The sequence below is a fragment of the Prionailurus bengalensis genome, chromosome D1 (genome assembly GCF_016509475.1).
Source record: "Prionailurus bengalensis isolate Pbe53 chromosome D1, Fcat_Pben_1.1_paternal_pri, whole genome shotgun sequence".
NCBI lineage: Eukaryota > Metazoa > Chordata > Mammalia > Carnivora > Felidae > Prionailurus > Prionailurus bengalensis.
The window spans coordinates 102,106,750-102,178,838 of NC_057346.1; the positions used below are offsets into that span (position 1 = coordinate 102,106,750).

The 72,089-nt window shown below is 37.8% G+C and overlaps 6 protein-coding genes across 6 annotated transcripts; 1 reads left to right on the forward strand and 5 right to left on the reverse strand.

Moving 5' to 3' along the window:
* Positions 1 to 6,050: 6,050 nt before the first annotated feature.
* On the reverse strand, positions 6,051 to 6,998 carry LOC122483762 (olfactory receptor 5M10-like). Its single transcript, XM_043581130.1, has one exon. It carries the CDS (start codon positions 6,996 to 6,998, stop codon positions 6,051 to 6,053), a length of 948 nt encoding a protein of 315 aa, XP_043437065.1.
* A 12,611-nt stretch (positions 6,999 to 19,609) lies between these two features.
* On the reverse strand, positions 19,610 to 20,578 carry LOC122484348 (olfactory receptor 5M10). Its single transcript, XM_043582303.1, has one exon. It carries the CDS (start codon positions 20,576 to 20,578, stop codon positions 19,610 to 19,612), a length of 969 nt encoding a protein of 322 aa, XP_043438238.1.
* Positions 20,579 to 31,567: 10,989 nt separating this feature from the next.
* Positions 31,568 to 32,395, reverse strand: LOC122482796 (olfactory receptor 1020-like). The gene has a single exon (XM_043579091.1). The coding sequence runs from the start codon at positions 32,393 to 32,395 to the stop codon at positions 31,568 to 31,570; it is 828 nt and encodes a 275-aa protein (XP_043435026.1).
* Positions 32,396 to 37,684: 5,289 nt separating this feature from the next.
* LOC122482797 (olfactory receptor 5AP2) lies at positions 37,685 to 38,638 on the reverse strand. Its single transcript, XM_043579092.1, has one exon. The coding sequence runs from the start codon at positions 38,636 to 38,638 to the stop codon at positions 37,685 to 37,687; it is 954 nt and encodes a 317-aa protein (XP_043435027.1).
* Positions 38,639 to 51,153: 12,515 nt separating this feature from the next.
* Positions 51,154 to 52,086, forward strand: LOC122482798 (olfactory receptor 1019). The gene has a single exon (XM_043579093.1). The coding sequence runs from the start codon at positions 51,154 to 51,156 to the stop codon at positions 52,084 to 52,086; it is 933 nt and encodes a 310-aa protein (XP_043435028.1).
* Positions 52,087 to 56,730: 4,644 nt separating this feature from the next.
* Positions 56,731 to 57,696, reverse strand: LOC122484349 (olfactory receptor 2G3-like). Its single transcript, XM_043582304.1, has one exon. The coding sequence runs from the start codon at positions 57,694 to 57,696 to the stop codon at positions 56,731 to 56,733; it is 966 nt and encodes a 321-aa protein (XP_043438239.1).
* Positions 57,697 to 72,089: the final 14,393 nt, after the last annotated feature.

The window sequence follows — 72,089 nt, forward strand, 5'->3', positions numbered from 1 at the left end:
TTTAAACGTCTGGTAGAACTCCCCTGGGAAGCCATCTGGTCCTGGACTCTTATTTGTTGGGAGATTTTTGATAACCGATTCAATTTCTTCGCTGGTTATGGGTCTGTTCAAGCTTTCTATTTCCTCCTGGTTGAGTTTTGGAAGCGTGTGGGTGTTCTTTTCTTGGTTCCCAGTTTCAGAGACCTTGATTTTAAAAAACATGAGAAGGTGAAAGACAAGCAGCTAAGGAGAAGTAGTTAGATGAAGAATTTTAAGTAGTAAATGGGAGTGGTCAAAGGAAATATACGAGAGTTCTCTCCACGAATCTTCATCAGCCTTATGCAGTATTACGTGCTTTCTTTGGGTTGATAGACTTTTGAGCGTCAAAGAAAAAATTGTTTTCCTGATTAAAACTATGCAGATAAAGATACTGATATTTACTTTCCCCAAACCTCACCCCTACAATATACATAAGCATAGTCTGTTTCCTCAAATTAATTGGAAGCACAGTGTATTTTTTTATTTAGGTACAGTGGGCATTCAACGTTACATTCCTGTCAGGTGTACAACATAGTGATTCACCATCTGTATATGTCATGTTGTGCTGACCATCTAGGTAGCTACCATCTGTCACCATGCTATGCTAGTACAATATCACTGACGATACTCCCTGTGTTGTGCCTTTTATTCCAAAGACTTATTCATTCCATAACTAAAAGCCTCTATATCCCAGTCCCCTTCATCCATTTTTCCATCTCCCCACCAACATCTCCTCAGACAACCATGACTGTGTTCTTTCTGTCTACAGGTCTTTTGTTCATTTGTTTATTCATTTGTTTTATTTTTGAGATGCCACATAAATCTTTCTCAGTCTAAATGACTTCACTTAGCATAATGCCTTCTACCTCATCGATGTTGTCACTAAGAACATGAGCTTTTCCCACTTTATGGCTGCATAGCATTCCATTATGTGTGTGTGTGTGTGTGTGTGTGTGTGTGTGTGTGTATACCATATCTTCCTTATCTGTTTGTCTATTGACGGACACTTAGATTTCTGAAACACAGTATTTTTAAGGGGAAAAATAAGAGGAACTTGGATTGAAAGGAATCTGCATTACCATCAACTTCCATTACTATTAGGGTACTGTTTGGAGCCCTTGTTTTTCCCACTTTCCTATTTGAAATCTAACAGTAATAAAGATCTTTCAGTTTATATCTTAAGATCAGGACTGTACTGATAACATACTTTTTTTGCCTTTTTTTTGTACATATACAAGAAATTGTTGTTTCTTTTCGAAAATTAGTATATGCATATAAACAACAAATTTTACTTTTCCTTAATCTTAGCGTTTAACAAAGTTATATTGTAAACATCATTGTACCCTATTTCCTTCTAAAATTCTCTGTAAAATCTTTTGGCCTTTCTTTAATTGGGTCCTTCTGTCATTTTAACGTCTAGAATCTGCCCATGCCTAAGGGTTACAAAACGCAGGCAATCCTCACCTGGCACAGTGCTGAAGTGACTGCGACTGTTAGGAAGCAGGGCACATTTGCATTCTGCATAAGTTTCAGTGAACAGGGTAACCTGCAATGTGAGGGTGGCCTGTATTTCATAAGCCTTTGTTGCCTTTTTCTCAATTTAAAAGCAAACATTCTTATGAAAACACTCCCCTATGTCTTATTATGCCTTCAGCGTATCCTTAAATTGGAAGAGTTGAATAACAGTGGACATTTTTCTAAGTTTATTTATTTATTTTGAAAGAGAGAGAGAAAGACAGAGACAGAGAGCATCAGTGGGGGAGGGCTAGCCAGAGGGGGAGAAAGAGAATCCCAAGCATTCTCTGCACCTTCAGAGCAGAGCCCAACGTAGAGCTGGATCTCATGAAGCATGAGATCATGACTGGAGCCAAAATCAAAAGTCGGATGTTTAACCAACAGGGGCACCTGGGTTCCCCAAAGTGGACCAACATTTTTTAAGACTCTTAAAAACTTAATGGTAAATTGATTTACAGAAAAAGTGTATATTATTATTTTCCTTGACTCAACAATATGTGAACGTACCAGTCCTTTTGAACTCTTTTCAATATACGTACAGAAAAAGGTGTCTTATTTCATGGTTTTATTACCAAGCTTGTCACTCATCCATTTTTAGCATTTTAAATTTTTAGCAAATTTATATTCACAACTTGCAACATTTCTTTACATGTTGGGGATCAGTGCTCCAACTGATTTCTAGGAACTTATCAGACCTTAATGCTTTTACCACTTTATTGTGTTTGTGGCAAAATCGTTGCTCAATTGTTGAGTGCTGCTTATTTTAAATATTTTATCATCAAAATAGAGTAACTTTTTATCTTGAATTTCTTACACTGCTACTAATCTCAGAGATATTGTCTTTTGCTTGTTGAATTGTCAATATTTATTATAATTGTAATCAACAAGAATTTTTTTCAGTGATTGAATGGCTCACCGTTGAGGAGTAGGTGTGGGCATGTCAGTCGTTGGGGGAACAGTTGTTGGCAAAAGGAAAATTCATCTAAGGATAAGGTTCTGTGTTTATGGATCTGTTGAAAAATATGCAGCATTTTGGACACTGGTACAGTACAAAAATTAAGGTTCATGTAAAAGTGTTAGTTAATGGACACCTGGGTAGCTCAGTTGGTTAAATATCTGACTTCAGAACAGGTCACGATTTCGTGGTTGTGGATTCTCGTGCCTCATGGGGCTCTGTGCTGACAGCTGGGAGCCTAGAGCCTGCTTCAGATTCTGGGTCATTCTCTCTGTCTGCCCCCCACCCCTCATGCTCTCTCTCTTTCTGTCTCTCTCTTTCTGTCTCTCTCTCTCTCTGTCTTTCAAAAATAAATAAACATTTAAAAGTCATATTAATTAACACACAGTGTTTATATATAAAACCATATTCTCGCTCCTCATTTATAGGTCACCAGCACCTCTCTGCCTTTCTGGCAAAAAAAACTTAACTCACCTTTTTACACCTCAGCAGACCTCTCTATGCTATAATTCCATACATCTTCTGATCAGACACGGGGATCAAACTTTAACAAGGCTACTCACACCAACGTGTTTCCACATTATTCAAACAATTTAAAGGGAATATGTATCATATGTATAACCATATTTGATTTTTATTTATATGTTCTCATATATTTCATAAATTAAACCAGCATATGCATAAATGCTAGGTTAAAAATATTGGCTATCTAGGAGCGCCTGGATGGCTCAGTCGGTTAAGCGCCTAACTCTTGATTTTGGCTCATGTCATGGTCTCACAGTTCATGGGATCCAGCACCACATCGGCTCTGCACTGACAGCACTGAGCCTGCTTAGGATGCTCTCTCTCTCTCTCTCTCTCTCTTTGCCCTTCCCTTGCTCGCAGACACGCTCACACTCTATATCTCAAATAAATAAATTATCTTTTAAGATATATATATTGGATAGCTAGAAGCATCTGATTTTCATTTCCTGTAATAATTTTTGAAGGGAAAAATAATGAAGATGGAATTTTATTTTATCAGGAATTAAAACATTTTAAACCTACATTAATTGTAGGAATTTAAAATACATATACAAGTATGTCAAAGAAGAAATAGAAACAGATGCATCTAATTATATAAGGAAGATAAAATCACAGATTTCCTGGAAAATGAAAGGTTTCTTAAAAGCATTAAGAGGAAATGGGTTAAAATATGAAGGAAAAAGTTATACAATAGTACAGCACGCAACAAAATTGTATTTAGAATAATTTAAGATATTCCTATAATATATGGCCATGAAATACTATTAATAACACACAAGAGATGCTAACTTATTTAATATTAGGATGCAAAAAGCCACAAAGCAAAATAAAATTCAAAACTTTTTCCTAAATAAAAAGGTAAATAATCTTCATTTAAGGAATCATCAGAAATAACACCAACAGCAATCATGTCCTTTATTATTAGTTAAATGTGTATTTCAATTCTTCTTCTGTTCCAATTAAAACAGATACTTTCCTAAGAGTTTCAGTTGCAACAATGAAGGAGCAAGGAATTTTAAATGATATACTCTACTTTAAGACTGTTTGGTGCATTTCATGCAGCAATTCTCCATTCTAAGAAAAAATCAGGTATGTTCGTAGAGATATGAGTCAGTCTTAACAATAATAGGATACAACAATATGATGGAATAATGGCTTGCAAAACAAACTGTATACAGATAAAGTGCACCAAATACATTTTTAGTAAGAGTTTATAAGTAAATTTTGCTTTTATTTCAAAATTGAAATTGAATTTTATTCCAAAATGGAAAAATCCTTTCGTATTTTTCAACTTTCTTTTCTACAATTGGTATGTAATATTTTTGTAACAAAGTTCAAGTATGATAGAATTTCGTGATTTATACTACTTTAAAAGTGATGTTCATTGAGAATCTTCAGTGTATATGAAAATACAAACGTTATACTATCAAGTGAAAATCAGGGTTCAAACTTGTATGTGGAATTATAAGAACATGTATGAATATCAATTCATTGAGAAAAATATAACAAAATACAAACAGATGTTATCCATTGGCTTAGGACACCTCACCAATAAACGTTGCTCCCTAATATCTATGTTTTTATTTATGTACAGCAACATGTTTGATAATATCAGCCTTATTCACTCCAATGAGATGGAAGAAATGGAGTCTAACTTACTAAAACTGCAGGTCATTTAAATATGGTTCTGGAAAACCATTTGAGTACATTACCGTAAATACAGCAATTGTTTTATATAAACGTTTAGTGCGGTGGTCTTAGTTAAAATGAGAGTGCACAATATTAGAATACCAAACATTTAAGACAATTAATAACGCATAGGTTCATGTGTTAATCTTGATGAATTAGGTACCTCTTCATATAATCTCCTTTACTGTTAATTTTCACAAGAGAAATTTTGAGAACCAGTGTAAAGAGACTTCTCTACCAAATAATCGGTCACAGACACTTTTACGAAGCAAAGTAAACATCAGGTGTTTTCCTCCAGAAATATATAGACATGCCACTCATCTTTAGACTGTTCCAAGGCATTCTCAGGTCTATAAAAGCCAATTGATAGATTCTATTAACTCTGAATAAATTATATCTAAGTCAGAATTACTACATGAAAAAATATACCTACATTGCTATTATACTAGGATAGATTTGGATCCATAATTATGGAAACTTACAAGCAAGTATTCACAGTTTATTTTCAAGATTAAGGAGCATAAACAGTATTTACAATAAGACAAAAAGTTTCTCAGGATGTCTACAAAATTGGTTAGGAAAAATACATAGAAAGCATAATACAATGAAGGATCCATATATTTAAAATTTCCCCAAGGTCATTCCAGTGATTCCTCAGGCCTCAGAACCATTGCTCTATATCACTCATTGAAGAATAGATTATTTCACATTTTTTATTCTATATTTATTTATTTATTTATTTATTTATTTATTTATTTAAGAGAGAGCTAGAACAAGAGTAGTGGAGGGACAGGGGAGAGAGGGAGAGAGAGAATCTTAAGCAGGTTCCACACCCAGCACAGAGCCAGATGCAGGTCTCAGCCTCACAACCATGAGGTCATGACCTGGCCCAAATTCAAGAGTCAAACATTTAACGGACTGAGCCACCCAGACACCTCTCATATTCTTTTTAAGTATAAACCTAAACACTCCAGTTTGAACCTTACTATGCATCTGTAGACCATATGATCAAAGAAGATGGATTTCCAGTGTTCCTATCAGACTGAATTAGACTGAATTAATTCTAATACTTACCCTAAAATAAGTAAAGACGTTGAAATATTTTATGTAATTATCGGAATAACACCAAATTATATTCTGATATTTTTTGCTAAGGAAAATGGTGTTTAATTTCAACATTACAGTTTCTATGAAAACAATTTGTCCTGAAGCTATTAATTTTGAGGAGAAATTTGCTAATGCCATTAACAGTTTATGAAGCTACATTATGACTGTAGAGTAGTAGGTTTGTCCTGTGAAGGGACCCACTATGTTATTACAGACACTCAGTAATTACAATGAACAGATGCTACATTGCAGTTTTATGAAAGAGATTTCCCTGAATGAATTGCTGCATAGCATGGATCACATGCTTGTTTCTTAAACTGTAGATCACCGGGTTCAACATTGGGCTCAAGAAAGTATAAAAGACTGCAATTATTTTGGACTCCTCCACAGACTTCTCAGATGGGGTCCTTAAGTACATGCAGAAGAGGGTTCCATAAAATAGGGTGACTGTTGTCAAGTGGGAACCACAAGTAGAAAAGGCCTTGTGCCTGCCTTCAGCAGAACGGATCCTCAAGATGGCTGCAATAATGAGAAGGTAGGAAAGGACAATGATGAAGAGAGAGCTTGACAAAGTCAAGCCAGCGACTACCAACATCGCCATCTTTTTGACATAAGTGTCAGAGCAGGCCAACATTAACAGAGGAGGGTCTGCACAGTAGAAATGATTGATTTCAAGGGAGCCACAGAAGGACAAGTGAAAAGTCAGCAGTGTCTGGGAGAGTCCATTAAGGAAGCCACAAGTATAAGACACCATGACTAGAGAGATACAAACATTCTTAGACATTCTGCTAGTGTAATGTAGAGGGCTACAAATGGCTACATAGCGATCCAATGCCATCGAAGCAAGGATATAAAACTCAGTGATCACCAGGGCAATGAAGAGAAGACACTGTGTGAAGCATCCAGCATAGGAGATGGTCTTCTGGTCGGAGAGGAAGTTGTGCAGCATGTTTGGAGTGATATTGGAGGAATAGCAAATGTCCACGAAGGAGAGGTGACTAAGGAAGAAGTACATGGGTGTTTGGAGGTGAGAGTTGGTCCTGATCAGCATAATCATGCAGAGATTGCCTGCCAGTGTGATCAGGTAGATCACCAGAAACACCCCAAACAGGATCTTCTCCAGGACAGGGTCGTCTGTGAGTCCCAAGAGAATGAATTCTGTCACTGTAGTGTGGTTTGGGGAAGACATTTCCTTCTCCCTTGAAAACTGATAGTCTTAGAGAAAGTGAGGAGTTCCATCTGATCCAGATTCTGCATTTATTCCACCCATTTTATCATTTAGGCATTGGTATATTCATCTACTTGGAATTTTCCCTATTTAAAACATACATTACATTATCTACATAAATATTTTTATTCTGTGTCTCTTGTTATCTCTTTGTCTTTGTAACTCAAACACACATGTACACACACACTGTCACCTTTGTTTGTGTGTGTATATATGTATATTCATATTTTATACTAATTAATACATAATAATGTAATAATATTACATATTTTACTTGTATACATATTCATAAATTTATACCCATTTTCTTAAAGAACTGCCTATTTGATTTTTACACACTAAGAAAAAACCCAAAGGAATGAAATTCAGATATGAAAAGGCACAGGCAATTGACATCATTCAAATGGACAAAAAGGGAATTTGGATATGTAGAGTCCCACCAACTCTCATACACTATTGTTTCAGATATATTCTAGAAGATAAATCTTTAGTACAGCACTTTACTTGAAAGTCGTTGCTATCTAGCTTAATTCCATTCAGAAAATTTATTGAGTGAAATAAATATTGTGTATTGATATTTAGCTAAGAGTTGGCAGAATAAAGAATGCTTCTTGCTGCTTTGAAAATTCACACATTCATTTATTCATTTACACTGTAAAGACTGGTTTTTTTTTTCTTTCTGTTCTAGGTTCTGGGATTATAGCAGTGACCAAACATCCCAACCTCATGGAGCATATATAGTAAGAGAATGGACAGATTTAAGTACATAGACAAAGATATCTGTCATTATGTTAGTTACAACCAAATGCTATGAAGAAAAATGAATATGGAATGCGTGTAGATGCAATTTTTTCCATATTGTTGGGATACTAATATCCATACAAAAGGACATAACATATTTTTAGTAAACAATGTATAAAACGATTTACCTGTAACAAGCTGATTTGCCACGTTTTGTAAAACAAGGTGGGAAGATTTATAATATATTTCTTAAGTATATTCTGTAGAGTATTTACAAAATAATTCCAAAAAGCCAATTTAAAGAGTCTTTGTTCCTCATGGGCATAACCTTAATTTAATGCTCTGGGAACTGAATTCTCCTTTGGGGTTAATATCCCTACATAACATATACATACACTGCTTAGTTCTGTGCATGAGATCTTTAGCACAATTAGAAAAATTAGCTATCTGTTTTAATACTGTAGAAGGTATAAAATAAGGGTAGGTTAGTTTTGCTTTTTTAATATAGTAAAGTGAGAATTTCTATTAGAAAGCCTGTTTTCCCCTGTAAACACTGAGGTGTTACACATGAGGCATCATCTAACGAGAGTGAGGAAGAAGACGTTAAGATATATGAGAGATTTGAGGAGCACAAAGACCAGGGAAACCACAGACTAGGAAAAATGTTCATATCGAGTAATCCTGACAAATGACCTACATTCAGAATACATACACATCCTCTACAACTCAGGGAGAAAATATAACCGGCCCCATTTTCAAAAAAATTCTGAAGTCAATAGGCATGTCACAGAAGATACATGAATGGCCAATAATGACAGAAAAAGAATGTCAACATCTATAATTGTCAAGACAATGCAAGTTAATACTATAGCTGGATACCACTTCCCAGCCACCTCAATGGCAGGAATTAAAAAGATGACAGTGACTCTCTGGAAAGACAGTGCATAGTAGGGTCCTAGGCTCTCCTCAACCCATGATACACCTAGATTATAGCCTCATCAGTGAAATAACCCAGAAAATGACCCAAAGACTGGCAGAATAAACTCTCCACAGCCAAATGTAGAGAAGAAGCCACATCAGAGAGGATAGGAAGGGTGGAAAATACAGTCCAGAGTCAAATGGACCAGTGGGACTGTCCACAGGATGGAGGGATGTGGCAGAAAGGGAGAGGTGAGAGGAACAGACCCCCCACACCAGACCCCTCAGACATGGGAAATCCACATAAGGAAGATGAATCCCCATAATATTTGGCTTTGAAAATCTAAAGGGCCTCACTTAGTGAGTTCTTGTAATCAGGGGTGCTTAACATCTGCAACTTTAAAAATCAGGGGACTCAGCTCTGGGGGGGGGGGGTGGAGGGAAGGAAAAAACTGAGTTTCTGCCTTTAAAAAGATATCATAACAAACATCCCTACTGAGAGACAGCATAGAAGCCGCAATCTGAAAAATGCGTGGGGTATAAGGGAAGATTTATCTACTGATCTCAGAGCATGTGTTGGAGGAACAGCGATATTTGGGAGACTGCTCCAAAAACATAAGAGCTGGTGGAGATCACTGCCCTCCCCCCTCCCCCAACCCGAGTCTAGATACATGGGCACCTGTGGGAACCAGTACAGCAGGCACACTAGCCACCCAGCTTGCTAACAGTGTTCCACCCCCATGCTCTGCCACAGATGAGAACCTCCATTCTGGCCTGGGAAAAAGTTTTCCCAGGTGGCTTCAGGTCTCCTCCTGCAGTGGACTGGCTCAGATGTTGCTGGCACCGGGCACCCTGCTCCCATGAACCTGCCCATTTCCAAAAAAAAAAATTTTAATGCTTTATTTTTGAGATAGAGACAGAGCGTGAGCAGGGGAGGGGCAGAGAGAGAGCGAGACACAGAATCCAAAGCAGGCTCCAGGCTCTGAGCTGTCAGCACAGAGCCCGACGCGGGGCTCGAACTCACAAACAGTGAGATCACGATCTGAGCCGAAGAAGGGGGCTTAACCGACTGAGCCACCCAGGAGCCCCTGAACCTGCCCACTTCAATATGCTCTTGGCCACAGTCCATCCAAAGCGGTGCCACAAGTCTAATAGTGTGCACGCAGCCTGATGGGAACCAGCCCCACACCAAAGTGACTCCTGCTCTGGGGAGAGGCCAAGATAAGCACATACACCAGTCTTACTGCCGCCCCAGGAGTGAGCTGGGGGCAGATACTGGGTCTAACCATAGGCCCTGCCTACCAGCCAAAGCTTTTCAGGGAACAACACAGAGAAAGTGCTGAGCAATTCAGTGCTACCCAAATACATAAAGCAGCTAATAACAAACATAAAGAAAGTATCAATAGTAATACAATAATAGCAGAGGACCTTAACACCCTACTTAGTCAATGGATAGATCATCCAAAGAGAAAATCAGCAGGGAAATGGCTTTGAATGACAGATGGATTTAACAGGTACATTCAGAACATTCCACCTCAGAACAGCAGAATACACATTCTTTCCAAGTGCACATGGAAAATTCTCCAGAATAGATCACATGTTAGGCCACAAAAGAAGCTTCAATTCAAAATTTGAAAATACTGAAGTTATACCACGCATATTTTCTGGTCACAACTCTATGAAGCTAGACATCAATCACAAGAAAAAATCTAGAGAAAACACAAACACATGAAGATTAAATAACATGCTACTAAACAGTGAACGGACCAACCAAGAAATAGGAGAGGAAATAAAAATGACAATAAATAAATAAATAAATAAATAAATAAATACAACAAATCACAGTGAGAATACGACAGTCCAGGGGTGCCTGAGTAGCTCAGTCAGTTGAACATCCAACTCTTGGTTTTAGCTCAGGTCATGATCTCACAGTCCATGAGTTCGAGCCCTGCGTTGGCCTCTGTGCTGACAGTGTGGAGTCTGCTTAGAATTCTTTCTCTCCCTCTCTCTCTCTCTGCCCCTCCCGCATTCACTCTCTCTGTCAAAATAAGTAAATAAACTTAAAAAAAAAAACCCACAACAGTCCAAAATCTCTGAGATGTGACAAATGTTGTTCTAAGGGAATTTTATAGTGATACAGGCTTATTGCAAGAAGGAAGAAAAATCTCAAATAAACAACCTAACCTTATGCTTAAAGAAGCTAGAAAAAGAACAAACAAAACCCAAAAACAGAATTAGGAAGGAAATAATAAGGATTAAAGCAAAAATAAATGAAATAGAACCTAAAACAACAACAACAAAACAATAGAACAGATCACAATGAAACCAGGAGCTGATTCTTTGAAAAGATCAACAAAATTGAAAAACCTTTATTCAAACTCACCAAAAAAAAAAAAAAAAAAGCAGGAGGGGATTCAAATAAACAAAATCATAAATGAAAGAGGAAAATAACAACTAATACTACAGAAATACAAAGGATTTTTAGAGAATATTATGAAAAACTATATGCCAGTAAATTGGACATCTAGAAGAAATGGATAAATTCCTAGAAATATGTAATCTCCCAAAACTGAATCAGGAGGAGATAGAAAATTTGAAAAGATCAATTACTAGCAATGATTTTGAGTTGATAATCAAAAACTCCCAACAAACAGAAGTCCAGGACAAGATGGTTTCACAGATGAGTTCTACTAAACAATTAAAGAAGAGTTTATACCTATTCTTTACAAACTATTCCAAAAAATAGAAGAGGAAGGAAAGCTTCCAAATTTATTCTATGAGGTTAGCATTACTTTGATACCAAAACCTGATAAAGACACTGCAAAAAAAGACAGAACTACAGAATATCTCTGATAAACATAGATGCAAAAATACAACAATACATTAAAAAATTATTCACAGTGGTCATGTGGGATTTATTTCTGGATGCAAAGATTGTTCAATATTTGCAAATCAACCAATGTAATATATCACATCAACAAGAGAAAGGTTAAAAACCATATAATCATGTCAATATATGCAGAAAAAGCATTTAACAAAGTACAACATCCATTCATAATAAAAATCCTGAACAAAAAGGTTTTGAGGGAATACACATCAACATAATAAAGGCCATATATGAAAAACGCATAGCTAATATCATATTTAATGCCGAAAAATTGAGAGCTTTCCCCCTGAGATCAGGAATAAGACAAGGATGTCAACTCTCAGCACTGTTATTCAACATAATATTGGAAGTCTTAACCACAGCAATCAGACATGCAAAAGAAATAAAAGACATCCAAATTGGTAAGGAAGAACTGTCACCATTTGACAATGACATGATAGTGTATGTAGAAAACCCTAACGACTCCACCAAAAACTATTGGAACTGACAAATGAATTCAGTAAGGTCACAAGATACAAAATCAATATGCAGAAATCCATTGCATTTCTATGTACTAAGAATAAAGTAGCAGAAAGGGACTAAGTGAGTTCTAACGGAAACAACACCCATTTCCTGATTTAGAATTTTTATTGCTTACATAAGACACTTTTATCATTTTGTCCCTTCATTACTGACAGCAATTTGTTCTATAATTCTACATATTACCTTTCGGCTCTTGTCTACCCACAAACTACTGTAAAATAACAGCTACCCTAATAAGCATGGTTTTAGTATTTTACAACTAAATTGTAGCATAGGATTATTCCAGATTATTTGATACTCTTTGAAATTGGTCTTTACTGAAGTGCATAATGTAGCGTGATATTAGTGTGACACATTTAATATCTCTTCCTTTTAATATTTTGGCAGTTTGTATTCTTCCCCTTACAGAAAGTTATTAGGGTAGAATTTCAGTTTTATTCCGACTTTTTTTTCCTTTTCTTTTAGATGTCTTGATGTGTACAGTAACTCTCAGCGAATGGGTACCCAAGTTTTCCTTCACCCCCAATAGCATTGGGAGTGTTCATTTCATTGTCTGTGTGTATAAATATAGTAGGTATAAAAACATCAGAAAACACTGATCCATCAGTTACAATTTATTGGAACAGAAATGTGTTTCACTTAATCTCAATGTCACAGTATGTTATGATAACGTTACAGCTCAAGAAGAAAAAAAAATCCTTTATTTCAAGACATTGTCTTTTAAGAAGCAAACTTCAGAATTAAATACAAATTTTGTTTTGTTTCCACATTAAAACTCTGTAGACAGAGATTGATATTGACTTCCTTGCACCCCACTCCTAACAAATCAGCCTGGTTCTATTTACCCCTGAAGAATCTCAATGTATTCAAAAGCACAATATTTTTAAGGAGAAAAATAATAAAATTTGAAGTAAAAAGAACCTAGGTGAACTTCCAATTCAACAAGTGATAGAACAGTCCGACTCGTACTTTTCCTACTTTTATTTCTAAATTCTGACATTAATAAATACGGGTCTTTTAATCTTATAAACTGAGATCTGAATCATACTGGAAATATGTAGTTTTTTTTGTTTGCTTGTTTTCTTATAAAAAAGATAGTTGTTCATCAAGGAAAACTGGTACATAGATACAAGGAACAAGATTTACTTTTCCTTAATTCTATGATAAAAAAAAGTCATCATAATGTATATATTAATGCACCCTTCTTTTCTCATAAAAAGCTATAAAAAATCATTTTCCCGGTCCTTAACTGGTAATTTCTTTATTTTAATGTCTGTAGAACATTATACTTTAAAAATCAGTCACATGATATTCAAATTCTCCTTTATGATATAGCCAACACTCATGGAGGCCCTGGTTACTTACAGCCAGTTTTCTCTCTGGCAACTGCTTATGCCTAACTGTTACAAAATGCAGGGCAGCTGTGATAACAGATTTTTTTGAGAACTGTGCAAAGCAGGTCGCATTTGAATTCAGCACAAGTGTCAGTTCACGCAGTGCCACACAAAGTGAGGGCTGCCTGTATTTAAAAGGTCATTCATTTCTTTTTCCTCAATTATAAAACAAACATTACAACCAAATTCTCCACCCAAGTGTTTTAGTATGCTTTTTGCACATTCCTAAAATTGGAATAGCTGAGTAAATTTATACATTTTTAAGACTCCTGAAAACATAATGTTCAATTGATTTTCAGAAAAACTGTATTATCGTTTTCTTGACACCCATAATGTAGAACGTGCCAGTCGTTTTTGAAATCAAAGATAAATCCACAAAAGTATCTTATTTCAATTATTTTGTTTGAAATTATCATTTCTTTATCGATGATTGATTAGTGCCTTAGGTTTATCTATAGACACAGTTAGGACCATGATCCCTTAAGCTACAAACTACATAAGATTAATCTGATAAATACTGAAACCATAACTATTGGTATAATGATAAGGTGGGGGTGGGGAGTCCTGATCGGTAGCATTAGCCAATTTTTTCATTGTTGTAAATACTCCCACTCCCCTGCCAATTCCAAGAGGATCCATTTAACAACTGGCTTTCAAATCTGAATATTTAAGAATTGGCTCTCTGGGGTCAGCTCCAACTCATCTGTGAAGAAAACCCCGTCTAAACTAAACTGATAAGTTCTCCAGTTCTGACATGTGATTTGAATGGGGGTGTAGGAGTTCCCACCAACGAAGGTGAACCCCAGTTCCAATATCTTAACATATTATTGTATTTTGGGTTTGAAGTTGGCAAACTGGCACTGGAGCATTTGTTTCATGTTTTTAGTTACTAGTATTTTTACTCATTAATTTTTTAGCATTTTTGTATTTTTATCTCTTTTCTGCATATAGCCTTCAACATTTATTTATATGATGGTGTTTTAGTACTTTGAATCATGTGTTAATACCTTTATCACTTTATCTTATTTGGGGCAAATACTTCCCGAAATATAATATGCCTCTTGATTTTAGATAGTTCTACGGTCTTCCATTGTGAATTTCTCCCCTGCAATTTACCTCAGAAATGTTTTCTTCTGATTATTTAAAAGCTTAATGTTTATTTTTTTAAGGTTACTTATTTTTTTTTTAATTTTTTTTTTCAACGTTTATTTATTTTTGGGACAGAGAGAGACAGAGAATGAACGGGGAAGGGGCAGAGAGAGAGGGAGACACAGAATCGGAAACAGGCTCCAGGCTCTGAGCCACCAGCCCAGAGCCCGACGCGGGGCTCGAACTCACGGACCGTGAGATCGTGACCTGGCTGAAGTCGGACGCTTAACCGACTGCGCCACCCAGGCGCCCCATAAGGTTACTTATTTTAAGAGAGAGAGCAGGCGGGGGAGGGGCAGAGAGAAAGGGAGAGTGGATTCTAAGCAGGCTCCATGCTGTCAGCACAGAGCTCAAGGCAGAGCTTGAACTCACAAACTGTGAGATCATGACCTGACCTGAAGCCTGATGCTTCACTGACTGAGCCACCCAGGCTTCCCTAATACTTTAATTCAAATCAACGTAGGCTTTTTTTTTTTTCCGCGGTGTTTGAAATGATGCACTGTTGAGAAGTATGTGTGGGCACATCAGTCTTCCAGGGGACAGTTGCTGACAAAGGACAACCTAATTGTGAATAAGATTCTGTGTTAACATATCTTTACTATAAAATAATGTTGCATTATGGACACTGGTATGGTACAAAAATAAACGTTTGTGTAAAAATGTTAACAAATACACAATATTAATATGCCAAAGTTAAATGTTTTGCTTTTCATTTATAATCTCTTTGCTTTTCTGGCAAAAACAAAACAAAACAAAACAAAACAAAACAACAATCTTAACCCACCAGTAACCTTTCATCCCAAAGTAGACCTCTCTACTGCTGAGATTCCATACATTTCCCCATCAGATGTGGGGACCAAACTGTATAGTTTGAGCCATCATATGCATAATTTCTTGGTTACAAAATGTTAGATAGGTAGAAGCATTTGATTTGCATTATCCTATCATGAATTTGAAAGACATGCATATAATGAAGATGAAATTTGTCTACCAGAAATTAACACTTTCTTAAATCTACATTAATTATATGAATTTAGTTCAAAATGTATGTACAAATTGATCAAAGGAATAGAATAGGCCAGAAATAGATTCACTTAGTTTGCAATAAAGGTGATGTCAGAAATCAATGGAAAAACAAAGGGCTGTTTAATAGCTAGTAGGAGGAAATGGTTTTAAAATGTGAGGAAAAGAGGTACATATGATATTACAACATACAACAGAATTGTATCAAGAATAATTCAATATAGTCCTATATAATATGGCAATGAAAAATATAATAGAGATATAACCTTATTTAAATTTAGGGTGGAGAACAGTACAAAGCAAAAAAATATATATTTTTTCCAAATAATAATGCAAATATTCTTCATGTGAGGAATCATCAGAAGTAAAAGGGAATCTGATGTAGTCTATTTGTTAAATATATACTTTACATTGAAGAGGGTACTTGCTGGACTGAGCACTGGGTGTTGTAGATAAGTGATGAATCACTGAATTCTACTCCTGAAACGAACACTGCACTATATATTAACTAACATGAATTTAAATTTATTTTTTTTTAATTTTTTTCAACGTTTTTTATTTATTTTTGGGACAGAGAGAGACAGAGCATGAACGAGGGAGGGGCAGAGAGAGAGGGAGACACAGAATCAGAAACAGGCTCCAGGCTCTGAGCCATCAGCCCAGAGCCCGACGCGGGGCTAGAACTCACAGACTGCAAGATCGTGACCTGGCTGAAGTCAGACGCTTAACCGACTGCGCCACCCAGGCGCCCCATAACATGAATTTAAATTTAAAAAAAAGGGAAAGAGTAAATAATAATAATAAATGCATGCATTTATGTACTAAATTTATACTTATAGACATAATTTGATAAAATTTTAATCATTTGGGTTTTTTTCCAAAGTCCTAAAATGACATTATAGCAAGTTATAAGATTACCTACCTATAAACATGCTGTGTGTAGATAACAACTCCATAACTCAACCAATGCTATCATTTTGATGTATTTCTATATGGAGTTAGGTTTTATAGACTTAGCCCATCTCGGAAATCTGCATTTATTCCATCACTCAGAAAGATTATTCATGGATGTAATAATAGTTGTGTCTATAGTATTTATGTTTTAGAGAAATGAAGGTAAAAGTAATATTTGGAAATATATATATATATATATATATATATATATATAATATTCTGTTAAAATAAACCAGACTTCCTTCCCAAGAATTGTTATGGAGACAACAAAGAAGTAAATACCCTCAGAGGATATTCCCTAATATTAATAACAACATAGTGAAATATTTACTCTCAAACATGACTACTCATGAGTATAAATGGTTGATGCTTTCTGGAGGGAAATCTACACATCAAAAAATTTAGCAAGAGCTTGAAAACTGTTCAAAACATGTATTTCAACAATCATACATCTAAGACCGATCCTAAAGAAACAATCAGAGACATATGTACATAGAGATATGAGTCAGTCTTAAAAACAAAAGGATGCATAGATATGAAATAATGGTTTGTAAGATAATCCAAATGGAAGAAAACACACCAGAATGTTGAAAGCAGCTGTCTTAGGTAAGAGATCAAAGGTAAATTTTGTGTTTATTCCTTAGTTGTTTCCATATTTTTCAATTTGCTTTTCTAGAATCAATGTGTTATGTTTGTAATTAAGTTCAAATATAATTTAATTATGGAGTATTAAGCTACATTAAAAACTGTATTTACTTGGGGTGCTTGTGGGGCTCCTTCAGTTAAGTGCCTGACTTGATTTCAGCCCATGTCATAATCTCATGGTTTGCAAGTTAAGCCCCACATTGTTGGGCTCAGCACTGACAGCAAGGACCCTGCTCCAGAGTCTCTCTCCATTTCTCTGCCCCTCCCCCACTCATATCTTTCTCCCTCTCTCTCTCTCTTTCTCTCTCTCTCTCTCTCTCTCTCAAAATAAATAAATAAACTTAAAAAAATTTGGGGGGTGGGGACACCTGGGTGGCTCAAAGCCTTTGACTTCAGCTCAGGTCATGACGTCATAGTTTATGAATTTGAGCCCAGTGTCAAGGCTCTGTGCTGACAACTACAAGCTGGGAGCCTGCTTCAGTTTCTGTGTCTCCCTCTCTCTGCCCCTCCACTGTTTATGCTCTGTGTCTCTCTCCCTCCTGCCAAAATAAATAAACACTAAAAAAATGCTTTTTAAAGGGTATTCATCAAAAATATTTAGTCTGCAGGAAATGCAAACTTTACATTATCAAGTGAAAGTCAACATTCAAATTTGTATTTGGAATAGGATTCCAATTTTGTCTTATAAATTATCATAATATATATGCATCTAAAATTGCTGAGAAGAAACATGGAAAAACAGAAACCAGAAACACAAATTATCCATTGGTTTAGACATATCACTGATAAAAGTTATTTATTCACATCTGTCTTTATTTTATAGTTATTTATAATGCACATGTGTGCTTTTATAATCTGGAAAACATATTCATAAAATATAGTCTAAATAGATCTACCATATATCAAAACTGCCTGATTTCCATGAAACACTAAGACAATTCTATTTTTATTGCACACAAATTATCATGTTTACCTGAATGTGAGAGGAATTGCATGTTAGCTATTATTAGCTATTACACCCTCATGATAATAACCATGACTTCATGTGGTGCAGTAACCTCATCCCTTTATTATCCCCAACATTCCCCCCAGCATTACAGCTTGCTGAATTTAACCACAATGAGAATAGGAAAGAGAGAATATTTGGAATCAAGGGGTTTGCCTTTCTGCTATTTAGTGGCTGAATGGCTGTAGAAAGCCATTTAATCTCTCTGTGCCTAAGACTCCAAATGGTATAAATGGAGAGCATAATTTTCTCACAGATTTGTTATCTGAAGATTAAAATAAATAGTGATATATAAATGTACAGTAAAGTACAGCTGTATGACACATATGATTATTTTTGTGCATGTTGATTTTGTTGTATCCTATTTCTAAAGAACCTCTGAAGAGGCCTTCACCCAAGGAGTTTAACAATGAAAAAAATAAATCACAAATAGAAGTAAATAAATAGCATATAAAGAAAGACTAGAGAGGTCAACCATTTGGTTTAAGAGATTTGCCAAGACTGAGTTTACAGATTGGTTCCTGAAATTTACACATTGGTTCCTGGAAGCCATAGTGGTTCTCAGAACTAAAAAATAAAAGGAGGGGTGCCTGGGTTGCTCCGTAGGTTGAGCGTCTAACTTTGGCTCAGGTCATGATCTCCAGGTTCTTGAGTTCAAGCCCCATGTCGGGCTCTGTCCTGACAGCTGAGAGCCTGGAGCCTGCCTTGGATTCTTTGTCTCCCTTTCTCTCTGTCCCTCCCCCACTCAGGCTTCTTTCTCTCTCTTAAAAATAAATAAACATTAAAAAAATTAGAAACAAAAAAAAAAGACTAGCTCAATTTGGGGGTACTTGGGTGGCTCAGTCAGTTAAGCATCTGACTTTGGCTCAGGTCATGATCTCATGGTTTGCGGGTTCAAGCCCCACATCAGACTCCGTGCTGACAGCTCAGAGCCTGAAACCTGCTTTGGATTCTCTCTCTCCCTCTCTCTCTGCCCTTCCCCAATCTAGTTCTGTCCCTTTCTCTCTCTTTCTCTCTCTCAAAATAATAAATAAACATTAAAAAAATTTAAAAGAAAGCATACGATTATTTAGACAAAATAGAGAGTACTTTTGCAGTGATTCTCAAATACACTTTTTCAATTAGGATTCTAAATCTGGATATCAGCAACATTCTGATTTCTAGGAATGGGAACGTAAGTCCTTGCTTAAGAAAAAAGAGAGTTTGTTTTAAGTTAACCAAGTGTTCCACAGACTAAATGATGTTGGTCCTCAAAAAGAAATTGGAATGGGGACTCTATCACAGGAAGAACCCCTATGTTACTCATTTCTAATCCCCATATTATCACAGACACTTATTTCAAATGAACAGATAACCAAATTTCAATTTTATGAAAGAGATTTCCCTGAATGATTTGCTGCATAGCATGGATCACATCCTTGTTCCGTAGACTATAAATCAATGGGTTCAACATTGGGCTCAAGAAAGTATAAAAGACTGCAATTATTTTGGACTCCTCCACAGACTTCTCAGATGGGGTCCTTAAGTACATGCAGAAGAGGGTTCCATAAAATAGGGTGACTGTTGTCAAGTGGGAACCACAAGTAGAAAAGGCTCTGTGCCTGCCTTCAACAGAACGAATCCTCAAGATGGCTGCAATAATGAGAAGGTAGGAAAGGACAATGATGAAGAGTGAGCTTGACAGAGTCAAGCCAGCGACTACAAACATTGCCATTTTTTTGACATAAGTGTCAGAGCAGGCCAACAGTATAAGAGGAGGATCTGCACAGTAGAAATGATTGATTTCAAGGGAGCCACAGAAGGACAAGTGAAAAGTCAGCAGTGTCTGGGAGAGTCCATTAAGGAAGCCACAAGTATAAGACACCATGACTAGAGAGATACAAACATTCTTAGACATTCTGCTAGTGTAATGTAGAGGGCTACAAATGGCTACATAGCGATCCAATGCCATCGAAGCAAGGATATAAAACTCAGTGATCACCAGGGCAATGAAGAGAAGACACTGTGTGAAGCATCCAGCATAGGAGATGGTCTTCTGGTCGGAGAGGAAGTTGTGCAGCATATTTGGAGTGATATTGGAGGAATAGCAAATGTCCACGAAGGAGAGGTGACTAAGGAAGAAGTACATGGGTGTTTGGAGGTGAGAATTGGTCCTGATCAGCATAATCATGCAGAGATTGCCTGCCAACGTGATCAGGTAGATCACCAGAAACACCCCAAACAGGATCTTCTCCAGGACAGGGTCGTCTGTGAGTCCCAAGAGAATGAATTCTGCCACTGTAGTGTGGTTTGGGGAAGACATTTCCTTCTCCCTTGAAAACTGATAGTCTTAGAGAAAGTGAGGAGTTCCATCTGATCCAGATTCTGCATTTATTCCACCCATTTTATCATTTACTCATTGATATATTCATCTAATGGGAAATTTCTCTTCTAACAAACACATCAGAACATCTACAGAAATATTTTTGTCCTGTATCTTTCATGTGATCTCTTTCACTTTTTCTCTCTCTCTCACTTTTGCTCTTGCTCTCACTTGTGTGTGTTAAATCACATTTATACTTGCCTTCTTGCAAGAGAAAATTCCATATTGGGTATTTTTTTTCAAATTTTATAAAAAGAAAAATACAAGAATTAAAAGCAGATATTAAAAACAGCCATTTATATCATTCAAATGGAAAATATAAAGGAAGTTGGGTTTCTAGGGTCTCCCCCGATCTGATAACCTATATTTTAGATACAAAATAGAAGAAATATTTAGTACACCATTTTCACCTGAAACGCATTGTGGTTTGTCTTCATTTTATTCAGAAAGCATTGAATTAGTAGGTTTATCTCTTGGTATATTTCAAGTCATGTCCTGAATGAAGAATCATTCCCTCTGCTTAATAAAGTTGCTCACTCATTTACATATACATGCACATGACTGAAAATATATTTTTTTTCTGCTCTAAATTCTGGGTTTACAATATTGAACAAATTCCCCATCCTCATGAGGCCCATGTTGTAGGGAAGGAACAGATATTAAACATATAGACAAGCCTATAGAATGTGATTCCAGTTTAGAAGCCAGGAGTATAAAGAAATATGAAGATGGGATGCTTTTAGATAAATACTCAGAGAAGTCTCTTCCGAGAAAGTAGAATTTAAACAGTAAATAAAAACTCCAAGTATATGGAGAAGAATGTGGGATTTCTCTGCTTGTTTGTTTGTTTCCATTTTTTGAGCGACAAACACATATATGAACATATTTGTTTTGGAAAGCACAAATGATGTTTAAATGTGGCCTTCGCTTCCAGCTGGAGCCATTATATCTCAATGTTTTACAAAAATAAGGTATGACTGGAAAACAATGTGCCTCAAGAGCTGTTCCCTAAAACTATTTTTATATATTCAATAAAATAATTGATTTTTTAGGGGTGCCTGGGTGGCTCAGTCGGTTGAGCATCCAATTTCAGCTCAGGTCATGATCTCACAGCTCGTGAGTTCGAGCCCCACATCAGGCTCTGTGCTGACAGCTCAGAGCCTGGAGCCTGCTTCAGATTCTGTGCCTCCCTCTCTCTCTGCCCCAACTCACTCGCATTCTGTCTCTGTCTCTCTCAAAAATAAATAAACATTAGGGGCGCCTGGGTGGCGCAGTCGGTTAAGCGTCCGACTTCAGCCAGGTCACGATCTCGCGGTCTGTGAGTTCAAGCCCCGTGTCGGGCTCTGGGCTGATGGCTCAGAGCCTGGAGCCTGTTTCTGATTCTGTGTCTCCCTCTCTCTCTGCCCCTCCCCCGTTCATGCTCTGTCTCTCTCTGTCCCAAAAATAAATAAACATTGAAAAAAAAAGTTAAAAAAAATAAATAAACATTAAAAAATTTTAAAACAAAAAAAATAATAATTGAATTTTTAGATATACTACAAAATATTAGCATATGAATAGAAATATCAAGTACAATTGAGGAAATTAATTTTTTTGGTCCACACTGGCACTCATCTCCACACACAAGAACAAACATATTTTTACTGAAGAAATGTAGAAAATGACCTACCTGTAAAAGCTGACTTTCTGTATTTTGTAAAAACAAGGTAGAAACATTTATAATGTATATCTCAGGTACATTCTCTAGAGTATTTCAGAAATAATTCTGAAGAACTAATTAAAATAGTTTTGTTCCTCAGGAGCACAGCCTTAATTTAGTGCTTTGAGATCCTACTTTCTCCTTTGAGGCCAAAATCTCTGCCTAATATCTATGTCCATCTTGGTACTGAGTACTGAGATCTTTAACAGTGATAATGAAATCAGCCATCACCTTTAATACCATAGAAGAAGGAAAATATGAGTCTATGAGTTTTGTATTCTTTGTATAGTAAAGATGAGAGGACTCTCATCAGAAGACGTCAGTGTCTATAGACACTGAGTTTAAGTCATCTAATGGGAGCAAAGGGAAGGAAGGCAGGGTCAGTGAGAGAGATGAGAAGCAGAAAGAATATACAAGGCAGAAGAGTAACATAACCGGGGACAGGAAGTAGAAGCATCATTCAGGGGTGAGGACCCTTTAAAGGGCAGACACCATGGATTCATACAGGAACCAATCTGCCCCATTGAGTTAACTTCATCGACATGGTAAAAATCAAAGATGGGTCTGAGAGCCAGGATCATTCCTAAAATTGATGATTCGTAAAACTGGTGATTGTACGAGGAAGGTTGAAAGTAGAATAAAGAATATTTGAGCATCGGCACTGCATTTGTTAGAGAATGAAAGAATCTAGAGATGTTTTCACTAGCCTGTATCTTGCAGTGCACTTAGTTCCAGATCAACACAATCCAGGGAATCAAAGTCAATACAATCCAAGAAATCAAAGTCAATACAATCCAGGGAATCAAAGTGTAGGCTGTCCAAAGACAGGAGAGGCAGCTCCAATCTTCAGATGTCCAAACCGTGGTGTGAATCTTAAAAATAGACATTGCCAGTTACTTTAGTAGCAAAAGGTGGGTTTATTCGGGAAACAAAGAGAATTGCAATCTGGGACAAGCAAACTGGCAAAATTTCAGCCAAGTCCAGTCCAGTCTCTGTCCCTTCCCTGCTTGTACTCTCTCTCTGTCTCAAAAATAAATAATAAACATTATTTTTTAAAAAAAGGAGAAAAATAAAAAGACATAGATACAAAAGTGTTACAATAGTCAGATGGTTGAAAACATCCTGCTGACATTATAAATTTGTTACTTGTGTTTTTGTGATTATTCCATTGGCTATCTATGGGCAAGTTATAGCAGATCCAACATTATTCTGGAAGTTGTAAATTTAATGTAATCAAGTTATACAGATTGGAAAGGAAAAAATAAAATTGTGCTATTCACAGATCACATGACAGTTTGCATTGAATCTCCATTCAAAAGGTGCAAAGTAAATGTTAACTAGATTTATCGTGGTGATTGCTTGGCAATATATATTAATATTGAATCTTATGTTGTACGTCTGAACTAAATATATATGTATTTTGTAGATATAAAGTCATATGATTATGTTTTATATAAATTCAAAAACAGTTAAGAGTATATTTGGGAAAGTCACATGATTACAAGATCAATATACATAATCATTTATATTGTGATGCGAAATCCAATTGTCACCAAAGTACATGAATTACAGATAGAGATTACATCAAATGACATTCTCACACACACACACACACAAACTATCTACCTCACATAAGGAGATCACGGAGACTCTGTGAGCAGGGTGTGCGGGGGTTCTTTTTAAATAGGGTTTAGGATGACTATTCAAAAAGGGGAACTTGTCATTGTGTTACAGTACAGTGGTGAGACGCCAGGCTTTGACAGGGTCAAAGAACGAATCTCAGGGGCCACAGAAAGTGAGCAAAGCTACAGAGTTTATTGAGAGAAAAGTATAAAATTCTCAAGAGTGAGCGGGGTCCGACTGGGTTGCCGCAAGGATTTTTGTCCCCGACTTTTTATTGGGGCCTTATCAGAAAGTTTGTGAGGCTCCATGCATGGCACCTAGCTCAGGTGGGTCTGGAATATCTTTATCCTGTTTGCTTGTTTGTTTGTTTGTTTCCCCCAAACCCCTGCTGCCCCTTCAGCCTCCAGCTTGCAGGTGCACACTGCCTCCCTGTGGGTCCCTTATCTCTCCCTGCCTAATACTAACTCTTTCCCCACTCAATTGCATGTGAAAGCAGCCATAAGCTTGCACAGGGGTATTTAGAAAACATGCCGAGACACATTGAATGCTGTGTTCGCGATGCTTGTGCTCCTCCTAGGGAAGAGATTTAACATTACGATGAAGCAGAGGCCAGGGTCTGACCAGGGTTAAGGGGCTACTCGCTGCTCTGAGAGCTGGTATAAACTGGATGGGCTTGTTATTTCAGCTAAGAAATGCACCGTCCTGCTTGTTCATTGACTGGAACAGAAACTGCTACGGAAACATAGATAGATGGGGGCACTTGGGTGGCTCAGTTCGTTAAGCATCGGACATCAGCTCAGGTCATGATCTCACGGTTCCTGAGTTTGAGCCCCACATTAGGCTGTCTGCTGTCAGCACAGAGCCCTCTTTGGATTTTCTGTCCCCCTCTCTCTCTGCCTGTAATGCCCGAAGTTCCGAAACCTCCCACAAAAGTCCACCAGAGTCGTAAGTCAAAGCCAAGCGGCAAGGGTCGTTTATTGCAGGTTCGAACCTGGTCCTCTGCGCACTCCTCTCCGGTGACGCAAGAGGCCACGATCAGGGTTGGTACAGCGTTTTTATAGACAGAGACAAATAGCACAGGGGAGGTTTCAAATTATGAGGGGCCTGATTAGTTGATTTTAAAGTAAGGACATTTGTTGTTCTCTGATTGGGCGTCCTTTGTCTGTCCTTTGGCGGGAAGGCTTTGTCTGTTACTTGTGGCGGGAGGAAAAAGGGGGAAGGGGGAAGGGGGTAGGGTAGGTGAGGAACGTGCTAAGCAAGCAGGTTTACAGAAGCGAGAAATGCCGGTTAGTTTATGTACAATCACTCATTCCATTACATACCAGACTACATTTAAGAAGGTTTACAACCCATTCTATTACACAGCGGGTTACATTCAGGAAAGGCCTCACAATGCTCGTAGCAAACAGCAAGCAAAACAGACTTCTCAGCAATTGTATTTCTTATCAAAGATCCATAATAAGCAGAAAAGAGAACCTAGCTTTAAACTAAGGCAGGGCTGTCATTTGGATTGTTCCTTTCATGCCCCTCGCCACTTGCACTCTCGCTCTGTCTAAAATATAAATAAACATGGGGCGCCTGGGTGGCACAGTCGGTTAAGCGTCCGACTTCAGCCAGGTCACGATCTCGCGGTCCGTGAGTTCGAGTCCCTGAGTTGGAGCCCCGCGTCAGGCTCTGGGCTGATGGCTCGGAGCCTGGAGCCTGTTTCCAATTCTGTGTCTCCCTCTCTCTCTGCCCCTCCCCCGTTCATGCTCTGTCTCTCTCTGTCCCAAAAATAAATAAAAATGTGGGAAAAAAAATTTTTTTTAATAAAATATAAATAAACATTTTTTTTTATCTTAAAAGAAACATAAAGATGGAAAGATGGACAGACACATTTGGACTTCAGCAAGGCTTGGTTTTAAACTTTTCCCTTCCTCATTCTTGAAGCTTTGCCCTCCCCTTCACTTGCTTTTTTGTACAATCTTTTGTTCCAGGAACTGGGTATGGATATTGACACCTCGCTGGCTTCAATGTATACTTAGTAATAAGACTCAAGTGGCCTGTGTTTTCCTATAAAACCCTTTAGCCTTTAGCCCCCGGTGGGCTTGCAGTCCTGGAGGCATTAGCCTGCTGCAGCCCCTGTGCCTGGCAAAATAAAAAATTATCTTCCTTATCTCCAAACTGTCTTCATGTTACATACTTTGGCTCTGGAGCACAGAGGGCAGTTTTTGACAACAGAACCAAATCAATTCCCTGAGAAAACAAGCTTTAAATTTTCTGCTATTTTTGGGGCGCCTGGGTGGCTCAGTTGGTTAAGCGTCCGACTTCAGCTCAGGTCATGATCTCATAGTTGGTGGGTTCGAACCCCGTGTCGGGCTCTGTGCTGACAGCTTGAGCCTGGAGACTGCTTCAGATTCTGTGTCTCCTCTATTCCTTCCCCACTCGCACTCTGTCTCTCTCTCAAAAAATAAAGATTAAAAAATAAATTAAATTTTCTGCTAGTTTCAACCTCATTAACCCTATGGGGCATGGTTTCAGTCCTGCAGAAAAAAAACTCAAGAATGTACTTCAGGTAGGGCGCCCGGGTGGCTCAGTGGGTTAAGCATCTGAAATGGGCTCAGGTCATGATCTTACAATTCATGAGTTCTAGCTTCACGGGTGAACATGAGTTCCACTTCCACATCTGGTGAGTCCTGCTTCTCTTTCTCTCTCCGCCCCTTAGGGGATTCTCTCTACCCCTCACTCACCTGTGTGCTCTTGCTCTCTCTCTCTCTCTGTAAACAACAAAATGCACTTTATGTGGATCTGTACCTTTGAAACAGCACTGGGATTTTACCATGGATTTGCAGTGTCTCCTGTGGCCAGGCTGTTTCCTGGCCTGGTAGAGACTATTTCTGCATTCCCTTTCTTCCCTTAAAATCCTTAACTACTGGGGTTTTTGCATTTCTTTGTTATTCTATCACCTCCTTGGATATTCTAACAGAAGTATGCTTGGGTAAGTAGAGCTTGTAGGGCACAGATCATGGACCTAAAATGACTTCTCTTGTGTCAGGAAAGTTTTCTTTTTCTGGGGACCCCTAACTCTCTGTTAACACAACCACAACTGAAAAACTTAAAAATAAATAAATAAATATTACTTATAATAACATCAGAAGCATACACTACTTAGAACTGAATATAATAAAAACTACGCAAGAGATTTAATCTAAAAATCACAAAACACTGCAAAGGGAGTAAAGACTTAAATAATGGAAAGATATATATCACTTGTGGATTGGACAATTTGATGTTGTTAAGTTGTCAGTTTTTCCTGAATTGATCAATAGTTTGTTGTTGTTGTTGTTGTTGTTGTTAGCATTTTTAAAATTTATTTTTGAGACAGAGAGAGACAGAGCATGAATGGGGGAGGGTCAGAGAGAGAGGGAGACACAGAATCTGAAACAGGCTTCAGGCTCTGAGCCATCAGCACAGAGCCTGATGCCATGCGGGGCTCAAACTCACGGACTGTGAGATCATGACCTGAGCTGAAGTCAGAGGCTCAAACGACAAGGCTCATGCGCCCCTTGATCAATAGTTTTAATGCAAGTCTAGTCAACCTTGCAGCAAGCTTATCTTTTTGAAAATTGATTCCAAAATATGTAGAGAGATAACTATAAAAAAATACTTAGATGAACCAAAGCTATTTTGAGAGTGAAGAAAAATTATCGAATGATCTAGCCTAACCAATCTTAAGACTTAATAAAAACTTACTGTACTGACAACAATGTATAGATCTAAAGATAACAAACAGATTAATTGTACAGAACAAAGGATCCAGAAATGTATCTGGTGAGAGAGCGTAAGGCAGGCTGAGGGCAAAATACAAGCTACACCACTCCCACCAGGAATAGGTTTGCTGCTGACTGACGAAGGAAAGGACAAAAAACAACTGATTAAACCCATAAGAGTCTCTCCTGGTTTACAAGAAAAAAGCAATCCCACCAATGGTCTAAAGTCCAGGAACTCCCTTCTGTCTTAATGTTAATGCTCTGCTAGTGGGAAAAACAACCTTGGCTTGACAATAGCTAAGCCTTCGGTAATCTTTGAGTCTCTAGCATATGAAAGTCTCTGTGGAAATTCCTCTTGACTTTAACTCCCAGGACTCCATAAAACAGTCAACCCCCACGTATGCTGTGCAGCTCTTCCTGCTCAAGGGTCCTGTCCCTTGCATTGATAAAATCTTTTTGCACCAAAGATGCCAGTTAAGAATTCTTTCTTGGCCATTGGCTCCAGACCCCACGAACCCCACCATCACCCCAAAATTTCATCATATCCACTCATATATAGTCGGTGGGTTTTTGAACAAAGGTCTGAAGGTGTTTCAATGGAAAATGCCACTGGAAAAATTAATCTGTAGAAAAATTTAACTTCAATTCCTATATCACATTATACTCCAATACTCCAATATTAATTTGTTACGGATCATAGAACCAAATGTAAACACCAAATCTACAAGTTCCCAGGAACAAAAATAAAAGAATGTCTTCATGATCTTAAAGGTTACCAAAGTTTTCTTAGGAAGAATAGAAAAATCACTAATTGTGAAACAAATATATAAATTTTATGGCATCCAATTTCAAAGTATGCACTCTTCAAAAATAATGTTAAGATAATGAAACGGTAAGCCACAAGTTAGAAACAAATATTCGTATGGAATATTTTTGACAAGAACTTGTATTTAGAACACAAAAATATCCTCCACAACTCACTGATCAAAATAAACAACAAAATGTAGCAGGCACACTTCATAAATGAAGACACGTGAATAGTCAAAAACCACGAGAAAATAATTTCAGTTACCTATCATCTTCAAATAAATGCAGATTATAACTACACCTGGATAATTGCCACCTCCACGGCAAGAACTAAAACGATTGAGTGTGACAAAAGGAAGCAACTAGAACTCTCATGATATGCCACTTGATGGAATGCAAAATAATTTCACTACGTTAGAAAACTGGTTATTTCTCATAAAATTCACTGAGGAACTTATACCTTCTTACAAAACTGACCCAGCAATTCTACTCTGAAGTATTTATCCAAGAGAAAAGAAGACACATACCCTCAAAGAAACTCAAGTGTATACTGGCAGATGCATAGATAAACAAAAGGTCGTATGTCCATACGATGGAATGCTGCACAGAAATAAAAATGAACACACTGCGCGTACATTGTAAATGAATCTCAAAAATACAGAGAGAGGGATCAACTGCCTGAAAGATAGAGCAATGAACTACCCAACCCTGCTCCTCTGCAAAAGAAACAAGAACACTGGCAAAAGACATCCAAATCAACGTTGACAGAACTCTGGGACTTAACCAAAGGCTTGCAGCAATCCCAGGAGTGTTTGTTCCAGAAAAACGGCAGGGGATCTTGATGAGAAGGATGAGCTCCCCAGTTGTACAGCAGCCTTGAAAACCGGAATTGCAACTTTCTGGCTGCACTCATTGGTCAGACTGCCTTGAACCTTCACTGCAAATTTCTACATTTCCTGGGGAATAAAATTACCTTCAAAAATATGGCTGAGCAATCAACTTGGCTTTCAAATCGAGCAGATCAAATTATCCATGTTTAATACCAGAGTATGATGTTATGAGATCCAGCTTATACTATAGATTATAAACATGAAGAGAAAAAAGCTTTAGTACTGAAAGCTAAGATTTTCCTCAAACCCATTCTCTACTAGAAATTTGTTTGACAATTACATCAACGAACCCAGGAGCTCCTGGGTGGCTGATGTGGTTAAGAATCCCACTCTTGGTTTCAGCTTAGGTCATGATCTCACGTTTCCGGGTTCAAGCCCAGCATTGGGCTCTGAGTTGGCAGTGCTCTGAGTTGGCTCTGAAGTTATACTGGGTTTTATGTCTCTGAACAGGAAGTTGCTTGGGATTCCCTCTTTCTCCTTCTCTCTCTGCCCCTTTTCCTGCTCTCTCTCTCTATCACTTTCGCTCTCTTTCTTAAAATAAATAAATAAACTTACAAAAGAAAAGATGGAGCCCATTAAACTATCTGATTTATCTCTTAGCTCTTCTCTTGTCTTTGTTTCTATGGTCACTGAAGCCTGGGAGGAACCAGGGGAGGAAAAAAAGAGAGAGAGAAGGAGGAGAAAGAGAAAGAAGAAGAGGAAGATGGGAAGTAGTTAAATAGAGTTCTCAGTAGCAAATAGGAGCTGTCAAGGCAACTATTTATCGGCTTTCTCTCTGGAATAGGGGCCCAAAGAGTTTTTACCCAGCCGGATAGGACCATTTACTTTTCAAATTCCTATCATCACAAATTGCATATTCTTAGAGGATCAGGTACACTGAACCGAACAGGATAATAAAAGACGATGTTTATGTTAGGCCATCTGACAAAAACAGAAGGAAGAAAACGCATAAAACCCTCAAATCTAGGAACTATAGAAAAACAAAAGGAACAAGAGCAGCATCTTACAGGTTTTAGCCTACAAGTCATGCTTCTGTACTGCCTTGTGGCCAGATTTTTTTTTCTTGATCCTGTACCCCCTAAGGAAGGTTTGCCTGCTATTTTAATCCAAACATTTATTTGTAACTATCACAAACATACCAAGAAGCTTCTGGCTTCTGGTTTTGTTTTTCAGTATATTAGAGTAAGTAGCCAAAATGTAGTCACTTTAACATTGTTAGTTGGAGGGGGCGCTGATCATTTGAAATGTTTAATTTCAAACAAGATGACTTGTTTTAAAAAGAATAAAACATCATCCAACAGATCATCCAACCAGATGTAAAAGAATAACTTTTCTTTTTTTTTTAAGTTTTATTTATTTATTGAGAGAGAGAGAGAGAGAGAGAGACAGCATGTGTAAGCGGGGGAGGGGCAGGGAGAGAAGAAGAGAGAGGAGCCCAATCAGCCTCCATGCTGTCAGGTCAGAGCCCAAAGTGGAGTTCAGTCTCACAACTGTGAGATCATGACGTGAGCCGAAACCAAGAGTCAGACACTTAACCGACCGAGCCACCCAGGTACCCCATTAGCTTTCTTTTTTCGAGGACCTCTCAATCTACGTATGTGACATCATATTTTTATGATGTCATATTTTTATGATTTTTTTCCAGTTCACTGGGGATAAAATGCAGTCTCTAAGCCCTCTTCAAGTCCTCTGGACAAATTCTGGCTCAGCCTGCCCCTTATCACCTGTCCTCTGGAAGTTACATAAATCACCATTCAATCTTGGAGCTGTCGAGTAGGAAAAAAGGAGTGATTCCTTCTGCTATTCAGTCTTTATCTCATTTACTTTTATACTGGGTTTTATGTCTCTGAACAGGGAGTTGTATTGTGATAGCTGATTAGTTTCAAGCATAAAGGCTCTGTGGAGTTAGTGGGATTCATATAGAGGTTTAACCATATTCTCCAGGATGTCGAGACATTCGGCCCAACTCTACTATCAAAAACAGCAACAACAAAACTCATGGCAGAATGAAATGGAACCAGGATGAATGGAGGTGGATTTAGTCATTTCTACGTTCCTTCAGAGTTCTAAAATCTCACACTTTGTTGATTCTAAGTACAGAAGAATAGGTTGTTTTAAAATTTTTACCTAAGGAAGCTTTGACGTCCTTAGTTCTCAGACTCTAGATGAAAGGATTTGACATGGGAATGATCACTGTATAAAACACAGATACCACTTTGTCTTGGTCCCTTGAGTAGCAGAAGCTGGAGCGCAGATACATGAACAGAATAGTGCCAAAGAAAATGGTGATCACCATCAAGCGGGAAGCGCAGGTGGAGAAAGCCTTGTGCCTCCCTTCAGCAGAATGGATCCTCAAGGCGGCAATGAGGATGTACAGATAAGAACTGAGAATAATCAGGAGGCAGCTCAGTTCATTAAAACTGGCAAAAGCAAAAATGACAACTTCATTGACACGTGTATCAGAACAAGAGAGTTTCAGGAGGGGTGGAATGTCACAGAAAAAGTGGTTGATGACATTCAAGTGGCAGAAAGACAGCTGAAAGGTGAAGCCTGTGTGAATGGCAGCCTTCAGAAAGCCTGCAAGATATGCGGCCAATACCAGAAGGACATTAAGATGCAGGGACATGGTGACTGTGTAAAGAAGAGGCTTGCAGATGACCACGTAATGGTCATAGGCCATCACAGCCAACAGAAAGCCCTCAATTCCAGCAAAGGAACCAAAAAAGAAGAACTGCGTGGCACATGCGCTAAATGAAATGACTGGGTTCTCCACCCAGAAATTCATTAGCATATTAGGGGCAATGACAGAAGAATAACAGAAGTCAACAAGGGATAAATTACCGAAGAAAAAGCACATTGGGGTATGGAGATGTGAGTCACTCTTGATTAATAGGATCATGCCAAGATTTCCAAACACAGTTATCATATAGATGACTAGAAACACCATAAAAAGAAGAAACTGTAGTTCTGGATGATCCCTGAATCCCATGAGAATAAATTCAACCACTGTTGTATGGTTGCTCATATCTTTGTCTCAGAATGGATGATTGGTTTGCTAAGATAAGAAAGAAACCGAGAAAATAAGTTGCACAAAGAAAAAAAAATACCAGGAAAATAAAATAGTTCATTCTCTGCTATAATTAAGATTAGTTCTTAAATGCCCAGACCTGTGTATTAAACCTCTTTATTTGCTTATTGCAGTGAAGAAAACTTCCTTAAGTAAACTCAGTAACCTATTTTCTTTTTAAAAGTAAAGTGTGTGTGTGTGTGTGTGTGTGTGTGTGTGTGTGAAGTCTTTGAAGATTGACCCTATTTATACATAGCCTACGCTAACTTCCAACTTTTCTCTCCTCCCCCCTTGCCCCTATTGCCTTCACTTCCTACGATCCAATTCCTTTGCATTGGCCTTGGCAATTAAACATACGATACAGTTGAATATCCTTGCTGTGTGCAAGACTGCATTTCCTGTTTTCTCTTAAGCCCATTCTGATTGGGCTTGCACCCTATCACTCCAGAGAAACACTTCAAAGACGTCAGGGATGTTTACATTGTCAAACCCCATGGTCAATTCTCATTCCTCATCTTTTTGATCTATCAATAACATTTGAGTGAGCTGATTTCTTACTACTCCTCAGAAGACTTTTTTCTCTCATCTGCTAGGACACCAGACTCTGAGTTTTCCTCCTACCAAAAGGATTGTTCCTTCTCAGTGTCTGCTTATTCCTCCTCTCCTTTCTTAGTCTTAAGGTTGGAGGAGCTCAGTCCTCAATCTTTCTCTCTTTCCAATTTACACTCTACCAGGGTGATTATGCAATTTTGCCAACGTAATTACCTTCTATATACTTAAAACTCCTGAATTTGTGTCTCCAGCCCTGACCTCTTTTCCGAACTCCAGACTTGTAGTTCAACTGCTTGCCTACATCTCCACATTAATATCAAAGAGCAGCTCAACATAACCCAAAGCTGAATTTCTCAGGCCCTTCCCTAAGTTGCTCCAAACATAGCATTCCTTATCTCAAATTAATGACAACTCTATACTTTCATTTGCTCAGATGCAATTAAATAAATATTGAAGAAATTGATCTCTTCTCTCTCTCACACGCTATATAACCAGTCCATCAGATAACTATGTTGGGTCTACCTTCAAAATATTTGTATTAACTACCTCCTACCACCTGCATTCCTACCAAGACCTCAGCCAACATTATCTTTCACCTGGATTATTACAACAGTCTTTTAACAGGTCTATCTCTATATTCAGATGAAATCCTACCCTATAAAATAACCAATTGAAAAATTTTGTAAAGCTCTACTTTATGCCTATATGTATATATACAAGCATAAAATGGCATTCTTGCTACAAAAATTAATTTTCTCTGTTTTACACATACACAAGTATGTATACACATGGATATACATGTATATATACATCCATATATGTATGTGTCTGTATATACTGAAAATTCTATAAAATTCTGATTTGTTATTAGTGATCCTAAATCCCTGTCTTCTAAAAACAAAATCCAGGGGGCACCGGGGTGGCTCAGTCGGTTAAGTGTCCAACTTCGGCTCAGGTCATGCTCTCATGGTTTGTGAGTTTGAGCCCCGCAATGGGGTCTGTGCTCATAGCTCAGAGCCTGGAGGCTGCTTCAGATTCTGTCCCTGTCTCTCTCTCTCTCTCTCTCTCTCTCTCTCTCTGCCCCTCCCCTGCTTGCTCTTTCTCTCTCTCTCTCAAAAATAAATAAACATTAAAAACATTAACAGGGGCGCCTGGGTGGCTCAGTCGGTTGAGCATTCGACTTCGGCTCAGGTCATGATCTCGCAGTTTGTGAGTTCGAGCCCTGCGTTGGGCTCTGTGCTGACCACTCAGAGCCTGGAGCCTGCTTCGGATTCTGTGTCTCCTTCTCTCTCTGCCCCTCCCCTGCTCATGCTCTGTCTCTCTCTGTCTCAAAAATAAATAAAACATTAAAAAAAAAGTAAAAACATTAACAAAGAAATAAATCGAAACAAAAACAAAATCCAAATTAATTTAGTTGAAACATTAAATTTAATGTTTCAGACATATCATAATTGAGATGGTTAATTATTTGAATGTTTTTTGAGTTGTCTCAGAGCCTTTCGATATCTGAACACTTTCAGATAAATTAAACCGTCTTACCTTTGGCCTTAAGAGATCTTCACTAAAAGTAATTGTTTTTACTTTTAGTTTTGTTTTCTTGCTTTGGGAGGAATACCAGTTTTCTGTCTCACAATGTGAAATTTGTAGCTGGGATGAAAATGCAAGTGGTGGAAGAGATCCTGCTATGACAGAATTAAGACACAGTTAATTCAAAGAAGAGTAGAAAATGCTGCTTTTGAATCTGAAAGCAGACGGTCCACCTTATCAAGTCTGTGATGATTCTCTTGAGAGTTAGTCTCTGCAAAACACTAAAAATCGAAAGCTTGCAAGGTGCCAATCCAAAACTAAGACACACATTTGCTCTTCACGGAAGTAATTAAACTACTTTCTCCCCAGTGAACAACTTATACCCTGGAGAGTAACTTAGGCACGTAGAGAAGTACAGAAGCTATTGCAGGGTCCTGAGACTCCATGGAGCATAACACTAAATTAAACGGTACGAAATGACCAGATCCAGCCTCTACACTTCAGAATTCCACTTAAAATGGGATCGCTCTTCATTTCTACTAGAATATGGCTCTCTCGGTGCATTAATTAATTAATTAATTAATTAATTAAACAAATATCTACCAGTATCCTTGGTACTGAGAGAGTAGCCAATAAAACCTATCTTGTTCAATCCTTTATTCAGCTTGCAGTCTGGAGTCGGGGTGTGGACAATTATCACAGGGTGATCAGAAAAAGTGAAGTCCAAAGACACTTGGTGAACTACCAGGCTTGTTTGATCAATCACTTCTTCTCAAACACCTTCCTCATTGCATGTCTTTTCCTCCTTTCATTTGTTCATACTGGTCCACACATATGTGTCTCCTGCTATTCCTTTGGCAAACCGAGGAGAATTTTGCCTCAGGGCCTTTATAGTTACTGTAAGTATACCTGAAATGCTTTTCCACAGACATTCAGATGATATTACCTTTATTCAAGCCTTGATCAAATGTTATTTCCACAGAGAACTCTTCTCTGACACCACCATTCCCTACTCTAATACCTGGTTTACTATTCTTCAAAATACCACTCATACCCATGTCAAACACGTGCACATGTACACACACACACACACACACACACACACACCTATGCACACATACATGCACATTTGGCATAGAAAATAAAGTCTTCCTCACTGGAATTTAAGTTTGGGAAGATTAGAACCTTTAATTTTTTACCTGCTATATCTCCAGCACGTGTTACATGCTAGTTTTTCCATTAATAGCTTTTTGACTGTTTTATTGAAGTATACATGTACCCAGACGCAACAAATTATATACATTAAATGTAGGCAGAGTTTTGTATATCTATGAACAATTTTTAATGGATTATGGCTCAAGATGTAAAGGGCGTGTATTTCCTTATTCTAAGCACAAACTATGGACAAGTAGCAGGAAACACAATTTATACCTTAATGTGGAAAAGGATATTTTAAGCTCAAAGATACATAGGTGTGAAGCTAAGATATAGACCCTCCTAGTAGTACAAAGTTGTAATCTCCTGAAATACCAAGTAAACGTAAGACAGAAGAACAATGTTTAGAGACAGTAATGTGAAGCTCTTATGTGTCCTTGACAAGACTGGGTTCAATGGAGAGGCAGTACAGAAATACAACTGGAACGTGCAGTGGGATTTGAGAAAGTAGAGACGAGGGGTACAGGTAGTTATTTTGAAAACGTTCATTGTAAAGACAGCAGAGAAATAAGTTGGTGACTGGATAAGACTTTCAGCCAAAGAAATTATTAAGAAGGGTGATACTAGAAGATGCTTATAAACAAATGAGAACATTCCAGTAAAGTGTTTTGAAGTAAAGTTTACAGAAAGCTCCAAATGTGTGCCAGAACTGGGTTTAGGGACAAGCAAGGGATACAATATCCATTTGACAAGTGGGAATAAGAGTATATGTAAAAAGATTAGAGACGGCAAGATGGGGATGATCTTGTCTAAATGTTTTTGTTTTGAAGAAAGAAGTATGACACAAGATCGGCAGCAAGGAATGGCATGCTGAGAGGTGTTCTCTCATTGTACTAAGCAGCTTCAAGGGAGGACAGAACAAAGAAACAATTTAGTTTCACTAAGTTGGGATTTAGTCAGATGTGCAGAATGGAGAGAAAGTAGAGCATGGAATTGAGGGTGATTGAGGATGAGTCGTTGTTTGATGGACCATGGAATTTCAGCTGGGCACTGAGAGTAGCGATGAATATTGATTAAGGGCAACTCGTCTCAGGTTGTACTTATTCAAGAAGCAACAGAAGGACAGATATTATAGCATATGAGTCAGAATAAAAGGGAACAGGAAGGAGGATACCAAGCATGATACAGTTTTGAATATCTTTGAGAGAAACGTTGATTAACACTTGAAAGTGGAAGTTATAGGGGGATGGAACTATTGAGAGTGGACATGGTGAATTAACACATTCTTTGTGGTCTCTAACTAATTTGGGGGGTGGGGAGTGAGGTGATCTTACTTGGAGCATGAGAAGTACTGGTGTGCTCCCTCAAGGTCTCGAAGGGATAGTGAGATGGAGAGAAATAGGGAGTAGACAATTTACCTGATTCCAAATCATCGGCCTCCTTTGACATGCCATCTCATGGAAGAAGGCAGTTCCCCCATTGTTCCTACATTGACAGTGCCCTGCCCCACTACCATGAACAAAAGATAGGTAATTTACTTTCAATACACATTTATTGAAAACTATACGAAACTCTGGGAGAAGTGAAGATTAAAAGTTAAAGTACGTTGAATCATTACCCTCAAAATATTCCAGTTAATTTACAAAATCAGGAAAATACTACTCTGTTATTGCAGTTGTACCCATATTATAGATATCAGGTCAATAAAAGCTAAATATTGACATTGGATCGTAAGCCCAAGTCAGCCAAATCTAAGTATTTTGATACTTTACCAAGCACCAACCTCCCCCCACTGTGTTTATTCATCCTATAGGCCCATGAATACACATTTAAAAAACCAGAAGATTTAGAAGTATACCCCCATTTTAAACAATCAACTTTAATATACACAAACACACAAAGCTTAAGCAACCAGACAATAAAATTAATGTGAAAACGTATTTTCTTCTGCATAACAGGATGATATATAACATGGCTTTACAATATGTGTTTCTGTAAGATCTTCTTTAGGGCCCCTTTCACATCCTTATTTTTCAAACTGTAGATGAGGGGGTTTAACATAGGAATCATTACTGTATAAAAGACAGAGACAATCTTGTCCTGTTCCATTGAATAGCTAGATGTAGGGCGCAAGTACATGAAGAGAATTGTCCCAAAAAATATGGTGACAGTCATGAGGTGGGAGGCACAGGTGGAGAAGGCTTTGTGCCTGCCCTCTAAAGAGGGAATCCTCAAGATGGCAATGAGGATACACAGGTAAGAAATGAGAACAACCATAACACAAGTGATGACATTAAAACTGGAGAAAACCATGATCACAATGCCATTGATGCGAGTGTCAGAGCAAGACAGCTTGAGCAGGGGTGGGGTGTCACAGTAGAAATGGTTGATCCTATTAGAGCCACAAAAGGACAATCTGAAAGTCATTCCTGTGTGTATGGCTGCATTTCCAAAGCCTGCTAGGAAAGACATAGCTACTAGCAAGAAACAAATTCTCCCAGACATGAGAACTGAGTACAGCAGAGGGTTCCAAATGGCTGCATAGCGATCATATGCCATCATAGCCAACAGAAAGCATTCAGTCCCCAAAAAGGAGCCAAAGAAGTAGAACTGGGCAGCGCATCCATTAAAAGATATGGCTTTGTTCTCAGCCACAAGGTTCACCAGCATCTTAGGAGTGACAGAAGAAGAGTAAGAGGCATCAACAAAAGAGAGGCTGCTGAGAAAGAGGTACATTGGAGTGTGGAGACAAGGATACATCTTAATTAACACCATCATCCCTAAATTACCCGCCATGGTTGCCATATAGATTAACAGAAACAATCCAAAGAGGACACTCTGTAGATCTGAGTTGTCTGAGAGTCCTAAGAGGATAAATTCTGTCACTTCTGTTTGATTTCGTCCTTGGACCTCTTTCATATATCTTCTCATTTCAGCTGCAAGAAGATGAAGCACAGTGTTTGGTCAGATATAAACATGAAAGAGACATAAACATCGTTTTATTGACATGTATATACAGAAATCCCAAAAATGTGTTGGACTTGATGTCAAGTCAAAAGACATCAAAAGACTCTGCTAAGTTCTAGGTGTACTGCCTACTAACTAATGACCTTGAGATGAGTGACTTAATATATACGTTAACCTAGCTCACGTCTAGCATTAGCTGTTTATTGGATAATTATACGAACTTAACCTTAAGATGTATCTCTCTTCATTATTTATGACAAATAAATTAATTGATATATTAACACATAGTCTCTGGACACAACTTCTGGAGAAAGATAGCAAAATGAACTCAGACCACTTCCTACTTCTCAGTATTAATGGAATGAATTAAAAACAGTGAAAGCTAGTAAAATTAGTTAAAAGTACCAAATAAAAAGAAAAGAGTTGAATCTCCTGGGGATGGGAGGAACTTTAAAAATTGATAGCTAAGGGAGAAAAAAGAGGAAATCCCCATGCAACTAGCATGTTTGCAAACATACTGGAATTTTCCAGTATCAGTATCTACAGAGGGGAAAAAAAGTATTTTCTAAGTACTGAGAACTTTGAATGATTCCCTCCAATATTTAGAGAATCAGACTGCAAGAATTAATAGACATCCCAGATGAAAGTAATAGAGCAAGCCACAGCAGTGAGACCCTCTACCTAACATTCAGATTCCCAGGATCACACCAGAACTGGAAAGCAGGAGAAGCAGCAACACATGGAATGTTCCAGCTACAGTGTTGTATTGAGGGAATCATACACTATCAGATAATTTAACTGGAAATAAGATTCTCTCTTAGAAAAGTGTAAAAAAGCCAAATACAGGGCAAAAGAAATAAAGAAGGTAAGAAGGAAGGAAAAAGGAAGGGAAGGAGGGAAGGAAGGAAGAAAAGAAGGAAGGGAGGAAGGAAGGGAGAAAGAAAGGAGGAAAGAGGAAGAAAGAAAGAAAGAAAGAAAGAAAGAAAGAAAAGAAAGAAAGAAAGAAAGAAAGAAAGAAAAAGAGAGGGAAGGAGACGGGAAGGAAGGAAGAAAGAAAGAAAGGGAGAAAGGGAAAAGAAAAGGAAAAAGAAAACCCAGCCTGGAGATTCCAAGTAAAAGTTTAGGTAACAAACAGCTCCAGTGGAATTCTTCCCCACTCCCAGTCCAATCCCCTACCCCTTCCATGACCTCAGAGTATTAAACAATAGATAAAACTGTGCTGGGCTGGCTGTAAAATCATAGTTCAAAGTGTTAAATCATTTCTCACTCACAGCAGGAAGTTATTTGATACTGTCTAAAATTAAAACATGGGACGAAAGTAACCCAGTATCTCTGCTAACACTGGAGATAATGGATCTCTTGAGCACAGTTGGGGAGAAGAGAGCACAGGAGCTGGTCCCATTCTCACAGATAGTGCGATACTCAGAAGTGCCTATCCATGCTCTGCTCCAGCTAGTTTCCATTGGAATAGGAATAGGGGTTCAATGATAAACCTGGCATTGTCTGTCACAGTATTGTAATGGTTTCTAACTGTGATTGTACCCATTATCTTATCCTTGCATCACTACAAATCAGTGGAGATAAGCAGATATTACCCTAAGAGTGTTAATAAGATTATCTTTTGTTGGATGAGGTAATGAACTCAGCTAACTGGTGGTGAATTTGGAGCTTAGAATGACCCTGGGTTGATGCCAAATTACTTGCTGTTTCTCAACACTGCGTTGCCCCCTCCCTATTTCATGGTACAGATGTCTAGCCCTGGTCCTCTTCCTTGAAATACTCTTACTATTTAAACTTCAAAGAATAGCATCTCCAGAAGGAATTAAAAAAGAGGAATGGGGGGCACCTGGGTGGCTCAGTCGGTTGAGCATCCGACTTTGTCTCAGGTCGTGATCTCGCAGTCCGTGAGTTCGAACCCGCATCGGGCTCTGTGCTGACAGCTCAGAGCCTGGAGCCTGTTTCAGATTCTGTGTCTTCCTCTCTCTCTGACCCTCCCCCGTTCATGCTCTGTCTCTCTCTGTCTCAAAAATAAATAAACGTTAAAAAAAAATTTTAAAAAAGGAGGAATGGATCTTTTTCTCTTATCTCAATCAAAAAATTTCCCTGAGAGGATTATTATATCAGAAACAGTAAAAATAAGTAAATAAAATGTTATAGACATTGTGTGTGCATGCACATAGCAGAGACACAAAGAAAGGTAATGACAAGCAAAGTACTAAAATACTAAAATGTGTTGAGCATTCCCTATGCTTTACAGGCACTGTGTTAAGTATTTTTCCTGAAATATTTTATTTAAACCCTATGAGGAAGGCAGTATTATAATCTTCAGTTTACATGAGAAATGGGAGGTGCAAAAGATCTGTGACTCTCCCAGAGTCACAGATTTAAACCAATGGAGTCTAATTTATACCCAGCTAATGCAACTCTCATTCTCCTAACATTTGAGATCATTGAGAATGACCTCCTCAATAATAGATGTGAGCATTAATACACAGAGTAATTGATATTGTAATTATCAGAGCTTCAGTAATATGCTAGAATATGTTTAGTTACATATAGAAAAAAAGTCTGTGTATCTCCTGAAGAGAAAATATAATTGCCAAAAATATAGTTGCTAAAAATTGTCTTTCTTAGAATTTACATTCATTATTAATTTGCTTTATTGATTAGCAAAATACCATTTGAACAGAGAATTTATTTAACATACCTTCTTAGCTTCTCAGTGCTCCTGGAGATTTGGGTATATGGTTAATTGGAGAAATGTACAAAGTTATGGATTTTTCTTCAGCTCAGTAAGTTAAGCAGGCAGAACCCTTTGTATCTTTTCCTGACCTTTGTGGACTGCTTGACTTCTATTTGCTCCTTTTACTTGTTTCTAAGGATTAAATTCTCCAAAAACAAAACAAAACAAAAACAAAAAAATAAACACACATCAAACCTTCTCAGAGAAGACATTCATCAATGCTCCCAGGTTAAGCAGTAGGCACAGTTAGAATAGACTTTCGGCATCATTCATTACAGATAAGAAAAAAACTCTTTATAACCTTCCCTGTCAAAAGAGAGTTACTTTGCATTCTTTCCTACTTTCCCTTAACAATAAGTACTGCAATTTGTTATATCAAGGTAAAATACATTTTAAAATATAAAATATATTGCTGCACTGAGGCTGTAATATTGTTTGCAATTATTTCCAATTGTAGAGTCTCTGGATAAGACTGGAGTAAGCATTCTGAATTATTTTCAATAGGATATATTTCTTGTTCTTCAGTCTCTGGGGACTGCATCCCTTGTGTCGTGTCATCTCATGTTAATCTACTTGTTTTTCCCTCTGAAGCTAAGGAAATCATATGTTCTCTTCACAGTTCTCTCCTTTGCCCTAGGGATACCTAAGCCTAGTGGAGAATGAATTTCCAGGTCTGCATTTCTAACCCTCACTAAACATTCTTCTTCTGTCTCCCCCTACAGCTGGTGGTCTGATACCCTTAGGAGCATTGAAAGAATCCACAAAATAGTAGGTTAGCTCTACCTCTGCCTTCTGGAAGGACTTTGTGTACTAACAAGAATTTATGCTAGCTGGATCATGGTGAGGGGCTGATTGGAGGAAACACACAGAGGTAACTATGGAGCAGGAAATCTCAAAGAGCTTCAGAATAAGAACAGAACTCATTTCTAATCCTCACTTGACTGTCATTCAAGGAGGTACCAGATGATGCTCTATCTCTCTTCCACCATGATGGGGACCATCAGAAATTAGGCTGCAAAGTGATCTCCATGGAGCACTCAGATTATTCTAACACTGGATACTGGAATGTGAAGTTGGTGCCATAAAAGATACCCATTGATAAGGTTGCAATGAACTCTTTATGAAGAACCATGGGACTCTAAAGCCTAGTAAGCAGGCAACAAACATTTATTGATCAACTAACAGAGACCATACTAACCTGTAAAGATGTGACCTCCCCTTTAAAGGAGCTTACATATTAATATGGATTATGAACCAGCTGGTCATCTCCTGGGTCATAATCAGAAGACAGTAGAGCCAGGCAATAATAGCAACTAATATTAACTGACTGTGTATTATTTGCCAAGGGTCCTGCTAAACACATGCATTTTTTTATTTCTATTAAGCACCCCCATCACAGATAAGTAAACTGGGGCCTTGAGAAGTGACTTGTCCAAATAGTTAATACACACCAGAACTGGGACTCAAACATGTTTTTTTATTACTCCAGAATGAGCATTGCTAACCATTTTGTGTCATCGCAGACCAAAAGTAGCAAAGAGTTTGTGAAAAATATCCTTCTGTGATAAATGTAAATAACATATAAACTACAATAATGACGATTGACTTATTTGATGTCCTCTGGACAAGATCGACTAATCGGGAATAATGCATGTGGTACTTCTGATGGCTAATTTGACAAGCCAACTTGACGGAGCTAAGGGATGCCCAAAGCTGATAAAACATTATTTCTGGATGTGTCTGTGGGGGGGTCTTGGGAAGAGATTAGCATGGGAATCAATAGAGTGAGTAAGGAAGATCACTCTCGCCATTGTGGGTGGGCATCATCTGATCCTTTGAGGGCCTGAACAGAACAAAAATGCAGAGGAGGAGGGAGTTTGTTCTCTCTGCTTGAGCTGAGACATCCATCTTCTCCTGCTGGAACATCAGCACTCCTGAATCTCAGGCTTTCAAACTCAGACCAGAACCTTCAGCTTACCCCACACCCCCATACCATTGTCAAGCTTTGGGCCTCAGACTGAATTACGCCACTGGCTTTCCTGGTTCTTCAGCTTGCAGACAACAGATTGTGGGACTTCTCAGCCTTCACATCCACATGAGCCTATTCCTACACTAAATCTCCTTTTATCTAGATTTACATATCCATCTCCTATTGGGTCTGCTTCTCTGGGGAACTCTGACCAGCACAGTAGTCTTGGCGGTGTTGTTTGCCAAGAGAAAGAATGCATCAGTTATTAAGGAAAAGTGGAAAGCTAGATGTCTAACATAGTAAACTATATCACCCCTTAATTGAGAATCATTATTTAATATCAGATGCTTGGAATCAAGAAGTTCTCAATGGAGGTGGTGTTTTTCCTCTGGGGACATTATGGGAATTTATGGTTGTCACATGAAGGGGATAGAATCTAGTAGGTAAGGGGCAAAAGTGCTAAAAGCCTGCAAAGTGCAAAACAGTCCCTAACAACAAAGAACTCTCCATGTCCCAGGGTATTCAATTTTATTTCAGGTATAAGATACTCAATACTTAAATAAATACATGGCGAAATAAATGCTAAATTATTTATTGTAAATTGCAAATTCTCTTCTTTTTATTTCTCCTCTTTAAATTATGTGTGTAGGTAAATTATTTATGAATGTCATTTCAGGAACATAGAGGGTGCAACATAAGCTACTTGCTATAAAAATATGTCATTGGGGTCTGAGAGAATATATATATCCATTGTTCCAGGGGATACCTACATACTACTCACAAGCCACCAAAAGTTTCATCTAAATAGATCTTATATCATCTGGCAAAACCAAGAAGAATTCTCTTGTTAAGCTTTGGAGGCTCATTTCATTTTAACTAAATCTTTATTAGGACAGTGTTAGATGTAGCCACATTCTACCACACCATACACAAAAACTACTACTTCTACTCCTACTGTCATATTATCAATTAAAAAAAAAACAGAGAGAGATAAAATTTAGTAAATTAGTAAAAAGTAAAATTAACCTAATAAGCTCATATAAACAAACAAACCTCCAGTTAGAAAGTTTATATGTAAGATATGATATTCATTTTTTGATTGCTGAACCAAAGATCTAAGCATAAACCAAGTACAAAATGTTCAAAGCAGGGTAACGGAAAGGTACAGAGGTAGACTTGAACAAGTTATGAAGACATACACGCTATTTGATAATAAGACTTAATGGAATAAATGTGGCAATTCTCCCTAAGTTAATTTATTAATGTAATGTAGTCTCAAAAATATCCTCAGACTTTTTCCCTAAGTAAGTTGACTATAAAGTTTTTGTAGAAAAAATTTTTAAAATTCTATTATAGTCATGACAACCCTGGGGAAAAAAAACAAAAGAAAACAAGTGGAAGTGGGACTAGATTTGCTGTTGTAAAATATATAAGGGAGTGTATAATTTAAAAAAGAATTATTGAAGAATGATTTGTATAGAATGGTGAAGAAACAAGGGAATAGAACAGAAAACTGCAAATATAGACTCTATGAAATGAAAATTCAATTCAAAAAATTGGGAAAAGATAATTTTTAAAATAAATGTTGGGGCACCTGGGTAGCTCCGTCAGTTGAGTGACAGAGTTCTGATTCCAGCTTAGGTCATGATCTCACAACTGTGAGATCTAACCCCACATCAGCCTCCACACTGATCATGGGGTCTGCTTGGGATTCTCTCTATGTCTCTCTCTCTCTCCCTCTGGCCCTCTTCCCTGCTTGTGCTCTTTCACTTTCAAAATAAATAAATAAACATTTCAAAAATAAAATAAAATAAAACAAAATGAAATGAAGCAAAAGAAAAGAAAAGAAAAAGAAAAGAAAAGAAAAGAAAAGAAAAGAAAAGAAAAGAAAAAAAGAAAAGAAAAGAAATGTTATTGAGACAACTGGATATGCCCAAGGATATTGATTGCTGCATTTTTTTTCTTCTAAGAGTAAAAGATCAGAACCAATTCAAATGTCCTTCAACAGGATACTTTAAATAAGCAATGTTACATCCATATAATGGATTATTATGAGTTGGAGAAATGAGAGAATATTTATTTCAAATCAAGCTTTGACTTATCAATAAATCTTATAAAAAAGTGAACATGTCAATGTTATTAGGAATTAAATTTTAATCATAAAATGAGATTTAAGAATACAGGTACAAAGCTGGATAAAACAACAATAACAATAACAACAACAAAAACAACAAAAACAAACCACACGCACACACACACACACACACACACACACATACACACACAAACAACATCCACTATCTCCTGGCTATAAGAGCTCACTTCAGGTTTAAGGGCATATATGGGCTGAAAGTCAAAAAATGGAAAAAGATATTACAAAGGGTTTTTTTAATTCTTTTAAAAATTTTATTCTTGAATCTCTTCTTTTAGGATGAAACTTTATCTCAAGTCAAATAGCATTTCCAAATAAAGCAGATTTTTTGAAAATATCAGGTAGGCAGTGAGAATCTTATAACTGTTCATTTTCTTTTTCTTTATATAAATGGGAAACTGAAACAATTTGTGTGTGAACTCTCATATGCATCTTATGTATTTGTATGCCACCCTTATGCCAGACTGTCTTCATGTCCAGTTTAAAGATGGCCCATCCATATCACATGGAAGCTATCATCCTCTGTGAAAAGACTTTTAGGCATCAACAAACAGATCTATGTTAGCATCAAAATCATACCCAGTAGGCAGCTTTGGGCTGGAAAAATAGTGCATGCATTTCTGCTTGAATCAGTCACCACACTGGAGCGGCAGAAAAGAAGCCCCTTGTGTTTCCTTCTTTTTATCATTACGATGGAAAGAGAAAGGAGTGAAATTCCTTAGGGGTGACGTTCCTCAGACCTTCCAGTCTCCTGTGAGTGCAGAAATCATGTCAGCTCTTTTCCTCTGAGGATAGTATGTGACTCTGAAACTTGATAAAACCTCCTGCACACAGGAGCAAAGGTGGCTGAGCTAGAAGTTCAGGGACCGCTACCAGCGTGAGTCACCACCTTTGGATTCTTTTCAGAATATTTGCTCATCGTACCCATCAAATGAAGAGGAGACATTATCCCCAACTGGTAGAAAACAAATCAGGGCACAGGTCAGTATGGGGACAGATGGCGAAAGACATGACCATTAGGGATGTGGCATGACCCTGCCCATGCTCCTCTGAGCATGGCTTTACTTGGCATTGGGGCCATGCCATTTTAAATGTTCAAAAGTAGACATAAACTATGGGTTTGGCTTTTAGATACTTCACAATAAGTATGCACTCAGAAAATACTAGAGTAGAAAAGTCATGTAGAGTTTGGATTCTTCACCCTATTCCTTTCACAGATAAGGAAGCTGCATCTAATGCAACAATTCATCAAGTTTGAGCACCTAATTAGTGGAAAAAACAGGATAACAACCAGGATCCCAGACTCTTATTCTAGAATTCTTTTCATGTGAACATGCAAAAGGAGATGATACATAGAAATCTAAAATATATTTGACCTGTATTAGCTTGCATAAGACAATACTTTTGCTGGTCTTTTTTGTTAATAGAGTTTAACTATGGAATATTCTTATTTATTCAATATTCCACCATTTCTTCAAGAGTCAGATCAGTTGAAGTTTAGCTACATGAGATTATGTGAGACTATATATATATACCAGTCTCACATAGGCTATATATATATATATATATACACACACACACACACACACACACACATATATATATATATATATATATAGACTGGTATATATATAGTCTCACGTAGTCTCATGAGAGTATACATATATACATATGTGTGTGTGTGTGTGTGTGTATATAATGGTTTTCTTTGATCTTTACTCTGATTTTGAATTTTATAGCCTCATCTGTCTCTACTTGGTTTAGCACTTAATGGAAGTGCTGTGGAAAAATCACTCCTTCACTAGAAGTTAAAGCAGTCCATGGTTCATCACCTGTATGGATAAGGATTGGAACTCTTTTTCTGGGAGTGTGAGCACAAAATTATCTACTGAATTAAATCCTCTTACACAATTAATTTAATTAACACTGACACAATTGCCAAATGCATTAAGTGTGGAGAATATGACAGATACTGATCTTAGCACTAGATAGGTGATAGATAGGTAAGTAGGTAGATAGGTAGGTAGATGGAAGATAGATAGATAGATAGATAGATGATATAGATAGATGATAGATAGAGAGATGATAGATGATGGATAGATAATAGAATATACACACACTAACTGATGGGGTTTTTTTGCAGAAAGTTAGCATTAATAAGATATTAATATAGCATTAATCTCATCAAAAAATGAAAAACTGAGACTCTAAAAAAGATAGGTAATGTGCTAGAAATTACAAAAAAAAATGCAGGTAACAAAGCCTGGACTTGTCTGTCCACTACAAGCAAGAACAGGCAGAGCACTTTATGACTGGTGAAACCCCTTCCCATACACTTCTCTTTTAACCGGAACCTTGACTCCGTAAGGGAGCACAGAATGATTTTCTAATCCCATTCTTCAAGTGAGTGAAATGAATTGGTCTCCACATGCCCAGCTGAAGATCAGCCAGCCCTGCCCCATGTGCTGTGTTCTGAGTGGGCATCCCTCACCCCTGTAACTCCTGGTAACGTCCTGCACTTTCAAGCTTGATTTGCATCTGTTTCCTCTATAAAGTTATGAGGTTAGACTGAATGAGTCATCCCAGTATCAATAATAGGAATATTTTCCCTTTTGCCAAAGTAAAAGAATACACTGAGAAATGGGAGCACTCAGAGACCTCTTACATTCTTTTCCGGATGGGTTATTTTCACCTTCCAGTGTGAAGCAGAGAAGGAAAAAATGAACATGGCACTGTGTATGAAATTGTCAGTCCTAGACTCAATTGCCAGTTCTGCACCTAACTCACTGTGTGACTGCAGGTCCCTTCTGCCTGTTTTTGTTTCCTCATTAACAGAACCTGCGAAGTGACATACACATCCGCAGGTAATGAGAATGAGTATAATTGAGGTAAGGACAAGTACTTTTTTTTAACAGCTTTATTGAGCGATAGCTGGCATACAATGAATTGAATATATTTAAAGCCGAAATTTTAATGTTTTAGTATATGTATATACGCCATGAAACATCATCGTAATCAACATAGTCAACTAATATGTCACACCAAAACGTTTCCTTATGCCCCTTGGTAATCCTTCCCTCTTGTCTCTCCCCACGCACACCTGTACCCAGGCAACCATTGATTGGCTGTCATTATCAATTAGCTGGCAGTCTCTAGACTTTTAGAAGTGGAATCATATAAGGTATATTCTTTTATCAAGTATGTTCTCTCACCCTAGTTCTTTTGAGATTCATCCATCATGTTTAATGTATCAATAGTTTGTTTCTTTTAATTGTTGAGTAGTATTCTCTTATGGACATACTAAAATGTGCTTATCCTTATTTCTTATTACTTATGGATGGGGCTTTGGGTTGCTCCCACGTGTTTTTTGGTTTTGTTTTGTTTTGTTTTGTTTTGTTTTGCAGGGGGAGGATGGCTGGATCATACAATAGATATGTGTATATTTAATTTTGTACTGCCATAGTGTTTTCCAAAGTGGTTGTACTATTTTTTGTTGTTGTTGTACTATTTTACCTTCCTACTAACAGTAATGAAATTTCCAGTTCTTCTACTTTCTTGTTTACACTTCATATGGTTCATCTTCTTAAATTTTAACCATTCTAATAGATGTGTAGAAATATCTTATTGTGGTTTTAATTTGTGTATCCTTAATACAGTGATTTGAGCATGTTCCGTGCTTTTATTTGCCCACCATGTATCTTGCTTGGTGAAGTGTCTATTCAAGTGTTTGGCCCATTACTTTTGGGTTGTTTGTTTTCTCATTAGTGAATTTTAAGTTTCCTTTTATATTATGGAAACAAGTTTGTTTTTAAGTTTATTTATTTATTTTGAGAGAAAGAGAGCACATGCATGAGTTGGGGGAAGGGGGTGCAGAGAGAGAGAGAGAAAGAGAGAGAATCCCAAGCAGGTTCCAGGCTGTCAACATAGAGTCCAACGTGGGGCTCCATCTCAGGAACCATAAGATGCTGACCTGAGCCAAAATCAAGATTTGGATGCTTACCTGACTGAGCCACCCAGGTGCCTTCTTAGGAAAAAGAAATTCTTTGTGAAAATATATTTTTCAAATAATTTCTCCAAGATTTATCTTTTCATTTTGTTTCCTAATTGGCTTAATGTGTGAAACAATGCACACATTCAACAACGTATTAAGAATGAATCAAAAAGTACTTTATACACTGTACACTTTTAGGAAAATATATGGTATTGATTATTCATTATTAGACCCCTTCTTTATTGTGACTGATTATATTCTATGCAGAAACTGAAAGGTGGAGGCATTACTTCCACCACCTTAGGATTTAAGATAACCTGTTCTGAATTTCCATGTTCCAGTGAAAGACATTATACTATTCTGCTCTTGTCTTTCTTAAGCAGTAAACCAACTAAAGGAGATACACTCTGACTTCTCTCTCACATTTAGTAGAGAATCCTACTTATTTCTAAATTACCTCATGTTTTGACTTGATTTGGTTTGGATTGGTATGGTTTTGCTCACTTCCTTCTCAGAATTCTTCAATGGGCCAGATATAAATCCAACTACATACATACACAAAAAGTTCATACGTGCAGCTTTCTGACCACAGAGTTGGATAATGTTTTCTCCATTCCCCCTTAGTTAAGGATCCTTGAATCTTAACTCTGAACTGAGCTATGCAACAACCCGTTCATTAGTCAATAGAATTGTCCAAAGACACAGCTGTGTTTTCATCCTGATTACTCTCATCCCAAATCTCTGGATGCTTCTAAATATTAGGGAGACTAAAGGACTAATTCTGTGTGCATGGTATGCAAGACAGGAAAAATAAATGCAGGTGCAAAAATAAAGAGATGTGACTTCATTATATCACATTATATCACATGTTCACAATAAAGTGAAGTGAACCCCAGAGTCAGACAGACCCAGCTCTGCTACTTACTGGCTGCTGACTTTGCTGAAGTTCCTTAATATATAGCCTTATTCTTTTCAGGTATAAGATAGAGATGAAAGAGGTACCTACTTCACAGAGCTGTCATGAGAATGAAATTTTGTAATGTGTGGGAACACTCAATGTTCTGGCATATAGTTAACACTCAGTAACTCCTGGCTTCTTAAAAAATATTATCCACTGCTTTTTTTTTAATATTGCTAACCTTCTGCTCCAAGTATTTTACTCTCTCTCTCTCTCTCTCTCTGTGTGCGTGTGTGTGTGTGTGTGTGTGTATGTGTGTGTGATATGTTATACTTTGAGATCCTTCAGTTGTTCAGTTTCTTTTTGTGCCTATTTGTAATGAGTGTTAATGTTTATTCATTATCTGTGTCCATATTTGCTTTGTTTTAGGAAGAAGGAAGGGACATTCAAGACTTTTCTTCTTTACTAATTAATAACGCAGATAACTGAACAGATTAGGTCAAACATTTGGTAGCATGTGATAAATGACCTCAGACACCAAGGTCTTTGGAGAAGCAGAATTTTCCATCTTCTATTTTCACTGGGTACCTGGAGAGAGCACATATCCATCACTTTCATTAAAGTCATTTGAGTTACCCTATGGGTCATAGAACCTGATTACTGGGAAGATTTCTAAAAATCACTTCAAACAGTAAAGCAAATCCAGGCACACATAAAATATAAAAGATGGATAAAGAAAACCACTCAATGGTGACCGAGTTTATCTTTATGGGCATCACTCAAGACCCTCAGCTGCAGACCATCTTTTTTGTGGTCTTCCTCTTAATCTACCTGGTCAATGTCGTGGGGAACATTGGTATGATTATCTTGATCATAACAGACACTCAGCTTCACACCCCCATGTACTTTTTCCTGTGTAACCTCTCTTTTGTTGACCTGGGATACTCTTCAGCCATCGCCCCCAGGATGCTGGCTGACTTCTTAACAAAGCACAAAGTTATCTCCTTCTCCAGCTGTGCCACCCAGTTTGCTTTCTTCGTAGGTTTCGTGGATGCCGAGTGCTATGTCCTGGCCGCCATGGCCTACGACCGTTTCGTGGCCATCTGTCGACCCCTCCACTATAGCACTCTCATGTCCAAGAGAGTTTGTGTGGCTCTCATGCTGGGCTCTTACCTGGCTGGCTTGGTGAGTTTAGTAGCCCACACTTCCCTCACCTTCAGTCTGAGTTACTGTGGTTCCAATATTATCAACCACTTCTTCTGTGAAATCCCACCTCTCTTAGCCCTTTCTTGTTCAGACACTTACATCAGCGAGATCTTGCTCTTTAGTCTGTGTGGCTTCATTGAATTCAGCACCATCCTCATCATCTTCATCTCTTATGCCTTCATCCTCGTAGCAATCATCAGAATGCGCTCAGCTGAAGGCCGCCATAAGGCTTTCTCCACCTGTGGGTCTCACCTCACTGGCGTCACCCTTTTTTACGGCACAGTCATGTTTATGTACCTGAGGCCAACATCCAGCCACTCCCTGGACCAAGACAAGTGGGCCTCTGTGTTCTATACTATTATCATCCCCATGCTGAATCCCTTGATCTACAGTTTACGGAACAAGGACGTGAAAGCTGCTTTCAAAAAACTAACTGGAAGGAAACCTCAGTAGTGACAAAACATGGAAAGTTGTTATTACCACAGGTAAATGGCAGTAGTAAAAGGGTGGCGACGGGAGATAGAAAATGCAAATGCCATCCCAACAGACTCCACTCAAGCTATCATCCACTCGCTGCATCAGTCTTAAATTCTGTAGGGTTATCTGTAACCTTTAATGCTCTGATATGAAGGAAATATAAATTAATATTTTTTAAAAGCGTGCTGAGCAAGATGTCTTTGTTTTTATTTAAAATTGTCTCACATGTTGCTTGGAAAGGGAGATGAAACTTGAAAGGGGAAATAAAGAGCCAATTGCACCAAAGCGTATTTTTTTCAAGGTCATGAGGAATGACAGGTCCAAATGTTGCAAGCTTCTCTACTCTGAAGACAAGTCAGAGAAAATGTAGTTAAATATATAGGGAATGGGACTGGTATAAGGGATGACTTAACTCAGCCCGGGATCCATCCCTTCATATATTCAGCAAAAACTTGTAAGTGCTAGATGTATGCCAGGTTCTGGAGGACACAAATATAAGACAGGCATCTGCCAATGAGGAGTGCATCATACATCCAGTTACTATATTATCTCTCTGAAACTGCCGCCACCAATAAGCAAATCAAGAGCTATGCAAAGCCCGAGAATAAGAGCTGTAGACCTAGGCTCTGCTGCTAACAGGGTATGTGAGTTTTGACAAGACCCCTCTCTTCAGTGTCTTCAGTTTGAAGACAATTTCCCCCCTTGTATACTTTCACTAAAACCAGTCCAATGCTTCCAAGGCCACTAACCCACCTAGAAAACACTGTTTTATGTCACAAATCAGTCATCACTTCTGTAGGTTTTTCCTGGACTCACTTTTTCCTCATCTGCAAAATGGTGCCAATAATGTATCGGGTTGCAGTGAGAATTAAGAAGGATAGTGTTAACGGGTGATGGGCATTAAGGAGGGCACTTGTTGGGATGAGCACTGGCTGTTATACGTAAGAGCTGAATCACTAAATTCTTCCCAGAAATCATTATTACACTATATGTTAACCGACTTAGATTTAAATTTAAAAATATTTCAAAAAACAAACAAACGAACGAACGAACAAAAGAATAGCATTCCTGTGGCCAGTTGTCCCTCTGGCACAAGGCAGTTTTGTTTTTATCTTGGAGTAAGTATCAATACGGTTACTTCTCACTCTTAAAAATGCCCTTGTTCAGATATTAAAATATAAGAAAAATCTAAGTAGGGTATTTAAGCACTTTGGGGCTTAATAAATGATAGCTTTCCTCCGAGTTAGTGTGGTACTGTGTACATAGTCCTTTAATATAAAGGCTTCCTAGGGAGCCTGTGAAACTTTAAGGTAGTCTCATTTTTTGTCCTCAAACGCTGGAAGGTAATAAGTAAGTAACACATGCTCATTGAACAAATGAATGACCACGTCCTCCCGGACCAGAGAAATGCCAAAACTGAGCCCCAACTCTGGGTCTCAGGAAACCTACTGAAACTATCTGTAAGATCTTGAAATTCACAGGACAACTTTACTGACCTCATATTTTAAGATGATGAAACTGGAGTTATAAATGTTTAGATGGCGTGCCGATGTGCTCCTAGCGTGTAAGTAGTGGCTGAGATTGGAATTTTTTTTTTTTAATTCTTAGTCCAGGGTTTTATAAAACAGAGAAGTGTAGAGCCCTGTAGAAAGTGACAGGCATAATTAGAACTGGAGAACTGGTTTTGGTTACATGCAGTCTGATGAGTTGGTGAGATTGGTTAGTTGGGATGTAGACAGGATTGTATTATGAAGCATTTGTTGAAAGACTCACATTTGCCTACGACCCCAGTGAGCTGAATCTTCACGAGGTCAGATGGGCTGGAGGAGTCGCTGTATCACGAATAAGCAAGGGAAAGAGGCAAAATAGGAAATGGTGTCAAAGAAATAGTTTAGCTTTCGGATGACACTGAGAGAATGGTATTAAGGAGGAATAATCAGTTTCACTGTGACTTTCTTCCCTTCCAGTGTTTCCCTTCCAGCCCTTTACCAACCAGAACACTAAATTAATGTTTTTCACTTTAAGAGAAAAGATACTCATTAAGAAATCTGGTAACATGACGTAGGACAACAGGGTTTATTATATCCTCTGTTTTACCATGATGACCTTAAGTCTTTCAACATTACATTATTATCCTTAAAACAAATCAACCAAATCCAAAAAATGCAAATATAATGTCATCGCGGTAGAGATTCTGATAGGTTTATTATACATAAATTTGATGATAAATTTAGAATACATCTATTCCAGAGAGAAAGAGGTAGCTAGCTATAAGACGTGATTGATGGATACTTAAAGATGATCCAATCCCACAACAATCTCATTTGGTGAATGAAGGAAATGAGGCTCACAGCCATGGAATAGCTTGTTCCTATTAACGTAGCTAAATTAAAACTGTGCGATTGTAATTTCATTATTCTCGTTCCAAGTGTAGTCCCTTATAATACACAATAATACCTTAAGCACTGATTAATCAAGTACTGAGAGACTGAAGCTCATGATAACAGTACATTCTCTGATTATTTTGTTTACTCTGGGCTTTAATTTTATTTACATATGAACAAAGTGTTAGTTAGTATTTTTCTTAGCTATGCTGTCATCATGTTACCATCATGCCAAACAAATGTAGGGAGGAAGTAATTCAATGGGACATTTGATGTTGTGAAGGACCAATAATTGGGTTCATGATTATTTGTGTTACTCTTTTTTTTTTATTTTTTAAATGTTTATTTATTTTTGAGAGAGAGCCAGCACAAGCAGGGGAGGGGCAGAGAGAGATGAGACAGAATCGGAAGCAGGATCCAGACTCTGAGCTGTCAGCACAGAGCCCCACACGGGGCTCGAACTCATGAGCCGTGAGATCATGACCTGAGCCCAAGTCAGGTGTTTAACCTACTGAGCCATCCAGGCACCCCTATTTGTGTTAATCTTAAAATAAATTGTTGTTTGTTCTAGCAATGAGGTAACCTATTGTACATAGAATTATCAGTTAAATGTCTTTAAGTGTTACATTTTCCTTTTCTGTCAAAAGAAGCAAACATAGGAAAAGAAGAAAGTTGGTTTGAAAAGGTCTGGATGGGAACTAAATTAGGAGTGGGCTGTGTGAACTGTTTACCACCCATTGTCCGCCCAACTCCAAGCTACTGATCAAAACAAACTAATCAGAACACATTGATTAGATCTAAACAATTCGTCTAAAAACAATTTTAGGAAAACTACACAAAAATACTCACTTCCATTTGTTTACATGTTTCAGCTATGTGTTCCTTTGTGAGAATGGTTTTGCAAATGTTTTCTGCGTTTTTTAACTTTGCCACTCATTTATGGAGCCGAAGAGTAAAATGGATGGGTAATTTTTGTGAAGCAAAAAATAAGCTTTCCATTTGGTGTACCTTTGGGCATTTCGTGTTCCTTTATCAAAAAGAATTTAATATTGTTTCTAACTCATAAATAGCCAACCAAGTATGTTGTTGTATTTATTATTTGGTAATATTTGAGAGAATTTCAAATTTTACTTTTGTTCAGAAGAAAGTTGATTAGAAGTAGATGTTTCTAATCCTTATTCATATCTCAAGCAAACATATAAAGTTATAAATTAAGGCACATATAACACAAAAAAAGCACCCTGCTTGTAATGAATTTGACTAGTTGGTTACTGATTTTGCCTTTTACTTTTTGAATCAATGTTAAACCAGTCCATCAAGAATGCTTCATTTACTGATTTTATATGACCTCATATCTAGGTAGACGAAATGGTTGCATTTTAGTTGTTGAATATCTGAGAGTGGAATTACACTTTTATTTTCTTCTAAATTGTAAAACAAATAAGTGAGGAAATTTTTGAAATAGAGTAGCTAATTTAACGGCATGTTAATCAAAGGCCATATATACGGTTATTAAGCATAATAATGCTAAATTATATTCTATTCTCTTAATTCAAAGAATAATTATTTTAAAAAACAATTCTTTTTAGAGCTTCAAAATACAGGAAACATTTATTTCCAAAAATGTGTGTGTGTGTGTGTGTGTGTGTGTGTCACATTTTACTAAGAATAAATCATTACTCCTTATTAGTCATCTCAGCCCTGCATGATCTGGCTGCCTCATGAACTTTAAATGAAGCAATATTTTGATATATTTGTTACAAAGCAAGCCTGTATGTATGTAAAGGAGTCAAAATTGGTCTAAACCACAAAGTAGATGCAAAGTCTTGTTTCCTTGTTCACTACCAAATTAACACAGATGTGAAATGTTATGTCCAAAATCCCTTATCTGAATTTCTCCACCTGAGTTAAAAATTCAGTATTTTTCTCTATATGAATATGCTTTAGATCCTCCAGCAGTAATAAGATGTTTCATCTTACTGTTATAATGTCAAGCAATTAATTTCAGATAGTCGATGATTTTAGAGAACTAAAATTTCATAGTGAGTAAGCAAATAGTCACCCAATGAAAGAAGTTACTTTGGCACATTAAAGCTGCAATTTGCCCTTGGAGAATATGTGTTCCTGCTGAGTTTGCAGCTGGCTTTATGTGTTCTTTATGAATGGCAGGACAAACATGATGGTTCAAGGTCTTATTTATTGTCTTACTTCATATCCAGAAGTCAGCCATCTTAGATTAACAGTTAACTTTATGTCCCATTAAGACCCCTCCTGTCTTCTGTTTTGCAATAGCTCTCCTTAAAGCTCCTTTCACATCTTGGTTCCTTAGGCTATAGATCAAGGGGTTGAGCATAGGTGTGATCACAGTGTAGAACACTGCAATGATCTTGCCCCCAGCCCTGGAGGACTTCGACTGGGGTCTCATGTACATGAAGATGGCAGTTCCATAGAACAAGGCCACCACTGTCAGATGGGAGGCACAGGTGGACAGTGCCTTGTGCCTTCCAGAGGCTGACCGTATCCTGAGGACTGATAGAAGGATTCGGACATAGGAAACAACAATCAGGAGAAAAGGAATGAAGACGATGATAATACTGAAGATGAAAACAACCAGCTCAGTAAACGAGGTGTCAGTGCAAGCCAACCTCAGGACAGAAGGGACCTCACAGAAAAAGTGATTCAGGACATTGGGCCCACAGTAGGGCAAACTCAAGGTGAGGACATTGATAACCATGGAGCTCAGGAAGCTAATGGACCAAGAAATGGTTGCCAATTGGACACAGACACTTTGGTTCATAATGACAGTATAATGAAGAGAGTGACAAATGGCTACATATCTGTCATAAGCCATGACCCCAAGGAGAACACATTCAATCATTCCAAAAGAGAGGGAGAAGTACATCTGAGTAGCACAGCTAGAGAATGGGATGGTCTTTTTCCCCACCATGTTGGACAGCATTTGTGGGACATTGGTGGATGTATAGCAGATATCTAGAAAGGATAAATTAGTGAGGAAGAAGTACATGGGGGTTTGGAGACGAGGTTCTATCTGAATAACAGTGATAATTGTAATATTCCCCACTACCGTTAATAAATAGAAAAACAAGAACATAATAAAAAGAATGAGCTGCATCTTTGGCTGAGATGAGAGGCCCAGGAACACAAATTCAGTCACAGTGAAGTTTGTTTTTATCATATCCATTTTTCAAACCACCCCCTTTTTACAGAAGCATCCACTTGAAGACAAACATCAAATGTCCTATATCTAAGTGTTGGAAATTTAAGACATAAATAGGAAAGCAAAGAAAAGTCTTGATCTGGAATCATATCTTGAGTATCTGAGTTGTACTACAAATGGAAAGCTTTTCTTCTACTTTTGGAGGCCATATTCTCTTGATGAGGTTAAGATTTCCAAACTCAACGACTCTTTTAAGTTAAGCAGATATACTTGAATTTTCTCCAAGAATATGCTCTTTGGTTGGTTTATAATCTGTTCAAAACCTACTCATTCTTCAAAGCCTTCCTCATGCCCTACCTTTTTAAAAAGATCTAATTATGTCCTTGCTCCACACCCAACAACAGAGCAGCATGACGTAGAACTTAAGTAAAACTCAAGGAAGGGCATAGCTTCTTGTGCTAACCTAAAAGTAATGGCAGGAACAGATTGGCAGATACATTCTTCTGTATCACTCTGAGACAACCTTCTCCTGCTTAGACACATGGACACCCGAAGAACGAAGACTGCACACACCAACAAAACCAGTCATGGATCACACAAATGGCCAATTCTACCAGCCTCACCACCTCCATATTGTGGGGTCTTGGATAGTTTCATTAGGTAAAAAAAAATGGGAGAAGTGATTTTTTGCAGATTAAATTAAATGATGTGTATAAAGAATTTAAGACCATATCTACATGCGAGAGCCAATCCACAAATAACATCCAGTATTAATTGTTCTACTAATGTACAGTGATGCTACATTTATCTAGAATTCACTTCTGTAATAAAAACTGTTTCAGAGAAGTCATATGAATGAAAAAGATCCAGACAAGTTAAAGTTACCAGGTCTACTCATTGAGAGCTCCTCAGGTCCCACCCTGTGCCTACTTACTCTAAATTTATTGATGCACAAAGTTAGCGTGTTTGGCTAACTGACTTGCAGCCATGAGCAGATCAAAAGCAGTGACTTAAGGCAGATACATAGGGTAAGAAAGAGTCCCAGAGACAGGCGCAGTTACAGCAGCCAGAAGAACTGCCAATCATTCATTCACTCATTTGTTCATTCATTTTTGTCTTTCTTTCTTTCTTTTTTTTCTCGTTCTTTTTTTTCAAAAATGTCTTTATAATAATCTAGTATGTACCAGATGCTGGGCATACACTGGTAAACCCAATAGACATTTTCGACAATCTCAGAGCTCAGAGTCGAGTGGCAAGTTGTGATGAAGAAAACAGCCCGATCCCTGAGAGCATGGGGAATCTTACCAGGAAGACCTTTAAGAACCAAGTAGTTGTGGGTCATGAAAAAGACCACTTTATGCAATACATCCTTTCTCAAATAGTATCGAGTCACATGTAACGTCTTTTAAAGGGCTTTCTTATATTTTGATTTGAATCAGGGCTTTTCAAATCAAATAATTCAGTGAACTGATACACTAAATTATCTAAAATCTGAAGTCTAGGGATACAGGAGGGGCGGACCTGGAAAGAGGAGGGAGAATTCAGGTCACAGTCCTGTGTTCACCTGGAGCAGCAGGAAACGGGAGTAAGCAGGAGTTTCAGAGCTTCCTCCCAGGCCCTTCAAACAGCACTAAGAAAGTTCTGTTGCAAGGAAAAAACGTTTCGGTGATTCTAGAAGTGACTATGACAGTAAATGACATCCACAGTGAGTTTCTCTGTTGACAAAGTGACACACACTCAGGAGATCGCACCGTTAGTAGTGAGGTGGATGGGGTGTGCCACTGGAGAGCAGGATGACGCGTGTGGGTCCGCCAAGTGCCCGTGCACAATTCATGACACCGACCTGTGCCCAACTGTCCTCATCCGTGGGACTGGGGCAGAGCACGCTCCTCAAAATTGATAATGCAAGTAAATGAGATAATGCAAGTAAAACACCTAAAACAGAGTTAGACATATATAGTAAGAACTCAATATATGTTAACTATTATCATTATGATTCATGTGATTCTCACTAAAGAGTCTTGTCAAGTGCACAGATCATGAATTATTGGCATTCTTCACCTACTCCCCTAAATGGCAGAGAGACTAAGTCTTTAAGACGCTAAACAACTTGTCCTAAATCACTGAATTACTGAATATATATACAACACACATGTGTCTAATATAGCTGTGTCTACAGTGAGAAAACCATGGCAAATGTAACAGTCCTGGTTCCCTAGGCATGTATGCATATGTAGAATTGTTCACATAAAGGAACATAAGTATACTGGCTCCACATTTAGTTCCTTTACGTGCACAAGCAGCATTTTTAGTTACTTGATGGCTACAGCTGCTGAAAGAGAGTTAGAATCCATTCAATTGTCACTTTCCAGGATACAAATCTGTTTCTGTTCCTATCGGAACACAGAGCTGCAAGTCCATTACAAGGAAAAGAGGAATAAAGACACTTTTGCAGATGAACGTACCTCCTATAATAGGAAGCAAGCTCACCCAATTAGATATAGGTTGAAAAGCCCTGGATAGTTGGTAATTACCTATAGATTCTATACAGCCATCTCAAGCAAGCAACCAACCCCCTAGCTGACTGCGCAGGTCTGTCTTACCTCTCAAGGCAAAAAGCTATAGTTGCTAAATGCCTCCTTCCAACTTTTCTGCCTGGAAAACTCAGTTCTATTCAGCCCTTTAAATACTAGGCATGTATGACATTCTCTTGGAAACTGTCCCTAATCTAATTCATCCAAACAAAGTTAACGAGAGCACCCTCTGCTGAACCTTTTTCATCCTTTGAACATACTTGATTGTTGTCCTTATGTGAGTGAATACAAAGTTGTGAGTCTATCTCTCCAATTGACTTTGGGTTTCTAGGGATGCTGTTAGGTTTATTTATGTTTTTCCATTTCCTGGCACATAATAAGCACTCTTAAATGTTGATAAAACTCAAATAAACTCCTCTTATTTCTTATTTTTCTTAAGTCTGGAGCTCAGATGAAGAATAAATCTGAGCCATAAGTTTTAGTGGAAGAATAGAGTCCGGCAAAATCATTTACTACCAAATCACTTATTTTTCTAAACAATACTGCCTAAGGCTCAAAAAGCCACCTAATTCAGTTTGGAGAAAAGGGAGAGGGAGAGAGAGAGAGAGAGAGAGAGAGAGAGAGAGAGAAATAGTTAATGTGACTTGTTACCAAGAAGGTACAACGTGTGCTAACTTATACTTTACTTAAGCTCAGGTTATTTTGTCTTCATATAGACACAGTATATCAGTCATGTTACGTATTTCACAGAAAAAATGGCTGCTCTTTCTGTTCTGCAAGTCACAGAAAGAAATCTACAATATATTTTACATCATGCTAGAGAAATCTACTGTTCCTTCATAAATTCAGGATTTTTAAAAGCTACATCTTTAATCTTTGCCATATAAATCATGTGTGCAATGGAAAACATTTTTTGCTGCAAATTGTTAAGTTTGAAGATAGATTTTGATGTGTAGCAATGATATTATCGGTCTTTCATAATCCATACCTCCTTTTCCAGGGCTAATGTTGCAAGGCACCGTAGTGTTGGGGTAAAAATCAACTCTGGAAAAAGACCACCTGAATATGAATTCTGACTCTACCGGCTCTCTGGTGGGTCATTCAGGTAAGTTTCAAAACTTTTCTAAGCCTTTTTTTTTTCTCCTAGCTCAAGTGGGAACTATATTAGTATCTAATTCATAGGATTATCTTAATGATTACATTAGAAAGTCCATCTAGCAATTTTAGCATAGTATCTGACACATAAAACCTAAGAAATCATAGCTCACAATACTATATAAACTCCAGGCTTATAACCAATTTGCTATAAATAAATTTGTGCTCTGAAAGTGGAAAGACTATTAGACATAATTATATTGGAAGTTTTTTGATACATCACTATAGGAAGGTTTAGAACCTACACAAACCTACATAGTCCCTTCATGTGTGTAGTATTGCCGAACTTTGTAATGTCTTTGCATCCATTATCAGCTCATCCATCAACAAAATTTATTGCTAAAGATTAAAGACTAAGAAGTTTAAAAAATTAAGAATAAAGAGAGCATAGGGGCCCCAGTCAGTTAAGCATCCAACTTTGGCTCAGGTCATGATCTTGTGGTCTGTGAGTTCAAGCCCCACATGGGGCTCTGTGCTGACAGCTCAGGGTCTGGAGCCTGCTTCGGATTCTGTGTCTCCCTCTCTCTCTGCCCCTCCCCCACTCGCACTGTGTGTCTCTCTCTCTCAAAAATAAATAAACATTAAAAATTTTTAACCAAAAGAGTAAAGATAGCATCAAAATCCTGTTTCCCACCTAGTTAGGGAAAAACTTTAGGAAAAGCTAACCAGGAAGACCTTAAATATTTTTGCCAGTGAATCCATTGGTGAGTTTTGAAAATTATACTAGAAAAAGAATTAATCATATTTTTGCAAAAGCATTACTAAGATTGTTTACGAACTGCACTGTAGATGATAATTTACCACTTAGTATAAATTAGCTACACAAAGTCTTTTTTTTTAAGTTTATTCATTTATTTTGAGAGAGAGAAAGAACACAAGCAGGAGAGGGGCAGAAAGAGAGGGAGAGAGAGAATCCCAAACGTGTTCCATGCTGTCAGCACAGAGTCGACATGGGTCTCAATCTCACAAACCCAGAGATAATGACTGGAGCCGAAACCAAGAGTCGGACACTTAACTGACTGAACCACTCAGGCATCCATTTCAAAAAGTCTTTTAAACAAATAATGGGGGTTTGGGTTTGATGCAACATGGAGGAGAAGGAGGCAAATATGAAAATGTGAAAGCAAGGGGTCCAAGGAGGCCATGCTCTGAGAGGGAGCCAACCCCACACTCCAGCAAGAATACCATGTTAGTAAACATGAATAACACAAGCTAACAAATTGTGATATTCAGAACAGGCACCCCCGCCACCCCCACCTGCAAAACAAAACAAAACAAACAAAAACTTCTTTATGGAAAAGGAAAAAATCACCCAAGAAGAAAATGATATTAATTCTGTGCATTATAATTCTCTATTTGAATGACAAATATTTTTGTAGGTATTTTGCTGGTATTAAATCGTATCTTTACAATAACTCCAAAATGTACTTAGGTCCATTCTGAAGATGAGACAATTGAAGATGAGAGAAACTATGCCGTTTTCTCAGAGCATTTAGCTGAGCCATCATTTGTACTTTAGTCTGCCTAATTCCAAAATCTTCTAGTTAAATAACTGATAGCTTTATTTCACTCTTCCTTTTTTCTTTTACATCTAATAGACAATTGTAATCATAGGCACAACAGATAAAACCTACCCGAAGGCCATAACCAATGCAAAGCAATAACCTGCTTCATACCTCTCCGCACCACATACTCATGTACACAAAAACCGATGAGAGATGGTGCTATAATCACATTCAGCCCTTTTGTAAAGATGATGAATGCATACAGAGTGCAGCCCCTAAGTCACCTGAGTATCCTTGCTTCGGGACCTTTGGCTGAATTTGAGATTCTTGAGGGATAATGTCCCAGATTGGTAATTAAAACTTAATTATGTGTTCCGAGGTATTCCTCGTTGATGCATTTGTTGGTTGCTCCTCCTCCCCTCCCCGCTCTGCAGATGAACCTGTATCAAGGTTAAAGTGACCCTTCCAAGTGATCAGGGTGTCCTCATCCTTCAGTACTGCCTAATACCAGTCATCATAAATATGAGTGAGTGCATTCACTGCAAGAAGAGCAAAATGTAAAATCCAGGGTTCGGAGACCACAGAGTCATTTCCTGGAACCTACTGGAATTTAGGGATGCTAATGATGCTAGTGTACTCTCAACCATCCACATAGCAAATGTGAACCCTACGTTCCCCTTTCCATGATCATAGCAAACTCTGGAACCACGTACTATTGCATAGTGATGAAATCAAACTGTTTATAGGGAAACAGTAGGGTCAGCGTGGGGACTTCCTACATGTGACCTCAAACATATCACTTCACTTTCATGAGCCTCAGCTTATGCGTCTTTAAAACGGACACAAAAAGTCTAGACCACTATATTGCTCCCTTGTTATGGAACCAAAGGGAAGAAGTGAAAAAAAAAAAAAAAAAAGGGAAGAAAATAGGGAAGGAAGAGAGAAAGGGAGGGAAGTAAAAAGTTAACATTAGTTAAGTCTTTCCAATGTACAAAGAGCCAGCTGAGTCAAATCATGCCTTCACATAATGATATCACTTAATCTGGTAATTCTCAAATCCTGAATGGCTGTTGTAGTTTCTTTGGCTTTATTTATCAATTTATTCATCAATGCTCAGACCTACCCTGAATCAATTAAATCATAATCCTTGCAGATAGGACTCTGATATAGGTACTTTTAAAAGCTCTCCAGGTGAGCCCTTAACACCTGATTTTCCAACATTTTTAGTGGGAAAAAAAGATACATTTGTGGATTTACACAAAACAGCCCAAAATATTGAACCTCTTAGGGAGTTTCATACTGTTGCTTCCACTTTTTTCCCTACTGTATTCCAGCTTTTAAGAACTACTGTTGAAAACAATCTAAAAAGTACTGCATCCAAGATTTTTTGGAATGTCCAATTCTACTTTGAGAAAGCTGGAGACTCCCAGAGTAGATCCTTACCAGGTGTCAACCTCTCAGAGTGCATTGGCTTTGGAATTGCAATTGAAGCTGCTCAGTATACAAAGGAAAGTCAATACATGGAACATATCTGTTATCGTATATTTGAGCCTCACAACTCTGAGAAACAGAGAGGACTCCACTAGACTGAAATCCAGAAGGAGCAATTACTTTCATAGGTTTGTGTAGTTTACAAGTGATACAAAAAGTGCTGAAAGTTTTCTCACATTAATATGTACATCGTCTGGGTCCATGGTCAGCACAAAGACCTATTATAAATTCCGGAGGTTTTTTTTCATATTTTTTTTACATTTATTTATTTTTGAGAAACAGAGTGAGACAAAGTGTGAACAGAGGAGGGGCAGAGAGAGAAGGAGGCACAGAATCTGAAGCGGTCTCCAGGATCTGAGCAAGCGGTCAGCACAGAGCCTGTTGCAGGGCTCGAACCCACAAACTGTGAGATCATGACCTAAGCCAAAGTCGTACGCTCAACCGACCAAGCCACCCAGGCGCCGCTAAATTCCGGAGGTTTTTTGAAGCAATATGGTATCCTATTGATGATAAGATGACATGATCTTATATAGAGAAAACCCAAAAGACTCCATCAGAAACATGTTAGAACTATTACAAAATTTTAATAAAGCATCAGGGTAAAAGAAATCAACATGCAAACATTAGTTGCATTTATATACCTTAACAACAAACTATCTGAAAGGAAAATTAAGACAAAAATCCCACTTACCCTAGCATCAAAACAAATAAAGTATTTAGGAATAAATTTAACCAAGGAGGTAAAAGATCTGTACGCTAAAAACTAAAAGACATTGATGAAAGAAATTGGAAAAAACATAAGTAAATGAAAAAGAAAGCCACTGTTTATGGGTCAGAAAGAAAAAGATTGTTAAAATTTCCATACTACTTTAAAATATCCATACTGCCCCAAAACAATCTACAGATTCAATCTATCAAAACCTCTATGGCATTTTCCCCAGATATATATATATATATATATATATATATATATATATATATATAAATTAATGCATATGGAACCACAAAAGGCCATGAATAGCCAAAACAGTCTTGAATAAGAGCAGAGCTGGTGGCATCATATTTTCTGATTACAAAATTCTGTAATTAAAGAGTATGGTGCTTGACTAAAAACAGACATGGACACCAATGGAATTGAATACAGAGCCCAGAAAAGGCTGATCATCGAAGGTCAACCTATCTTCAACAAAGGTGCAAAGGAACCCACAATGGGGAAAGATGGTCTCTTCAGTAAGCATAGAGAAAACTGGATATACACATGCAAAAGAGTGGAACTGGACTCTTAATTACCCACTGTATACAAAACTCAATTCAAAATGGATTAAAAACTTACATGTAAGACTTAAAACTGTAAAGCCATGAGGAGAAAACATAGGGAAACAGGCTTCCGACATTCTCAGTGCAGATTCCCTTTTCTGTAATCAGTGCCCTGCAGTTCACATCTGTGATGGAGCACGAGAACTTTCACACTGTCCTTTCCAAGAGCTCCATCCATATACTCTCTCAGACCTCCTTGTCACTAACTTTCCAGTCTTATTCCCAGTCCCTGCTCAATTAGTCCATCCACTAGTCACTGTTAATAAAACAGTATAGAGATACACCTCAGACTGTCACTCTTTCTATGCTCAGAGAAGACAATCCATTGTACCGCTTGATATTTTGCATGACTTTCACACACTTAAGATCTAAATTTGTATCCTTACTACTACTGCCCACTTAAGGATCAGTAATTCTTAGAGGACAGTCTATGTTTTAGAGTGAGAAAATAAATAACTTGTGTCTGAAATACTCTGTTGTGTCTAGAAAACATAGATGCTTCTAAAACAATAAGGACAGGAACAAAAGGAACCGACTTAAAGGGTCCTGTATGGTTGAAGTTGTGGCATTCTGAGTATCAAAGAAAAATCATGATAATAACCAGAATAGTATACTTTTTATTGCAATATATTGAACCAATGAAATCCAAGGAGTCCAGGATACTCATAAAAAGAGAAGTATATAGAGAGAGTGTAAGAATGTAGTGATATCGGGGCACCTGGGTGGCTCAGTCGGTTAAGTGTCCAACTTCAGCTCAGGTCATGATCTCGTGGTTTGTGAGTTTGAGCCCCACGGTCAGTTCTGTGCTGACACTCAGAGCCTGGAGCTTGCTTTGAGTTCTGTGTCTCCCTCTCTCTGCCCCTCCCCGACTTTCTCTCTTTCTCCCTCTCTCTCTCTCAAAAACGAGTGAATATTAAAAAATTAAAAATAAAAAAGAAGGTAGCAATAAAACAAAAGAAAGGGAAATATTCATTTTGATTGGGTTTTAAAATATAGCAATATGATTAAATATGAGAGAGAAATACATAGAAATATATAGAAATCCAAATAAATATCAATATGTCCATGTTTTATTGGTATAAGCAGCAAATAATAACTATAAAGATCTATGTTTTCCAAATAGTGCCAGTAAAACTGGGAGTTGTACAAAGATCAGAAAGAAATAGTCAGCACTGAGGAATACTACTACTAATAATAATCAGTAGCAGCTATAACACCAGAGAATAACCAATTGAAAAAGGGTAGTTCTGATATTCTGAATTAGATAATAATTCTTAAATGAAAAGCTAACTATGCAGATTCAATCTTTGATTTAACAGATGAAGATTGAATACACTCACTAACTAGAATAAAGTTATTATAAGATTAAATTTTTCTTAAATTATTCTCATGTATTAAATTAATGCAAAATAATAACATAAAACAGGTTATTTAATGTTGGCTGAGAATTGAAAAAATAATTTTAGAAGGAGTATCATTTTTCAAAAAAAAAGACAAAAAAAACACTTCTGTTTGAAAAGTCATATTGACATTAAAAGTTTAATAATAAAAGAGGAGAATTAATCATTTGACATGTTTCTCCTGTTTTATTTACTTTAGGAAAACTGTTCTATTTTCCAAATAAGAAATGACTGCTGGCCTGAGAAGATATTTTTCTTCATTTTTGTTTTGTAAATTTACCTTGAAGAGATTTCCAAATAAGTTTATTACAACATGAAAAGATTACAATAAGCATATAAGTAATCTTAGGAAGTTAGCACACTAAATACAAACATTATGAAGAAATTAACTAAACCTATGGTATTGATGTTAACCACATATTTTGTCATCACTGCATTGGGAATGTCTTCTCTTCAGTAAGTAATCAGTGGGAAAAAAAGCAATTCTATTGAGTATTTAATTATACCATAAATTGCTAGGGTTCTTGAGGAAACACAATGAATTCCTGAATCCTTCATGGGTCCACTTGTGATAAGTTTGCCTTGATTAATCCTTACGTTTCAGTCTCCTTGGTTTATCACTTTTAGAACCCAATCTCCTACATGCTTCCTGAATTTGTGCCAATACAGATAGGGAGGATCTTATAAATTTCTTAGTGTAAATTTCCTCTAAGAGAAAGTCTTTGATTTCTTCATCTGGGCTAATGATATTTAATTTCATTGCAGAGTCAATGTGGTATGGTGAATTTGGGTGTTGAGAATTACATAAGTCCATAAGGAAACTTTTTTTAAATTTTTTTAATTAATTCATTTATTTATTTTTGAGGGAGAACGAGAGTGAACATGCAAGTGGGGGAGGGGCAGAGAGAGAGACAGAGAGAGAGAGAGGGAGAGACTCTGTAAGCACAGAGCCTGGCATGGGGCTCAAACCATGAGATCATGACTTCAGCCAAAGTCCAATGCTTAACCGATTGAGCCGCTCAGCTGCCCCCATGAGGCAACTTCTTAAGCACAGTCATTGGAAAACTTGTCCAGAGAAAAGCTCAAGTGGGCAAAGTTAGGGACTGTCTCTTCAAGCAAGGATTTTTGTTTTTGGATCTGTCCTTGTCTACCCAATATCACTATCCCATTGCTTAATGGTCACAATTCTTCCCTCCATCAATTATTTTAGCTTACCATAAAATCTCTGGCAGTGTTTAGTATTTAGAGTTGACCCTTGAACCACACAGGGGTTAGTGGCACTGACCCACACATATTCAAAAATCAGTATATAAATTCTGACTCCCCAAAAACTTACCTACTAATGGCCTACCATTGGCCAGAAGCCTTAGTGATAACATAAACACATATTTTGTATGTTCTATGTATTTGATACTGTATTTTTACAATAAAGTTAGAGAAAAAAATGTTATGAGGAAAATCACAAGGAAGGGAAAATATATTCACAACACTGTCCTGTATTCATTGAAAAAAAATCTGCATGTTAAGTGGATCCACACAGTTCAAACATGTGTTGTTCAAAGGTCAATGTCATTGGTATTGTTTCTCTGCAGTCCTCACAATCAGTCCCTGGCTTGGACCTCAACCATATCTTTCCTAAAGGACTAATGGAAATGGGAAACTCCCTCAAACCCACAGTGGAAGCTTTCCAAATGCACTTTCATGTTTACCATCAGGTAATCACAGTTTGGGGTTCAAAAGAATCAGGTAATCACAGTTTGGGGTTCAAAAGACCCTATGATTTTTCCAATCAATGTTATTGTGGTTGTGATCAATCCTAATGCCAGTTGATTTTTCAGTGCTTTGTTCTTTTACTGCACTTCAAGCTGTGACATTGCTGGTAATGATTAACACAAGAAACGACAGGTGCTGGTGAGGATGTGGAGAAAGGGGAACACTCTTGCACTGTTGTTGGGAATGCAAACTGGCACAGCCACTCTGGATAATGATATGAAGGTTCTCAAAAAAACTAAAAATAGAACTAACTACCTTATAATTCAGCAATTGCACTACTAGGTTTTTATCCAAAGGATACATAAATACTGATTCAAAGGGACGCATGCACCCTGATTGTGGGGAATAAGCTTAGGAATCCCTGGGCTTATACCAATGGGTTAACAAGACATTAAGAAGTACAAAGTCATAGGATGCTCACACCCAAGTTTGGGTAAACTCAAACCCAAAGTTTGACCCCAGAATAGGGAGGTGCAGAGTCCCCAGAATAGAGAGGGAGGGGTAAAGGCCCCAGAATAGGGAGGGGCACAAAGGCACCCAATACAAAGTTATATGAGGTAAGCAAGATTAGGCGTTCAGTGCAGAAGCGCCCCGCCCCCCTCACCCCAATTTAGCACCATAGCAGAAAGTTGCTTTCACAGGAGGGAAGGACCAAGTTAGGTAAACAGGTAAATTGAGTTATAGACCGCTGTGCTGAAGGTAAAACAGCCCAGAGTGGAGATAGTGCCTTGTTAACCCTGAAGTTATTTCCCCATCTATCTTATCCCCTAGGCTAGCTAAGGTAACAGACATGGCGCCTCCTGTATGCCATTAAGAACCATCTTCCCATCTTCCCAGCGCCAGGATTTTGTTTTATATTGACCCAAACCCCAAACACCATATATATTCAAAACCCCAACTTAATGTTCCCAGCTTCTTTGTCTCTTTCTGCATGCCCATCATGTTTGTAAGCCTTCTGATCTTAATAAATATGGGGCAAGACCCTTGTTCGGGGCTCTTATCTTTTCCGGGACATTAGCCATCTCTCACTTTTCATCCTGCGTCCCGCTCTTTTGCTACACAAAAGAGAGCTTGAGACTTAGAGCCTACAACACCTGATGTTTATAGCAGCATTATCAACAATAGCCAAACTATGGAGAGAGCCCAAATGTCCATCGACTGATGAATGGATAAACAAGATGTGGTGTCTGTATATATACATATATATACACACATATACAATGGAATATTACTCAGCTCTAAGAAAGAATGAAATAAGCCAGTCAGAGAAAGACAAATAGCACATTATTTCACTCATTACGTGGAATTTAAGAAACAAAACAGATGAGCATATGGGACGAGGAAAGGTAAAGAGGGAAACAAACCACAAAAGACTCTTAATGATAGAGAACAAACTGAGGGTTGTTGGAGGGAGGTGGGTGGGAGATGGGCTAGATGGGTGATGGGTGCTAAAGAGGGTGCTTGTTGTGAAGAGCACTGGGTGTTGAATGTAAGTGATGAACCACTGAGTTCTACTCCTGAAACCAACATTGTTTATGGTAAATAACTAAAATTTAAATTAAAAATAACATAAATTATCATGATGCCACTACATGCCATGGCTTACCAGTGTCTCATTTCCCTATTAAATGATGTATCTGCACATTCTTTATTTTTTTTTTCAACGTTTATTTATTTTTGGGACAGAGAGAGACAGAGCATGAACGGGGGAGGGGCAGAGAGAGAGGGAGACACAGAATCGGAAACAGGCTCCAGGCTCTGAGCCATCAGCCCAGAGCCTGACGCCGGGCTCGAACTCAACGCAGGGCTCGAACTCACGGACCGCGAGATCGTGACCTTGCTGAAGTCGGACGCTTAACCGACTGCGCCACCCAGGCGCCCCAACTCTGCACATTCTTTAAATATGTAATCAAACTAATCTCAGCGACCAGTTTAAGGGTATCATTTTAGGCTACTCCTCATATTAATTACCATATCAGTCAGAGTCGTATCAGGAATCAGATGGCCCAAATTGAAGAGGACTTAATAGAGGGACAATTTATAAAGATGTGAGTGGAGTATGGAAAAACCACAAAGGACAGACTAGTCCTTTGACAGAATTTTACTACATGTGGGCCTGAAAGGAGAAGGGGAAAGAGCCGTTATCAGAACACAGAGAGAGAGGGAGAGAAAGATTTTTTCGTGAGGAAGATGGGATAAAAACTGTGGCATTGATCTAGGGATTAATGTGGCCTCGATTGGCTATGCAGGGACAGAGTCTGGGAATACACGTTCTAAACCATCTCTTTTCTCCTGTTAGCTATTCCCTCAGTGGCCAAATTGACTGATACAGTTCATACAGGTTGGTCTCCTGGAGCAGAAGATAGAGTGGCAAAGGATGGCAGTCCATGTAGAAGGGAAAATGGAAAATATACTTAGTATACTGCCTATGGAAATATTGTTACCCGAAACTGGGTCAGCCTCTTGGTGGATGTGAAGCCAAAAAACACAGCAAAGCCGAAGAGTAGCAAAAGGAAGGGTTTTACTTGTAACAAGTAAAGGAGAACACCAGGTGTCTTTCCCAAAGCAGTGCCTCCTGGACTTATAAAAATGGAGACGTTCTAAGCTAAGGGTGCCTACACCTTCACCAAGGGGCTTATGCAATGGGGAATCCAACGTGGAATTGGGGCAGGTGGCAATCATAAGATTGCCAAAGTCACAAGAGCTGGCAAAGGTCTGCATCATCGCTATACTGGCTCCAGTTGCTTGGGTATCTGAGGTATCTGAGGGCTCACAGGGGTTCAAATCTGGAAAAGATAATTCAAGAGTCTATATCAGGGCAGTCTTCACTTTTGAATCAGCACTGGGAGTTTTACCACTGATTTGTTGTCCCTGGCATGATTAGATTATTTCCCGGCCTGATAATGACTGTTTAGCAGAACACAATGACTTATAGATTCTTTCACAAGATGACCAGAGGCCTAAAATGACTTTTCTTATGTCCAGAAAGCTATGTGTCTTTCATCTTCTTGGGACCTAACTTCTGCTGCTTACAAAATCGGTACCTGTGTGTTTATTAGTAGTCGATCCATATATATATATATATATTTATTTATTTATTTATTTATTTATTTATATTTATATATATATATATTTATTTATTTATATTTATATATATTTATATATATATATTTATTTATATATATTTATATATATTTATAAATAATATAAATATTATATTTTATAATATAAAAATTATAAAA

What these genes read in the sequence shown, in the direction of transcription:
- LOC122482796 (XM_043579091.1), bottom strand. Translation starts at nt 32,395, where the DNA reads ATGGGATTCAGGGATCATCCAGAACTACAGTTTCTTCTTTTTATGGTG.
- LOC122484348 (XM_043582303.1), bottom strand. Translation starts at nt 20,578, where the DNA reads ATGTCTTCCCCAAACCACACTACAGTGGCAGAATTCATTCTCTTGGGA.
- LOC122483762 (XM_043581130.1), bottom strand. Translation starts at nt 6,998, where the DNA reads ATGTCTTCCCCAAACCACACTACAGTGACAGAATTCATTCTCTTGGGA.
- LOC122482798 (XM_043579093.1), top strand. Translation starts at nt 51,154, where the DNA reads ATGGATAAAGAAAACCACTCAATGGTGACCGAGTTTATCTTTATGGGC.
- LOC122482797 (XM_043579092.1), bottom strand. Translation starts at nt 38,638, where the DNA reads ATGAGAAGATATATGAAAGAGGTCCAAGGACGAAATCAAACAGAAGTG.
- LOC122484349 (XM_043582304.1), bottom strand. Translation starts at nt 57,696, where the DNA reads ATGGATATGATAAAAACAAACTTCACTGTGACTGAATTTGTGTTCCTG.